At 50.8% G+C, this 69594-nt stretch overlaps 2 protein-coding genes across 3 annotated transcripts; one reads left to right on the forward strand and one right to left on the reverse strand.

Annotated features, from left to right (window-relative positions):
* The first annotated feature begins 823 nt into the window (after positions 1-823).
* On the forward strand, positions 824-14452 carry Tnfrsf1a (TNF receptor superfamily member 1A). Its single transcript, XM_021637028.2, has 10 exons — positions 824-1174; positions 8188-8341; positions 8712-8840; positions 9072-9221; positions 9457-9535; positions 12377-12450; positions 12598-12711; positions 12979-13007; positions 13186-13498; positions 13604-14452. Exons 1-10 carry the CDS (start codon positions 1136-1138, stop codon positions 13909-13911), a joined length of 1389 nt encoding a protein of 462 aa, XP_021492703.1. The 5' UTR covers positions 824-1135; the 3' UTR covers positions 13912-14452.
* Positions 14453-14635: 183 nt separating this feature from the next.
* Positions 14636-32530, reverse strand: Plekhg6 (pleckstrin homology and RhoGEF domain containing G6). 2 transcript variants are annotated; one of them, XM_021636938.2, is made up of 16 exons: positions 31903-32529; positions 30265-30470; positions 28888-29043; positions 26769-26933; positions 26324-26419; positions 26032-26082; positions 25573-25722; positions 23923-24033; positions 23617-23766; positions 23282-23419; positions 22891-23010; positions 21629-21761; positions 21428-21543; positions 16460-16605; positions 15015-15689; positions 14636-14845 (listed from the first exon to the last, which is right to left on the reverse strand). In XM_021636938.2, the coding sequence occupies exons 2-16, from the start codon at positions 30400-30402 to the stop codon at positions 14836-14838; spliced, it is 2355 nt and encodes a 784-aa protein (XP_021492613.1). In that variant the 5' UTR covers positions 30403-30470; positions 31903-32529; the 3' UTR covers positions 14636-14835. The 2 variants fall into 2 exon arrangements, with proteins under 2 accessions (XP_021492613.1, XP_021492614.1); XM_021636939.2 differs by lacking the exon at positions 26324-26419 and having other exon boundaries at positions 31903-32530.
* Between the last annotated feature and the right edge of the window lie 37064 nt (positions 32531-69594).

Genomic DNA, 69594 nt, shown 5'->3' on the forward strand with positions numbered 1-69594 from the left:
AGGGATGGATCAGAATATCTAGAGCTGGGTGTGGTGGTGCCCACGTAGGAGGTGGGAGGGTCAGAAGTGCAAGGCCAGCCTCAGCGAGATGGTGAGTTTGAGGCCAGCCAGCTTGGGCTAAATGAAACCCCATTTTAAACAAGACAAAACAGCCCTGGGGACCCTTCACAGCCTGAAGCATCTTTACAGGCACGGCCTCCCGAGTCTTCATGGCTTCTCTTTCCCTAAGTTCAATCACCAGGGAGCCAACCAAGGTTTAGGAGGGGGCTGTATGATATACCCTCCTCCCGTTGGTGGCAGAGCCAGGATGGGCAGCTGAAAGAGACCAGATGAGAGTCAGTTGTGAGGGGCTGAGGGTCGGTCGGACCCCAAGCAGGGTAGAAAATTAGATTTGGTTTGCCTCCCGGTTTTGGCTGGGTGGGTAAATATCCAAGAAAGTGAGATTAGAAGGGACTCTGGAGTGGAGGGCGGGGGGGGGGGGGGGAGGGCGCTGCTAAGAGACACAGGGCCATCACCGTGTATCGGATCCCGTCCTCCCTCACTAACTCCTGCTTGCCATCCCATCAGACAGGCTGTCTTCATTCGGTGAATCCGAGAACAGGCTCGGAGGGGTTAGTCCGTGGATCTAAGTTCACCCACCTAAAAAACAAAAGAGTCTGAACCGGAGTTCGGTGAACTTGACTGTCAAACTCTCAAGCTTTTTCACTCAGTGTTAAGTGGGATTGGGGCGCTAGGCTGTGGGACCCGGACTACAAAGTGTTAAAGAACCTCGGCCCTGGTTCCCTCCTCCCTCCTCCCTCGCCTCTCCCCAGGCTCTTCCGGTCCCGCTCTTGCAACACCACCCCCGCCACTCTCCCTTCCCCTCCTACCTCCTCTCCCCTCTCAGTTTTAATTTTCTACAAGTTTCCCGAACTCTGGCTCCTGGTCGGGCCTTCTGGGTTCGAGGTCCTGGAGGACCCGTACCCGGATCTCTGTCTACCTCTGACTTTCGGCTTCTCTAACCTGAGGCCCAGGCTGCCGTCGCCCGGGCCACCTGGTCCGCCCGTCTTACTTCATTCACCGGCTCACCAGCGCTGCCAGTTGCTGCCCCGTCTCCAGCCCCAATGGGGGAGTGAGAGGCCACTGCCGGCCGGACATGGGTCTCCCCACCGTGCCTGGCCTGCTGCTGTCACTGGTGAGATGGGGGACACAGGAGGGAAGGATGGGCCGCTGTCAAGGAGTGGGCTGGCGCGAAGTGGGCTTGTGCTAGGGGGGAGGTAGAAGCAGGGAGCTTCTCTGCCTCAGTTTGCCCCGAGGCTTGCTGTGGCTTACCTGGGGTTGCCTTGAGATGAGGAAGGGAGAAATCTGAGTGGGAGATTTACCGCAGGCCAAGCTGCCAAGCCCGGGGCCTGACAGCTAAGGTGGCCGGTCCTAGACTGTGCTGGGCTGTGGGGAGGCCAGCTGCCGGCCGGTGGAATTGGACAGAGGAGCCTCGTTTCTCTGGCATAAGTTGAACAGCATGGGTCAGGCTGTTGGAAGACTGAGTCGAAGAAGGAGATCAGTTGGTGGGAAAAGTTTGGGATAGCGTGCTTGGGAGTGAACCAGAAATGGCTAAAGCTTGGCAGCCCTTCCGTCCCTGACTTCTCCCTGAGAGAGCTTTTGCCCTGTCTGCTTCCAGACAGGAGGCCTCCAATGGCCTATCCTTTCTTGGCAGCTAGCACCTCTTTTACCTAGGCAGAGTCTCCTCTAGCCCTCTCCCCACAGACCTAAAAGTCAATCTCAGTGTTTTCTAATTCCAGAGGTAAAATTGGGGAAGTTGGTAGCGGTTTGTTTTCGTCACTGGAAAATGTACTTTTCTCTGGCTTTGGCCTTGTCCTCGTGTTTCCTTGTTTCTGTCTATGTGCCTATCATCATTCTGTGACGATCCCTCAGAGCTTCCCTGGCTGTCTGCCTGGGCTTTACAATCTGGGAAGTGTCTCTGAGTCCTGGCCCACCATTATCCCTGAGACCTGCGTCTTTCTCCATGCCCTTTCTCTCTCCCACTCTTCTTTTCCTGTCAATGTCCATAGTTTCCTTCTAGGGCTCCTTTCTGCCTGTTCCCTTCCCTCGTCCTCTAGTTCTCGTTCTAAACCGGTGTTTCCAGAACCCTGTACTACTCCAGTCTGTCTGGTCTTGGGTCTGTGTGTGTGTGTGTGTGTGTGTGTGTGTGTGTGTGTGTGTTTGTTTGAGACAGGGTCTCTCTGTGTAGCCTTGGCTATCCTGGACTCATCTGCCTGCCTGTGCTGGGATTACAGGCATGTGCCACCATGCTGTCTGGCTGTCTGGATGCTTTTCATTCTCCCTCTCCTGACTCCCAGTCTCATTTCACGAACCCCGTCAAGACTTCCGCTTCTGGCTCTGCGACCATCCTCCAGCTCCCCCATCCACTTAATTCTTTTCTCTTTTGGAGTCGATTATCTGTATTTAGGGCTCAGCCTGGCACTCTTACCCACATGAACTTGGGCATGTGATATGACACCCTTGTGCCTTTGTTTATTTCCAAAATGTCTATAACTATCACTATCTCATAGTTGTTATTTTAAGATTGAATATATGCATGTGTTTTTATTCCATTTATTAATCTCCTGCTCTGTGCTAGGCCCTACTTCAGGTGCTAGGATTAGAGAATGAAATCCTGAGGTCAAGTTGATAGTCTTGAAGGGGAATAGTATGCAACAAATAGCAAGGAGCAATGACTGCTTAAGCTTCGCTTTTCTAATCTCTAAGAGCATTAGTAGTCATTACTCAATGGCTGCCAGTGTTTGATTGAGGAAAATGGCCTGGATAGGCAGAGGAGAGATCTTGATCCGGTTGTGGAGGTCCAGGTGGAGATGGGGTACTATGAACAGAAGGACAACCAGAAGACAGGGGACACAGAAGGCTGGTGAAGTCTACATAGAGCTGTCCACGGCTTTGTCAGTACAGAGCGTAGTTCCTAGGAGGTGTATGAGTGAGGAGGAGGTGCTGGGGTCATGAAGGAGCGATGTATGTGGCAAGGCCAACCAGACTTTGCTATTCCTAGTTTAAATATAGGAGTCAAAATGGCTTTAGAACACCCTGGCGGAAAAGGCATGCCAAGGCTTTGTGGCGCACTGTCCTGGAGGCAGAACTGGGGGAGGGGTTTGGGCCATAGGCCAACTGTCTTCTTGCTTAATGGCCTTTGCCTGTCTGCTGGGCTGAGCTTGCCTGCATAGACTCAAAGGCTCACAGTGTGTTTGGCTAGTGAGCCAAAGATAACACAGAACAGTGTGAGCTATGCCCCACCCATCTTGGCATCTCTAGCGCCCGTGCAGGACCTGGAAAGGAGACCTTGACCCTTGACTAATGGCTTAATCAATTAAGGAACAAGAGAGTGATCAGAGAGGAATGAAGGGGGGCACATAGAAAAGAGGAGTTTCTGGCATTCAAAGCTAGGAAGGAGGGAGGGCAGAGGAGTTGGGAGCCTGGGTTGGAGAAATGGAGAGATGGGATTTTGTATTGAAGGTGGTGGTTACAGGAGCTGAACTCCTCAGCTGGGAGTGGAATGGCAGTGTTGAGGAATGTGGCAAAGAGAGAACGGGCACTCTGGGGTGTGTGAAAAAGAATCTTGAGCCAGTCATGATAGTGCATGCCTGTTATCCTAGAACTTGGGAAATGGAGGCAAGAGCTCAGTCCAGTTTTAGCTACATAGAGAACTTGAGTCCAGCCTGGACTACATAAGATCATGTCTTTAAAAATACCAAAGAGAGAGAAAGAGAGAGAGAGAAAAGAATCGTGCATAAGGACCCAGGTGGAGGCCTTTTATTCTCCCTTCCTTCTTTCTTTTCTTCCCTTCATTCCTACCTTCCCTCCTTCCTTCTTTCTTTTGCTATTGTCCAAGCATCCATTCTGCCCAGACTATGTTCCAAATAACAGTGAGTTATCTCTGACATGTGTGCTCATGGAAGAATTTTATCCATGGAAATGATGTTTGAAGCCAGACCCCGGAGGTGCAGAGGGAGATTCACACCCAGTGATACAAGTTGAAGCTTGAATGCAGATAAGAAAAAAAATGTAGGTAGCTTCAGCCCCAGCAGACATTTGAGGTAGGCACATCACTTGAGCCAGAAAGTTGACGTCAGCCTGAGCAACGTAGTGAGGCCCTGAGACCCCGCTGTGGAGCAGAAAGGCAGAAGATCATTGCAATAATAATAGTCCAGGTGTGGGGCAACCAGAGGACACGAGGCAGGGTGGAGAGATTCCAAGAGAAGGACTGACATGTCTCTGAGGACCTTGGCAGAGTTTGCAGCTTTGGTAGCAAGAAGTTGGTGGTGTGGCATCTAGGTGAGGAGACTGGTGAGCTCACTTGGGGGGGCAGGTCAGGCAGGTCGGTGACTGGCCGTGTGGAGGTGTGCTTGAACTGACGGGGTAGCAGTTCTCAGCCTTGTCTTCTAGCTGATTCCAGCTGCACTGGCTCCTTGGCCAGACTCAGGTATGGATAACACAGGGCAGAACTGTCGTAGCAGTTTTGAATGTCTCCCATAGCCAAGTGTGGCTCTGTGGCGGGGGAGGGGGGTTGGTAGTGGTGGGGGCTGCTACTTCCCTACATCCTTGAAAGTGTCACTGGTTCGATCTGGCTCCATCAAATCAGTCCATTCCTTCAGTTCTGCAATCCTGGCTCTGGGTGACCAAGGCATGCTCTGATCTCTTAGCTCAGAAGCGTTTGTGGTCTGTCTGGGGAGATCATATCTACTCATTTGAAATAACTAGCTTCTGATAAGAGCCCAGAGGGGATATGGGCAGTTCGTGTTATTCAGCACCAACAGGTGACTGGGTGGGTATCCAAGGAGCTTGAGTGGGGAACCGTGAGTCATCGTCGGGGGGCTTTGTGGGTGGAAGGTCGGATTGTGGCGGAGTTCTCAGTGGAGGCCACACCGATGAGCTCTTTGCCCCGGAGGTCTTGACATTAAGTGGAACAAACACATTTTTACATAATGAACACATCAGTGCGGGGGACGGGCCTGGTGAGTGGGTCCCCAAAAGGTGGTTGGGTCAAGGTTTGACCACAGGGTCCATCTTGGCTTCTCTGCCCTATTCGGCAGCCCCAGCACAGGAAGTCACACCTTAAGGCCTCCCCAGGCGGAAGCTGAGAGGTAGTTAGATGCCTTGCCTCCTCCTCAACCATCTCTCTTCAGGCACCCCCCAGCTTCCTGTCCCTCCTCTGCTCCAGGCAAAGGCATTCAGGTTTGGGCCAGGACCCTGGACCTGGCTTCCCTGTGCTGTCATTTGCCTCATAATGCAATTGCTGGTAGAGCTAGTGGGTGCCTGCACATGGTACCTACTGACAGACTCTGAGGCTCCCAGATACCCTTGGGGCATGTGAGATATAGTGCTGGTCTGTGTCCCTCTCCATCTCTTTGTTTGTGGATTTTGTTTTGTTTTGTTTTTGACAGGGTTTCCCTGTGGAGCCCTAACTGTCCTAGAACTCTCTTTATAGACCAGGCTGGCCTCGAACTCAGTGATCTGCCTGCTTCTGCCTCTGGGATTAATGCCCTCCATCTCTTCTGACCTTAAGAGGGCTGTGGATTTTGCTCTGTGGCCACGAGGCTTGGGGGAATAGCTTGAAAGCCTCAGAGCTGGCCCTGTTTCTTAAGGATTGTCTTGGGAGCCCCCCAAACCTAATGCAACTGGCCAGAAGCAGGCGGGCTGTGGGAATATTGTGAACTAGGCTGGGAGGGCAGCCTGGGCTTGATTCTTGCTGGAACTGGGGAGTGTCAGGGGGCTGTCGGGGAAGCCCAGGGAGCCAGGGAGCAGGGATCCTGGGATAGGGTTTATCAGCTGAAGATTGTTGTTTAACTTTGAGGAGGTATCCGGGCTAGTCCCAGTCTAAAACGGAAGGAAGGATGTCGGGGAAGAGAGGGGGCTGGTCCTCTGGGAGGAGTCTGCTGACCTGGTGGGGAAGCCAAGGGTCAGGAAGACTTCCCTTTGGGATGGAATGGAAGAGGGAGGCATTTCCCCGAAATCTGTGGGCCCAGTGGGACAGGGGTCCATTGCCTGGCTCTTTTAAGGGGAAAGGATAAAGGGCCCTGACTGGGGGGGGGGAGAGCCTGCTCACTATGGAGAGAACAGATGGGGTTCCATTTGCTGGCTGGCCTTTTCTTTCTGCTGACTCACACAGTCCTTGAAGAGCTGGGGAAGCTGCAGTTCCCTGTCCACTGTCTTACATGCCCTCCCTCCCTGGCCTTAGTCACTGGGGCAGGGCGGAGCTGCTGGGAAAAGATTTCCCTTTCCCGGATTTGGCTTAACCCCCAGAGTTCTGGAAAGGGAGGAACACGTGCCCAGAGAGTCCTCGATCCTTCTCTGGAGGCTCTGTCACCGGCTGAGATCCTCCCTCCAAGGCTGTACTTGGCTCAGAGCCCACCTCTACCTCTTCCTGAGGCTTCCTGCCTCCGTCTGTTGGCTTTGCTTCAAGTTCTCTGATGGGGTTGGAAGGGACCATTGACCTTAGGTGCTCCAAGCATTTCTTCTTCGGGGAAAGGAACTATGCTTTCGTGATTGGGAAGTTCTTATCATAACTAACCCTTCCTGTCACCCTGGAAGCCTTCTGTGCTCTGTCTGTCTGTGAGTGTGTGTGTGCGCGCGTGTGTATAGGGGCTGCACCCCTGCCTGAGAGATTGCTGCTGTTCTTCTGCGTGTGGCTTCTCAGCTCTATGACGGAGGCTTCCTGACCCGTGCAGCTGCTGTTGCCACAGTAGCTCACTTGGGGTGCAATCTCCTTCTAAGAGAGCTGCGGAGGCTGCAGGCAGCTGTGCGTCTAGGCAGCTCCGGACCGTGACCTGTTTGGTTTGCTACTTCTGCATCTGTAATGTGCCATGATGACATCCTTTCTATTGACATGTAGTGGTTCATAGCAGGGGGTGGGGCGGGGGTGAAAGAATGAAGGCTTGAGGGAAACCCAAAACTGGGAGAGATCAAAGAGCAAGGTCTAAACTGAAGCTTTCTCCACACCTGTTTACACCCAGGAAAACCACTTAGCTGATTTAGCTGCTCCGAGCGAGTGTCGCCAAGGTTATAAAACCAGCCTTGTAGAATGTGCTGCTTGGCCCAGGGCTTTGGGACTCCTGGTACATCCTCAGTTCCTGATTTGCTGGTCATCTCGAGGCAGGTCACCAACCCCTGGCTGGCTCTAGTGCGTGATCCACTCGTCTCTCTGCTCAGGCCTAAGCCTTGTCAGCTGCCTCCCCTCCCCCTTTGTCCTTGTCAGCCAGCGGTGTAGCGTCGGTGCAGCTGTGGAAGGCATGGATGCGAGGGTAGGGTTGCCGAGCAAGGCTTGAAATAAATATTTAGAATACTTGACCGGGTGTGTGGCGCAGGGCATGTGTGAGGTCCGTGGTTTCATCCCCAGCTCCCCCCGTCCCTCGACGCACACGTGTTTGTGAACAGGTTATCACGAATCACAGAGTCCTTTCTTTTCCTTCTGCCCACTCCCAGGAATGGCGCTTGCAGGATCGTCGTCCACTTGTGTCCCCATCAGATTTTTGTGTATAGGTACCCATGGGTGTGTCAGTGTGCATGGAGGTCAGAGGTCAACCTCAGGTGTTCCCCTCAGATACCATTCGCCTCATGTTCTGACACAGGATCATTCTCTGGGACCAGGGCTCTCACTGGTTCAGCTAGGCTAGGCTGGCTAGAGAGCTTCGGGGATCTAGCTGCCTGTCTCCTCTCCATTACTGGGATTCCAAGCCCATGCTGCCGTGCTGGGCTTTTTATGTGGCTGGTGGGGAGTGATCTCAGCTTCTCATCATGATTGCACAGCAGGCACTTTCCATCTTCATGGCCGCCCTCCCTGTAGCTCGATCCCCACCCCCACCCATAGCACTTTTTATTAGTGTAAGGGAACCAAAGCTTTGCAGGTCCTAACGGCTCTCCTCGGAAGTGTCCACAGACGGGCACACCGTGAATCCTGCACCCAGGCATAGAGATGCCTACCGCGCTGTAGGACCATCAGTTGGAGGAACTGGCTATAACTGAAGCAGCCTGCTACTTCTGCCTAAAGATGTTTCCTCACAGGGCAGGGGCCGTCTCAGTGGTTCCGTGTAAGACCCCGAGTTCCGCAGTGGCCTCATTCTGAGGCTCAGGAAGGATTCGAAATGCTGCTGCCTCTAACGCCTCACCCCTGACAGCGTTTCCTCTTTCTGGTTCTTCCCCCAGGTGCTCCTGGCCCTGTTGGTGGGGATCCACCCCTTGGGGGTCACTGGACTGGTCCCTTCCCTTGGGGACCGGGAGAAGAGGGATAGTTCGTGTCCCCAGGGAAAGTATGCCCACCCTCTGAATAATTCCGTCTGCTGTACCAAGTGCCACAAAGGTAAGAAAGAGTGGGCGCGGAGAGTCCCCTTGAGGCTTCTTTTGCTTATTTTTGATGGTCCCGAACCTTGGTTCCTGGGAGTCCTGCCCCTTTTTAAAAGAAGAGTATTTATTTTTATTGTTTACACCATACTGCCTACATGTATGCGTACACACCAGAAGAGGGCACCAGACCGCATTAAAAATGGCTAATGAGCCACCACGTGGTTGCTGGGAATTGAACTCAAGACCTTTGGAAGAACAGCCAGTGCTCTTACCCTCTGAGCCATCTCTCCAGGCCCCTGGGAGTCCCCTTTACTTTCCTGTTCCCCTTGGACTTGGGTTTTGTCCTTCAGCTCTCTACTGCAGCCTAATCCTGGCCCATTTCACAGGAACCTACTTGGTGAGTGACTGTCCAAGCCCAGGGCGGGAAACAGTGTGCAAGGATTGTGATAAAGGCACTTTTACGGCTTCCCAGAACCACCTCAGACAGTGCCTCAGCTGCAAGACATGTCGGGAAGGCAAGCCTTGGGAGTGGGCAAGGGGTGTGGGAGGTGCAGGGTCTGAGAAGGTGTGTGAGCACGCCCGTGTGTGGACGTGGATGTTTGCAAGGGGTCGGGATTTCAGTCTGCTCGTGGGGGTGATGGGAACACGTATGGTCATGCAAGTCTGGGCCTGTGCGTTTATGTTACGAAGAGGTTTGTGTGGGAGAAGGGATGCGAGACTCATGTGCCGTTCCCTTTCCTCTTCAGAAATGTCCCAGGTGGAGATTTCTCCCTGCAGAGCGGACAGGGACACTGTGTGTGGCTGTAAGGAGAACCAGTACCGGGACTACTTGGGTGAAAAGCTCTTCCGGTGCAGGAACTGCAGCCCCTGCTTCAACGGCACTGTGACTATCCCCTGTGAGCATCACTTATCCAATCCGGGGCCCCTCCCCTCCTCAGGAGTGTCCTGCCTCTCAGGTGGAAGGTTTCCACTCCTGTCCCCCTCCTGTCCCCAGGAGGTAGCATCTTCTCTGCTCCTTGTTCTCTGGTCTGTGGGTATGAGCTCCTGGAGGCTGCCTGTGTCCTGCCCTTCTTCCTCGCTCTGGCCCTCGGGCAGCAGGCATGCTCTCTTAGTCTTACTGTCTTCTCCCAGGTAAGGAGAATCAGGACACCGTGTGCGACTGCCACGCGGGATTCTTCCTAAGAGGAAATGAGTGCGTCTCCTGCAGCCAGTGAGTATCTGCGGACAGACGGGTTGGGGACCTGGGGTGAATGAGCAGCTGCGGCCGAGAGGCCCCTAGCGGGATTAAGGGAAGCTATCCTACAGCTGGATGAGAAGAAGACTCTGACAACAAGGCATCAGACAGTCCTTTCTCTATCTCCAGTACCTCCGGGGACAGGCAAGGTGGCTTAGGGAGTTAAGCGCTTGCAGCAAAAGCCTGGCCGCCTGAGTTCAGTCTCTGGAATCCAGGTAAAGTTGAAAGGAGAACATAGCGGTTCCACAAGGACATCCTCGAACCTCCCTCCACACATGTGCCGTAGCGTGCAGGGCCTCTGCAGTGCTGGGCAGTTAGGCGGCGCTAACAGCGCTGTTCTGTGCTGCATGCTCTGGTGTGTCTTACTGTCGTTGGCATCTCAGGTTTGATGCCCATGCCACTCGGTCATGGTGACTCCTTCCCAGCCTCCTTAGACAGCCCTCCTCACTGCTGGGGCTCTATATGCTCTTACACAATTGCTTCCAGAGAAGTAACTGAGACTCTGAAGAGTTGAACTGACCTGGGGTGAAATCCCAGCTTACCCATTTCCTGGCTCTGTGCCTTATTACATCTCTGTGCCTTATGTGTCTTAACCTTTAGGGCAAGGAGAGTGGGGGTGGAAGTGTGGTTCAGTGGGAGAACACTGGCCTAGCAGTCAAGACTACAGGTTGGATACCCAGGATCCTGAAACCCTGAAACAGAAAAAAGCGTGCGAACCAAAGCTGTTGACTTTCTGTTTTGGTTTGTTTGTTTGTTTTGTTTGTTTTTTTGTTTTTCCATTCAGTTTTATCTCAAAAGGGCTTGTGTACCTAATCCCATGTTTTTTCACCCTGATATCTGTGAGGCAGAGGGGAAAAAAAAGCCTTTCCCTGTTTGCAGATCTGCTGAGAACTTGCATTCTTCTGCCCGACCCCCTATCCCCCGAGTGTAGTTTTCTCATCCCCTCTGCCCTGTGACAGCTCTCAGTGAGGGGTCCTGGGCTGCCCCTGTGATAGGCAACCTCTCATGCCTGCGTGAACTCCAAAGTCAAGTGCTGTAAACAATGGTGCCACCCAAGGAAAAGCCTCTCTGCTTCTTGCATTAGCCATCTTTCTGGGTCTGTGGCTTCACCTTAAAACAAAGAAGAGCTTGTTTGGGCTCAGAGGTTAAGAGCACTGGCTGCTCTTCCAGAGGTCCTGAGTTCAGTTCCCAGCAGCCACATGGTGGCTCCCAACCGTTTATAATGAGATCTGGGAACATGCAGAGAGAACATTGTACACATAGTAAATACATGTGTACTTTTTAAGAAGGGCTTGTTTTGCCTCATGGTTTGGTTCAGCTCACGGTGTTTGGCTCTGTTGCTCTTGAGCCTGCATGGCCGAGCCATAGCATCGTGATGGGAGCACACAGCCGAAGCAGAGTTGCTCACGTCACAGCAGCCGAGAGGTGGAGAGGAAGGATGTGGAGTGAGGTCAAAGGCAAGCCCTCAGGGATTTAACTCTTTCTAGGCCGCATGTCCCAGAACGCCGGGCATCTAGCCTTCAACACATGGATCCCGGCAGGACGTTTCAGATCCAAACCATAGGCCTTTCAGTGCCACAAGCCCACCATCAAACACAGTGATAAACTCAGTCCGCCGAGGGCTGCCATCTACCAAGCACACACCATGTCAGGACTAAGGACTTGACCCAAGAAGTCAGAGGTAGCATGAGCTTCATGGCACACTGGGCCATAAAAGTGAAATGGCTTGTTTGTGTCCTGTTACTAGTCAAGGACTGGAATGGAACTTTCACTCTGACCATAAATGCCTTTAAGTTTTATTTTTAAAATATTGATTGTGAAATCCAGGCTCTTTGCATGATATTCATGGAGCCCTAATAACCTCAGCCCCATAACCATTTTATTTATTTATTTTTAATTGTTTTTGTTTTTCCAGACAGAGTTTCTCTGTGTAGCTTTGACTGTCCTGGACTCACTTTGTAGACCAGGCTGGCCTCGGAACTCACAGCAGTTTGCTTTCCTCTGCTTCCTGAGTGCTGGGATTAAAGGCATTTGCTACCACAAATTTTATTTTATTTTATTTTATTTTATTTTATTTTATTTTATTTTATTTTATTTTATTATTTACTCAGGGTTTCACTGTGTACCCTTGGCTGGCCTGGGACTCACTGTGTAGACAAGTTTGGCCTTGAACTCATAGAAATCTGCCTGCCTTAGCCTCTTGAGTTCTGGGATGTGCCACCATACCTGACATTTAAAAAATACTTTTAAAAAATTATTTTTATCTCATGTGTATGAGTGTTTTGCCAGCATGTATATGTTTGTACCGTGTGCATGCCTGGTACCCTCAGAGGCCAGAAGAGGGCATCAGATCCCCAGAACTGGAGTTATAGATAGTCTTGAGCAGTCTGGTGACTAGTTTAAACTTATCAGCATTAGAGTCTTGCCCTTTCCCTCCCTTTCCCCTTCCTTTCCCCTCTACCCTCTTTCTTGACACGGTCTCTTGTCACCCAGGCTGACCCCTGACCTTGCTGTGTAGCCAAGGGTGACCTTGAACTTATCCTCTTGCCACTACCTCCCAAATGCTGAGGTTACAGGCCTATGGTTCCACTCCTGGCTGTCAACAGCCTTTCCAGGATCCCTTCCTCAACCTGTGAAATAAAATGGTTGTATGGTGGACTGTTTCCATTCTTCTGCAGCCGTTCTCAAGGAGGGTTAAATTCCATTATATGAAGAGATGGCATAAACAAAAACAAAAACAAAAAAACAAACAAACCAAAAAACAGTTGCAAAGAACTTCAGGATGTCAGGATTCACCAATGTCGTCTCTTCTTTCAGTTGCAAGAAAAATGAAGAGTGTATGAAGTTGTGCCTACCTCTGTCTGCAAATGTCACAAACCCCCAGGACTCAGGTGAGGCGGCATGGCCTGGTGCCCACGCTCGCCAGCTGGCTGTGACTCCCTAGCCTCCCTCCACACTCCCCTCCCTCGCTCTCCACCTTCCCCAGCCCTCAGTCTCTACCGCTGCCTCACACTGATCACCCTCTCTTCTGTCTGCAGGTACCGCAGTGCTGTTGCCTCTGGTTATCTTCCTTGGACTTTGCCTTTCATTCTTTATCTTCATCAACCTAATATGCCGATATCGCCGGTGGAAGCCCAATGTCTACTCCATCAGTGAGTGTGGCCTTTCGGGGATAGAGGGTGTTGGTGGAGATGTGGGAGGGGATGGGGTGAGCAGGATGGAGATGAGGAGTGGTCCCTTTGTTCATGGCTACGGACTGGGCATAGAGTGGCCCTGGGTGGTGGGAGGGAAGCCATATTGTATCAGTACTTCTCTTGTCCCCTGGGGCCACAGAGACCCTGAGGCATGACACCGCAAGTCCCCAAGGCCAGGGCTGAGAGGGAAGTGAAATTCATGATGCTTTGTTTCTTTTTTCTCAGTTTGTGGGAATTCAGCTCCTGTCAAAGAGGTAAGAGGAAAACTACCCCGATTTCCCCGACTGTTCCTTTCCCACCCCTGACACCCAGATTGCTTGAAAAGGGGGTGGTGGGCTCCCTTAGTTCCTCTATCCCCACCCCCATAAAGAGTAAAGAACCTGAAGGAGCTCTTTTTCTTCCCCTACTAATGCTTTGCTTTCCCTCTTTCAGGTGGAGGTTGAAGGAATTGTTACTAAGCCCCTAACTCCAGCCCCTACCTCAGCCTTGAGCCCCACCCCTGGCATCAACTCCGTTCTGGCCGGCAGCCCCACCCCAGGCTTCGGTCCTATCTCCAGTACCCCCAGTCCCACCTTCAGCCCTAGTAACTGGCCCAACTACACCACGGTCATGACACCTATAAGGGAGGTGGTCCCAACCCAGGTTGCTGACCCTCTCCTCTATGCATCCACATCCACCACCCCGGTTCCGGTCCCCACCCCTGTTCCGAAATGGGAAGACTCCGTCCACCCGCGTCATCCTGACAGTGAGTTCGGGCTCCTGGCTGGGGCATTACTCCTGGAGGGGATCCGGCAGGGTGGAGGGCGCGAAGGCAGGGCTGCCGCTGGAGGCTCACGGTCCTTGTCCCCAGTTGCAGACCCTGCTACACTGTACGCGGTGGTGGACGGCGTGCCTCCGACCCGCTGGAGGGAGTTTATGCGGCTCCTGGGGCTGAGCGAGCACGAGATCGAGAGGCTGGAGCTGCAGAACGTGCGCTGCCTGCGCGAGGCTCACTACAGCATGCTGGAAACCTGGCGACAACGCAGGCCGCGCCACGAGGCCACGCTGGACGAAGTGGGACGCGTGCTTTGCCACATGGACCTGCCGGGCTGCCTGGAGAACATCCTGGAAAAGCTGGGAAGCCCCGCCTCCTCGTCCGCGCCCCGCCCCCTGCGATGAGGCCACACACCCGCCTCAGGGGAGGGACTTGAAGGACAGCCCTTGCTGGGAGCCCTGCTTCCCCGCGGACCTCCTCTTTGGGTGAAAAGGAGGCGGGACCCTCAAAGGAGCAGGCTCCAGCTGGCAGCCACGTCCTTGGTGCTACCCCCTCGGTTGTACAGTAGCTTTTCTCAACTGCCGAGGGCAGCCCCCAGAGCGGCCACTTGTGCGTGGCAGCGAGATGTGCCTGCCATCTGCCGGCTGAGGGTGCCAGAAACCAAAATAGGTGATTGTAGAAAGGGACGCTATATCTCATGCCCACTTGGGAGGCACAGGGCCCAAGCAAGGCTTCGCATGGCCTTCCCAGTTGGTTCCTGGGCCTTTTTTCACAGTAGATAAGCAATCCTTGTATCAATTATATCACACTAATGGAAACTCAGCCTCCTTTTGCTCCCTGCCTGGATGAACAGCTGAACTGTCTAGGTAGGGGCAAGCACAGAACAGTGCGGTCTCCACCTGGGGCCCGTGAGCTCTTGTAAATACACTAAAATTCTAAAAATGACCTCTGACCCTGGAAAGAGTGGTCTGTGGATAGGAGAGGCTGGGCAGAGCCCAGCATCTGAAGAGTGGCGTGGAAAGTCCAGCCATCCTGTTAGCCATGCGGCTAACAGAGTAGACCGCATCGCGACCCTATGGGTGCCTGTGCTTCTCGCTTCCCACTCCCAAACAGTGCTAACCAAACAGCCATGTTTCTGGGCAGTTTTATGTGGGGCTCAAGGGTGTGTCCCTGTCTTAACCTCCGGAGTCCTCAGAGCAGGAGGAGGGGGCCTGGGTCGGGCTTGTTTTGAAGCGGATCCTTGAGGTAGACTCCAGGGGGAGGGTGGTGGCCAGCACTCTTGGGGAGACAGTTCCTCTAGAGGATGTACCGGGAGGCCTCAGCATTGCTCACACTTCTCTGCAAAGCAAAAAGACAAATGCCTTAGATTTAGCAAGGAGCGGGCTGACGGTAAAGCTGAGTCCCCCCACCCCCCACCCCCGCCCCATGTCCCTGCTCTGCACAGCCTGCCTCTTGGAACGGCCCCTCACTCCGTACCGCCACTCCGCACCCTAGTTTCTGCACTTACGATGTGGACAGGGGTGTGTCCAGTTGTATGACGTGGGTGCCCCTCATTCTCTGCAGCTGAGCTCGTGTCAGCCTCCGGGGCTTGCCTTCCCCGGGTTCCGAGGCTCCCTCAATCCTTTGGCTGGCCAGCTCCTCCCTTATCTCCCTGAGCATGTCCTCAGCCCGCAGGGGGCGGGGGCGGAGTCCTGGGGACAAAGGCCTCTCCTCTTCGTCTGAGGACTCCCAGGGGCTTTCCCCGGCCGAGTCGGTGTGGGGGGGAGAGTGGGAGCGCGGACTGCGACTCTGCGCCCGGTTTAGGGTTTCTACCACCACGCTCCCCGGGGTGGAGGCCTCATCTTCCTCCTCCGACCAGGTCGGGGGAGCTGTCCTGGGTAGACTGCCCCCTCTTAAGATCCCGTCGGGAAATTCTGGGGCACTCCGTCGCTGGGGAGCTTGGGGGTCAGGAGGCTGCGGGCGCAAAGGAACGTCTCTGAGTTCCAGGGTGGAGAAGGTGAGACGAGGGTCCCTCCGGAGGGCCTTGGTCCGAAGCCTGCTCAGGGGGGAATGAGAGTTCTTGGGGGAGCTTGGAATCAGGGTGCCGTAGCCAGAGTCTGAGGCATCGTCGGTCACGGAGGCGGCATCTTCATCTGTATCTTCAGTCACCACCAGGCGAGGGATGACGGAGAACTCCAAAGTCCTATGGTTAATAGCAGAAAGTCAGACCCGGACACAAAGTCAGACCCGGAGCAAATCAAAGCTAGGAATTCTCCCCTATCACTCCGTCCCGTCCCCTCCTCCAAACTTACGGTCCTGTCTCTTTACATGACAGCTAGAATTGTGCTCTACAGAAGACTTCTCTTATACAGTACCTGTGCTCAAATTAGGACAGTCCCTGTGCAAGGCCGTCAGATCTATGAAGCGCCCCCCCCCACACTTAAAAAAGAAAAAAAGTATGGTTCCTCAGGAGGAGTGCTGTGAGTTCGAGGTCAGCCCGAGCTGCATGCCTCAAAACCACACAGAAAAATAAAAAAGAGCTTGGGCTGCCTCGAGCACCTGGTATCAAGCAGCTTGTGCCATATTTGCTGAGCGGGCACAGGGGTGGATTCTTCTCTCTAAAAGCGTGTTACTAAGTATATATCATCCTGGCTGACTCTCAAGTGTGGGGATTTGAACTCGCTGCGTCCTGGAAGCTCTCACGTTCTGAGAATCATACCTACCTTCACTCTGGAGCCTGCTCCTCACAGGAAACTCACACGCCACGTTTCTGTTTCCTCTGCCCTGTGCCGGCCCTGTGCCACCCATCCCTTCACACAGTGACTACCAACCTAGTCCCTCTCCCAGCTGCGGCTCGTCTTCCCGTACCACGCCTTGGTCCCCTGAGGCTCTACGGCCTCTTCTTAGCCTTTTGAATTTCTTCTCCCTCCTCCCACCTGAGGCCCCCTCCTTTGATGCGCACTGGAGTCTTACCTCCCCTCGGCACTGCTCTGAGAGTCCTCCTGGGAAGGAGTGGAGGGCCTGGTGCTGGGGGACTCCCTGCCCTGGTTGCGGTAGATGGCCAGGAGCTCCCTCTTCTGTTGAACATACTCCTCAGCCTTCAGCTTCTGCAGAGTGGCCTGCAGAGGGACTTCCATTATGAGGAGCCCTCATTTATAGAGCACTTGCTGTATGCTGGGCATCCTGCTAGGGGCTTTCCCTGTGGTATTTTAATCCTCCTAGCCCCTTCCAGGACACAGGTGTTTATGCTTTTTTTGAGAAAGGGGAACTAGAAGGCTAGTGGCCACCTCAGGATTCTCACAGGAAGGGATATGGTGGCACCAAGCTACAGAGCTGGTGCTGGAGGTGACTGGCACAGACAGAAAGTCCCCTTTCCTCCTCCGTCATGTCCAGGGAAGCCCTGGGATGCTCCTCTTTTAGGAGGCCTTCCTTGACTGGGGTAGCGGTGCCTCGAGGGTTCTTAACCATACTGGTCTTCCGGCTGCTCTTGTGAGCACATTCCCCTCTTATCACCTCGGCCTCCATTCTGAGGGTGGAAGGAATAGGGGCATGCTTGTCCTAGACCGAGGACTCTTCTGTCCCTTTAAGACGGGAGTGAAAGGAAAGCTGTTCTAAGATGGACGAGAAGACGACACACGTTTGGGTCAGAGTAAAGCAGTGACATCTGAGAGATGGCTTATGGGGTGCTTTGTCACATGCCGTCACCCTACAGTATGGAAAGCATGGCCGTGAGCTCAGTTCACAGGCGCAAAGACTAGCCTTGGATGCAGCTTCTTGCCAAGGAAGCACCGGTAGAGAAGAAAGCTTTTAAAGTCCTAGTTCAGGGACTGCAAGCTCTGGAAAGGCAGCCTTGAAGGGCCTTGAGTTACCACAGGAGGTTGGGGAAGACAGAAGAGCCTGAGGAGACACAGGATGGGGGGTAGGAGGAGGCTTGGCATGAGGGAATATAGAAGTGGCTGCTATGGGCAGAGCGGACGTCAGTATTCATAGGCATGGCTAAGAAAACACTGCAGTGCTCTTCAGCTGATAGAGAAATGACTACAGGCTAGGCATAGTCCCAACATTTGGATCGTGGTGGATCCACCTGAGGCACTTGGATCTGAGTTAGAGGCCAGTCTAGTCTACATAGGAAGTTCCAGACCAGCCAGAGCTATATAGTGGTTTCTCATCTCAGAAAATAGGAAAGGAAGGAAGGGGAGGAAAGGAAGGAAGGAAGGAAGGAAGGAAGGAAGGAAGGAAGGAAGGAAGGAAGGAAGGAAGGGCTGTAGCTAGAGACTTCTATCCCCCACCCCAGGCATGCCCACCTCAGTGGAAGCCAAGGAGCTATATCGGGACACAGCATGGGGACTTCAGGTGTCCCCCAACCCCATACAACACTCTGTACTGACTGATGCTATGTTAGCCGAATGGTTCCATATTTATACATTCCCATTAGTAAGGGGAATGTGAGCCAGCAGCCCTGGGGCTCCCAGGCTCCTCAAAGCTTCTGTAGGTGCACAGGGGGCGGCTGGGTCAGGATGAGACACCATGAAGGAGGGTTGGGCAGGCATAGGAAAATGATATCAAGTGGACAGAGCTCCTTTCCCTGAGTTCCCAGTCACTGGACCGGAACAGAGGAAGAGACGCGGGGGCAGGAAGCTAGCACACGCTAGTGCACAGGGCCGGTTCTTATGTCCCCTTTCCCCTCCCCAGGCCTCGTCTTTCAGCTCAGCATGAAGTGAGGCAAAGGAATGGTGTGTCTGTTACCGGGAGACGCCATGCCTTTTGCCCCACATGCCCCAAGTTCAAGTTTGTGATGGGATGCCCAGGATAGCTCTGTCGTGTGGAAGCAAAGAATAAGAAAAGAGGGAGTCTTTCAGGGACATCTGACGAAAGCTCTCCACTAAGCTCACCCCTTGTCCCTCTCCAGAAAGAGCAGGAGTTGGGGATCTAGGGGGGAGAGGGAATCTCTGTTGCTTGTCTACAGCAAGGAGAGACAAGGTGGCCAGGATGGGAAAGGTGGCGCTAGGGTGTGGTAACCCACAAAGCTGAAGAAAGGTGGGGGGGGCTCCCAAGCAAGAATCCCTAAGAGAGAACCGCTCCTCTCTGCAGTTCCTTGGGCACAGCACACTCACCCACTGTCTCCCCAGTACTGGAGGACAAGGGAAGGTGGTCCTTGTCTCTCTCAGCTGCCAACAGCAAAGCCTTCTCCCAGCTCTGCACCCTCTGCCACTCCTTCATCCTCTTTCCTCCTTCTCCTCTCTTTCTTCCTCTCCTCTCCTTCCTCCTCCTCTCTTTCTTCTTCTCTCTCTTCCTTTCCCCACTCCCCTTCTTTGTTTTTTGTGACACTGGGTCTTTCTGCACAGCTCAGCTTTGGAACTTGCCATATAGCCCAGGCTAACCCTGAACTCAAGACCCTCCTGCCTCAGCTTTCTGGGTCCTGGGATTCTAGGAGTGCTCAGCTAGCTCACCCCTTTCTTAGAAGCGGAACAATGACACACTCTTGTAGTGCCCCATGAAGCACAAGGCCTCACACCACGCCAGTGGCTTCCCAGATGGAGGGCAGGCTCAGAAAGGTAACTTGCCAAGAACACGGGGTGGGGTCTGGGCTTTTCTCTAAATCTTGCTTTAGTCTTCAATTGGCTCCACTTTCATTTCTTGGCCTCTACCTCTGAGGGTTCTTCCTGTTCCCCTCATCAGTTCCTTTTCCTCTTCCCAGCCACTAAGTCCCCCCACCCCCCACCCACAAGCTCATTCTCTGTTCAAGCATGAGCCACCTCTGTAAACCCTTAAGGAAGATGCCTCACTGACATTTCTGCAAGAGGAAGTAGAACAAGTCTGAGCTTGGGCAGTGAAGGGACCCCTTCGTTTGTGTGTGTGTGTGTGTGTGTGTGTGTGTGTGTATTTCAGGCTTTGAGTGGCTGGGAGCCACACTACAAGTTTGGCTATAGAGCATAAGTACCATTTGTCACCCTGCAGAGACTATCAGGGGCTGTTATTTTGCATGTGAACACAAGCTGGTTTTACTGGTTCCCAGAAGTTTCAAAAGGAGAGCGTGGGAGAAGGGTTGTTCTAAGATTGGGAGCCAAAGGAAGAGAGGAAATTTTAGAGGATCAGGTTGCTAAAGGAAAGTTTACAAGTGTGGCAGTGCAAACACAATTATATACACCCACACACAAATAAATGAATGCATAAATAGATAAATAAATAAATAAATAAATAAATAAATAAATAGGTGTACATATTACTCCCTGGGGCAGGGGGTGGAGTTCAGGGATCAGGTACTTTCCCAGTACAGAAAGACACTCTTTAAATCTCCATCTCTCTTTGTCATTCTGCTCCCAGGTTGACTGACAGCCTGGAGAAAGCTAAGCCCCAGAGGCTCCAAAGGTGACCTTAGCTGGGAAAGGTTCTCTGTGAAGATGGAAAAGATGTGATGGTCTGAGATGGGCTCCTTCCTGCGTTTCAGGTGGATTCTGAAGGGGATGTCTGGTGTCTTCATAACGAAGGGAGGGAAATTTGGACACCAGTATACAGAAGGGAAGGCCAGAGGTGGGGGCAGGATTGCTGCTCCAGGTTAAGGGCCACTGAAGCCATCGGTATCTGGAAGAGTAACTTCCAGGAAACTTAGCTCTGTCAAGACCTTGATTTTGAACTTGTAGCCTCCAAAAGTGTGAAGAACTCCATTTCCGGATTTTTTTTTGGTTGGTTGGTTTTATGTGGAATGGTTGCTCAGTCAGCTCCGGGGTCTTGCTCCTCCAAGCACGCGCTCTCCCACGGAGCTACACCCTAGCCCAGTTGCTGTAGCTTTAAGCCGCTGAATTTGTAGTAACTAAAGCAGCTTGACTGGTGTCTCTCTTTTTCGAACGCCCACTTTTACAGCATAAATCCGCTTACATCACTGTCCTGTATAGACCTCCCTGGCTCCGTACTGTCTATGGGACAAAGTTCAAGTTCCTAGCACAGCCCTCAGAGATGGGCTTTGAACCCGTGGTACTGCCTCCTGGACTCACTTCCGTGGCATCCACTCTTACACTTCATGCCCTGGCAATGTCGAGCAAACACCCTGCTCTCTCCTGCGCATGCACACTCTGGCGCACACACCCATGCAGTCCTATGCATACATCACACACGTAACACACACGTAACACACACACACACACACACACACACACAGTGGCAGTGGGAGAAAGTGTGGTGGGCAGGGTAAGAGGACATGGTCTCTGCTGAACTCCACATGTTTCTAGGACCTTGGACCCTGTTCCCTGCCTCTAAAGTGAGAGACGGGGCCAACCTGACGGCCTCCCAGCTCAGAGGTTCCCTCAACACTCACGACTGTATCCCTGTCTCTGAATTTTTGTATTTAGAGTTTCCTCCTTCCTGCTTTGTTCCCCTGACAGACTCCGCCGTCACCCCCAGCGCTCTATCACCAGCTCTGCAGCAATGGCTTCTCCTCCCCCTGATTGCTCTCAGCACCACTGCTTTTCCTACAGACAGGGAGGACAGAAGACACACCCCTTTCTCCTCCACTGTCTTCTGCATACTTCTGTTATTTGTACTGATTAGTCTAATGAGCTGCGGCACAGATTCCTGGAGGGCAGGAATGGTGTTTTCATTCTTTTCTGATTCCTTGGCACCTAGCCCTAGTGCCCATCCCCGGAATGCCCATCCCCAGAAAGCACTCATAGGTATCTGAACAGAAGACAAACGTTTAGAAATCCCCAGCTGAGCGTGAGCAAGCCATTAGTGTGTAGCTCATCTTGGGCTGTCTCAGTAGCTACCTCAGTAGCTGGCCACAGGCTTTCTTAGACTCTGTCCTCCTCCGGGAGGCACCCAACATGCTGCTGGTCAAGTCTGCACCCAGCCCAGCCCAGGTTCTCTGCCCTCCTTCGCCCCTCGGTGACGTCAGTCCTGAGCTCCAGGAGTGCAAGCTCACCCCCTCCAAGCCTGGCTACCACCTACCTGGGCCTGCTGGGTCTTCTCCAGCCACCGGGCACGCTCTGTTGAACTGGGACAGTGCACGGTGAGGGCACTGGCGACACACTGGAATTCAGTGAGGTGGATCAGCAGGAAGCTGTCTGCACAGAGAAGAAGCTCTGCTTTAAGGGCTGGGCCTTATCTGACCCCAATCCCTACCCTCCTTCCTCTGGAAAAGAGACGTACTGGGGTCTCGCAGCGGTCGGCACACAAGCTTCTCCAGCATGAGAGGGGGACGGATGACCTTGGCTCTGTCCGCCTTGCGTTGAGGTTTGGTTACCAGGAGAACATCAGAGAAGAGGAACAGGTAGACATCTATCTGCAGGTAGGCAGAGGGGCGGGAGGAAGAGGCAGGATCAGCCTGAGCCAGGGGTGGGGCTGCTCAGGGGTTGATGCCTGTGAGCACAGGGGCAAGGCCACAACTGTGCAGTGCTCAGCTGAGAGGGCATCAGCTTGGTCCCATCTCTTGTTCATGGGTAGGGAACAGGGCTGGCTCAAGGTCATACATACAACTATCACTCGGGCAGGACCAGAACAATGTCCTCTTGCCCAGCCCAACACATTATCTTCCATTGCTACCTTGTGTGTGTTGTATATCCTGTGTGTGTTGTGTATTGTGTGTGTGTGTGTGTGTGTGATATGTGCATGAGTGTGTGGATGTTTGCTCCAGTGTGCCCATGTGCAGGAGGGAACTCTACCCATAATCCTGGGGCTACAGATGTAAGTAGCCATGCCCAGGGGTTTTTTTTTTTTCCTTCTTCTTCTTCTTCTTCAAACATTTATTTTATTTTAGTGATGTGTATCTGTGTTGGGGTGTATACGTGTGAGTGGAAGTGCCCAAGGAGGCCAGAGGAGAGTTTTAGATCACCCTCCAGAGCTAGAGTTACAGGCAGTGTTAAACCACTTGACAGAGGGTGCTGGGAATTAAACCTGAGTCTTCTACAGACCAGCAAGTGCTCCAAACCGCTGAGTTACCTCTCCAGCCCCTAGGCTCAGTTTCTTATGTAGGTTTTGAGAATTTAAACTTAGTTCTCATGATTTTTTTTTTTTAATGTTTAGGGTCAGTTTGGTAAACCGCCACTTTTGTTTTTCCTTTAAAGTTCTATTTATTTTTACTTTATGTGAATGGATGTTTTTCCTCCACATATGTGTCTGTGGACCACATGTGTGCAGTGCCTGAGGAAGCCAGAGGAGATGTCAGATCCTCGAGCTGCAGTCATAGGACAGTTGTCAGCTGCCGTGTGGGTGATGGGAACTGAACCTGGGTCCTCTGCAAGAGCAGCCAGTGCCCTTAACTGCTGAGCCATCTATCTCTCCATCCCTGTGTCCTCACACCTAAAGAGCAAATTGACCCACCAATCACCTCCCCCAGCCCTAGTTCCGGCTTGTTTGCCTCTCACCCCGTGTCCTTCTATGTCCCCCTCCTCCTCCGGGCACAGCACTCTCACCTTCCCTTCTCTACCTTCCTTCACTCTCGCGGGTCCTTCCAGCAGTAGTTGCCTAGTGTGCTCAGCGGCAACCCCTAGGATGGGGGTCATTAGATCCAGGGTAGAAAAGGGACGCAGGTTCTAAGGGAACAGACGAGAAGCAGGAGGGGGATCAGGGTGTGTGTAGGAATGTCTCTCCATGCCAACCCACCGTGGCTGCTCGTGCTGCTGCCAGCCCATCCTTCCTGTACTGGGAGCCACAGCAAACACCCCCGTGTCTCTTCTGCTTTCCTCATTCCTCCCACAGGAAGGAATGATGAGCACCCCCAGAGGTGGCACTCAGTTACTGAGTGTGTTGGCCTCGGTCCTCTCCCTGCCAGGCTTCTCCTTCCCTGGCATTGTTGGAACTCACCTTCTCCACTTCCTCGCTGGAGGGCTCTAGCACCTCGTAGGGTCCTATGCGCTGGGCCGCAGCCACCAAGCTCTCCTGCTCTTCACCCTGGCGGACCTGCCTATTTATGTGTCTCAGGAAGGACTCCACAGCTGCAACCTTGGGGAGGGAGAAGCAGAAGGAGGCGCGGCTGAGCCCAGCTTACCCACCCAACGGCAGCCGCCATTGAGCTTCAAAGTAGGTCTAGTCAGCACTGCAGGAGGACTGAGACCTTCAGGGAGCTCTAAAGACCAGTTCTTACCCCTCATCCACCAGATCCCACCGCACCAGGGCCCTGGAGACACCTGAGTACCTACCATGGCATTCAGGGCCTCTTGGGCTCGGGGCTCGGGGCATCTCTTGAGCACAGCCTGCAGCAACAGTGGGTACTTGGTGATGCGCTGGTGAGGTTTAATGAGCAAGTCGCCCAGGGTCTGTTTTCCGGAGCGCTTGTGCTTCTCACACCACTGCAGGGGAGGTGGGCGGAGCTCAGGAGCCTGCAGGGACACGCCCCCTCCCCCGCCCCTCCAGTGACTGCCTCAGCCTTGCACCCCGCTGAAGTCCATCCATGACCGGGCTTTGCAATGGCGCCCCTCCAGCCTCTATGTTCCACGGCACCCCACCTGCACAAAAGCGTGGAACAGAGGGTTCGTGTCTCGCTGCTCCCGGGCATACGCCATGGTCCGCTTTACTCGCAGGCAGTACTGGACATAAGGCTGGAACCGCTGGCCAAACTGGAGGAACAAAAATATAGGGCAGGTAGGAGAGGGTCGTGAACTTTACTCTGGCTGCAGAACGTGGCTGCAGGCTGAGGAGAGAGCCTCACACTGCCCCCCAGTCGAAGCCCTTGCCAGCCTGTACCTCCCAGGACACCTCCAACAGACAGGCCCCTCATTCTGGGCTGCAGAGAGGAGCAGACACCCCGAGACGCCGACCCTGCTGCCCCCGGAGCTCATTCTGTCGTTCGCACTGCCTGCGCCTGCTCCTCTGGACTCACTCTCCCGCCATCAATAATTCAACCCAACTGTTTTCGGGACACTTGGGCTCCTGTTTCTACGACCTGAAAGTTGCCCGGAAGCCCTGCTCTGAAAGAAGGTGCTGCCAAAGGCTCCCAGGAAACTGGCCCCTAGCTTTGTACCCCATTCCAACCTTTCCTACTGGCCCAGAAACACAAAGAAAAAAAGTCTAGCTCTCTCTCTCACACACAAGCTCAGCGCCCCTGTGGCCTTTCACCAACTGCCCCATCTCCCTAACCAAGTCCTCCCAGGATCTCCTTACTTAGACATCATTCTTTTTTTTTTTTTTTTTTTTTTTTAGTATTTCGAGCCAGGGTTTCTTTGTGTAGCCTTGGCTGCTCTGGACTCACTTTGTAGACCTGGCTGGCCTTGAACACAGAGAGATCCATCTGCCTCTGCTCCCCAGAGTGCTGGGGTTATATGCACCGTGTCTGGAACATCATTCTTTAAGAAACATTTTTGTTAAAGATTAATTATTTATTTTATGTGTGTGAGTGTTTCCTCTGCGTGTCTGTGTACCGTCTCTGGTTCTCTGAGAGGTCAAGTCAGGTCCTCTTGAACCCGCTACAGATGGTTGTGAGCCACCACGTAGGTGCTGGGAGACAAACCCGGGTCCTCTGCAAGAGCAGCAAGTGCTCTTGACTCTCCCCAGACAGTCCTCCAGCCCTTTAGACTTCGTTCTTGCGCTTAGTCGCCTGCCAGTGGGTCTCCGAGAAATAATTAATATCTTACAGCTGCTAAGGGGCACACACTTGTTATTACAGCACTCGGGAAGCTGTGGCTGCAAGAGCTAGAATTTGAAGCTAGTCTGGGCAACATCACCAGACCCTGTCTTAAAAAAAAAAAAAAAAAGCCCTGGTAGAGGCCATGCACTCTTTTAATCCCAGCGCTCAGGAGGCAGAGGCTGGGGGAGCAGTCTGAAGCCAGCCTGGTCTACAGAGTAAGTTCCAGGACAACCAGGGCTACATAGGAGAACCTGTCCCTAAAAACAAAAATAAGTAAATAAATAAATAGACAGATAGATTAAAAAGGTGCAAACTGTACGGCTGATAAGAGCACAGCCCTCCCCCACCTCCAAGGTGGGTATATTTTCATTTCATAAGGGCCTCTAGAAGACCAAAAGCCTTTGGGGCAGGTCACACTTCTCTTGTGGAATGGCTTGGAGGAGATGAGTTTGTGTTTTAGCGGTTGGGCTGTGCCCTGCGGGCCCTTTTGGCTTGTCCTCATCCTGCTCTTTCTAGGTCTCCCCGGACTCACTGTCAGGAAGCCATTTTGTAAGCTGACGGGGTCCAGAGGCTGGCCAGAGGTGCGAGTGTCTTCCAGGGCGGGCTGCAGCACCTCCTCCCAAAAGCTCCGGTGGGCTCTAATCAGGTTGGGGACATTTCCAAACAGCATCTCGGCTGACACCTGGAGGAGTGAGCAGAATTCAGTAACTGACCTTTGTCCGGGTCCCAGTCAGGGAGAAACAGGTAAGGACTTTCAGCTTCAGTGACAGGGCTCGGGAGGAAGGGAAGAGCCTGGCAGTGGCCCAGAAGATCCTAGGAAGTCCCTCTACCCCTAAAGCACCACGAGGGTGGGGGTGGGGGGAACTAGAGGCCTGTGGCCAGCTGACAGTCTAATGCGAAAGGGAAGTGTAGGGAAATCAGGGTCGCCCCAGAAAGCGGGGCTTCGAGAATTCAGATGGGAGGGTTTGCTGTGGTCCAGGCCCCTACTCACCTCAGTCAGCAGCCCCACCCGCTGCAGGTTCAGCAGACCAGCTGCCAGGAGCTAGAGGCAGGGAGGAATTCGGGGGAGGGGGGGCTCAGCACCTGATCTCCTCCTTCAGGGTCCCCCCAGCCTTGCTACTGTTACCTCCAGTTGTCTCTCCCCTGACCCTGAGCAGCTCTGAAACTACGGCTTAGGTGCCTGCCTCCCATCCCCCATCCCAGCCCTTCTGCTCTGGGGGGGGGGGGTATAGAGAGAACACTAACGATCCACTAGGGAGGGGAGGGGGTCGAGAGGGGCTCACATCAGTCATGATCTTGAGCTTTCTCAAGTAGATCAGCTCGGTGGTCAGGAGCTCCCACAGCGCTTCCTGCTGGTGGCAAAGCTCGCGGCTCATCTCCTGAGGGGGACAGGGCTGGTTCACTTGGGGACCACTGATGAGAGTAGGTGCCATTTGTTACATGCTAGATCTGAGCCATGGGTTCTAGGCCCTCTGCACGGGACCTTTTAATCCTAACCAGTCTCTAGACTGTAGGTGGCATCACTGCCATTTTCCATATGAAGCAAGTGAGGTTCAGAGAGCTCCATCACAACCAAGGTTTCACTAGTTGGTGGGGGAGCTCGGATGTGAACAAGATCTCTAGAGGTTTCCCCCTCTACACCTTTGTCAGGGCAGACGTGAGGTGTGTGTTTGCACGTGTGGAGGAGGGTCTGACGAGTTACAGGGTCATAGACTGTTTGAAGCCCACCTTGTGTCCAAGCACCAGCTCCTTCCAGGACTTTTCCAGGGTCAGGGCGCCGTCACCTCCCTCTCCTATCTCCCAGTGTCTCCGGTCCTCGGGCGGCAGGCGGGGCATCCCAAACATGCTGAAGGTGTGCAGTCTCACCTCCAGCTCGTGGGCCCTGGTGACTTCCTGGGAGAGCGGGGGGGATGGTCAGCCTGGCAAGTCATCGACGTCTGGTGCCCAGCTCTGAAAGGGCTGTGTGTGCACACACACGTGTGCCTGATGTGAATAGCCTTGTTATTGCCCAGGAAATGAAGTTACACTCTGTCTGCAGAAAGATCCCTGGGGAGAGGAGTTGGAGGGGTCGTTCCTGACCAGAACGACTCCTTCTGGAAGTTTCCTGAGTCACAATAGGGGTGAGGGGCAGAATCAGACTTTTCAGAGTGGTCTTTAAGAATTGGTTTTCACACAGGGAACTTCCCAGAGACTCATACTCCAACCAAGGACTATTCATGGAGATAACCTAGAACCCCTGCACAGATGTAGCCCATGGCAGTTCAGTGTCCAAGTGGGTTACATAGTAATGGGAAGAGGGACTGCCTCTGACATAATCTGATTGGCCTGCTCTTTGATCACCCCCCACTGAGGGGGGAGCAGCCTTACGAGGCCACAGAAGATGACAATGCAGCCACTTCTGATGAGAACTGATAGTCTAAGATCAGAAAGAAGGAGAGGAAGACCTCCCCTATCAGTGGACTTGGGGAGGGGGCATGCATGCAGAAAGGGGAGGAAGGGTAGGATCGGGAGGGGAGGAGGGAGGGGCTTATGGGGGGGATACAAAATGAATAAAGTGTAATTAATAATAATAATAATAAAAGAAAAAAAAGACAAGAAACTCAAGAGAAAAACTGATAGGTAAAGCTGAAGAAATCTCCAAGAAAGCAGATGAAAAAAGACAAGTTGGAGAAATTGAAGATAATAAAAAGATATTAAAATCTGAAAAAAAAAAAAAAGAATTGGTTTTCTAGGAGTTGATGGAGAGGGCTTCAATAGGGATATATAATGAATAAATTGTGAAAAAATTAAAATTAAAATAAAAAAGAACTGGTTTTCTTTACTTAAAAGGAAAAAAAAAACCCCTCAGCTTCTGGTTGTGCTGTAAATGGAACCCAGGTCCTCTGCATGCCAGGCACTGAGATCTACACCCCAGACTGAGAGACGTTCAAGTAAGGATCAGGACTAGACTTAAGAAAGTATGGTCTCGAAGGGCAATGATGGTGCACGCCTTTAATCTCAGCACCTGGGAGGCAGAGGCAGGTGGATCGCTTTGAATTTGAGACCAGCCTGGTCTACAGGGTGAGTTCCAGGATAGCCAGGGCTATACAGAGAAACCCTGTCTTAAAAACAAAACAAAACAAAACAACCCCTCCACCCTGCAAAAAACAAACAAACAAAAAGAAAGCATGGTCTCAGATAACATCATGACATAAAGTAAGTACATTTTTGCTTGGTTTTAGAAGGGAACTTACTATGCAGCTTAGGCTAACCTTGAACTTACAACCCTCCTGCCTCCTGTGTGCTGAGACTCTAAATGTGCGTCACCATGTTTGGCTCATGGGAGGAAGTGGTAGGGCTAACAGCGAGGAGGCAGGGTGCTGGGGAAAGTAGGGATACAATATATTGTTCCCCGCTCACATGTTAATTGGCAATTTCCAAAAGCTGTGAGTTTATTTACTTTTATTTCATGTTTCCTTGGTGTTTGGCCCGCACGTATGTCTGTGTGAGGGCGTCAGGCCCCCTGGAACTGGAGTTACTGACAGTTGTGAGCCTCCACGTGGGTGCCGAGAATTGAACCTGGCTCCTCTGGAAGAGCAGCCAGTGCTCTTCACTGCTGAGCCATCTCTGCAGCCCCCAAAGCAGAGAGCTTAATATTAATAGTTTGGTTTCGTGGGGTCCAGCACATTGGCCACACACAGCTGTTCCTCTGCATAGAGCTGCGCCTGCCTGACTTGAAGGCGGTGGCAGTCAGAGGCTCCTTGCCAATGCTCAGTTCATTGGAGTGTCTGGGCTCAGCTGTCTTGAGAGGCCATCGTGGCTGGCTAGGGCTATGAGCACCTGAGACAGAAGTCAAGGAAATCCTTACCTTGAGTTTGGGGGAGTGAGGTGGGCCAACCCCAAAATGGCCTCCATGCCTCTTCTCTGGCTCTAGTTCCCGGAGTTTCAGAGGAGACAGGCCTCGGGTCTGGCCAGAGCCTTTGGCAAAAGGGACATAGTGCTGGAGGCGTCGGCGACCTGGGTCCTGGGGGAGGAGAAGACAGATGTCCTGGGAGTGCCAGAAATACTGACGAGGTGGCGGGGGCTGAGCTTGGCTCTGGACATTATCCCTCACTCCTGTAAGTTGGACTGGCCCGATGCTCTCATCAAACCAGTTTGGTGTGAGTTGCTGCTGCCTTGAGTCACAGTGGCTGCTGCCAGGGAGGCCAAGTTCAGCTGGGCAGGGCATGCCTGCCCGGGAGCCCGGAGGTAGAAGCTGGGGCCTCCTGCAGAGCAGGCACACAGGCTCACACACGCCTGGCTTCTGCAGTGGGTACCCAGCTTCTGCCCAGCCATACCCGTGCCCTCTGTGCCAAGGGCTCACCGGAGCAAATGACAACATGTGTGTTCCGGGTTCACCCTTTTGCGGCCAGCTAGCCTCCCTCACATGTGGGGATGAGAGCTCCCACAGGTGCAGCCTGCTCCCTAGGGGCTGCAGCTAGCGTCCTATGCCGCTGGGAGTTGCTACCTGCCCTTCTGTGTTAGAGGTTGCAGCCACAGGTCTCCTCCCAAGGCAGGCCTGGTCACATTCCTTGTCTGCCTTGGCCTGAATTACCCTACATGCTTCCTAAGTGTCCCTTCCTGCGGCCTTCTACCTGGGAGAGTCGCCAGGGGTGGAATTCTTCACGGAGGCAGGGAATACCTCCAGCCAGAAGTGGAACTGTTCCTAAGGGAACATTGAGGACAGAAACAGCCTAAGCCCTGGCTTCCACACCGCTTTCCTCTATAAGCTTGGAAGTGGACCAGGCAGGTGGAGCCATGGGTGGGACCCAGACAGTTCCCTCCACTCCCCCCCCCCCCCCCCGCCTTCCCTGTGAGAACAGGAGCACCCTGAACCTTTGCTCCTCTTCAGCCCTGACTCAGGGAGCTTTTAACTCCTCCCAATTCCTCACCAGCAGAGACTGAAAGGTGCCTTTCCCCACTGCACTGGTAACTCAGAAATGCCTTCCAGTCCCTCCTCTGTGGGTGTGGCTCCACTGAGCTCCCTGCCCTCCCACTCTGCAGTCTAGGGCTAGGTGTGAAGTCCTGGGATCCTGGCCCAGGCACTGAGCCCCCCCACCCCCATGCCCCAGCAACCCCGGAAAGCAGAGGAGGTTAAGGGACAAGAATAGAGCTGCCTGTGGAACTCTAAGAGGACAGACTTCAAAGCCTTGGTGTCCTCCCTCCTGCCCCACCCAGGTCACCTTCCGGGCACAGGCAGACTCACCAATACAGGGCCTCCTCTTGGATAAATATTCCCAGCATTGCTCTGGGCAGAGGTCTGGTGGCGGCCCCCATAAGTCTCAATTCGGGAAGCAACCAGGCCTTGGAGGGGGCTGTCATTTGGAGGGCCAAAGGCTTGCATTGCTTCTCTCAAGGATTACCCCCGGAGGATCATAGCTCCAGCATCCAAGAGAAAGGGGGTCCCCTTTTCTGCAAGACAGAAAGCCCAGGCTGGATTAGTGAGGGATGTTTCCACAGGTCGGAGAACACGGAAAGACAAGAGGACGGAGTGGGGAAGAAGAAGGCCAGATGGTGATCACTTGGGGGGAGGTGGGTGTCAGCCATCTATAAGTTGGTAGGGGGAGGGCAGGTCCAGGTGCACGCTTGGTCGGAACATCTGCTTTACATCCGGGAAACATTCTCGTGTTGGCCTCAGAGGATGCTGTAATCTCAAGAGCAGCTGGGAGTAAGGGTCACAGGGAATCTCCAGCGTCCTGGATAGCCCCAGGTAGAAGGCGTCCTCTTGTACCTAGATACTTGTCTGCTTTCCTGCATTACCTTTTGGCAATACTACACACAATCCATGGACTGAGACAGCCAAGTGGGTCCCCTGTGTTAGAGTAGTAGGCTAAGAATGGCTTTTTTTTTTTCTTTCCTGCCTTGAGACGGGAGGGCTTTATGATGTAGCCCAGGCTGAGCTGAAACACACAGTGTAACCCAGGCTAGGTTGCCTTCCAGCCCTGGATTCCTCTGCCTCAGCTTCCAGCAATCACAGACATCATGATGCCTGGAAACTTCTACCTTTTTGAACAGTAGAAGTAAAAAGAGAAGTAGCGTTTGAGAAGCAATCCCACAGAAGAGGGATGGGAGGTCGTTTCTGAATTCCCAGTGCAGTGGGGCAAGGCCTGAGTCTCACACAGTTGACATTCGGTGAATTTCAGCTACTTTTATCACAGTACAGACAGCCGCCTTTCCTGGTTGGCTTGCAGTCCACGGCTGCTTTTCTGTTAGCTGCAACCGAGATTCAACAGGCCAGAGAATCTACCATTTATATATTTCTGTCTCTTTTCTGCACATCCCTTACCTGGACCCGCAAGCTGGTGAGGTTGGGAGAGCAGGCTGTCAGACAGGGCCTTTAGAGATGAGCCTGGCAGACCGCAGCATTCCGGCCTCCCACTAAGTTCAGTCTTTCCCAGCCTCCGAGGACACCACCTTGGAGCTGGAAGTCAGATAAAGGACTCCTCCCCTCCTTCCTAAACCTGGATGGAGGACCCATCCCTTCCAGTAGGCAGAGCCTGGAGGGGAGAGGCTCTTATTGGGAGTTGGGCTCAAGAACAATATGCAGGGGCTGGTTTCCCCTTCACTTCTCTCCCCTAACTTTCTCTGGCTTAAGCGCAGAAGAGATTGTTCATTATCTCTCCCGCCTCGGGCAAACAGTCCAGCGCCTGCCTGAGGGCAGTGCCCCCTTCTCCTGCTTCCCTTACTATCTCTCCCCACTTCCACCTTCTCCATCCTTTCCCAGCCTCAGCTTTTCTCCCTCCGTCTTTCCCTGCCTCTTCCCTCCCTCCCTCTGAGGCTTTGGGATCCTGTCCCAGATTCCCGGTTCGCTGCCTTCAAGGCACTCTCCCTCCCAAGTGCTTACCTGTGAGCGCAGGTGTCCGGGCGTCCGCTGTCCTTGATGCCCGCTGGGGCATGCGAGACTCCGGGTCATTGTCAGCTTCCTCGGCGACAGCAGCCCCTCTGTCCCAGGCTGGGACTGGGACCGAGAGGCCCGCGAGACCGGGCAGCACGGGCCGGGAGGGGAGGCGAAGGTGGAGGCCGAGGGGCGGGACGCGGGCTGGCACCTCCCCCTCCCTGCGGGCCTCGCAGCGTCGTCGCCGTCGCGGTCACCCGGGCGGTGACTCGAGTACACAGCCACCCACCACTCCCGGACCAGGAGCATTCACTTCCCGGTGTGCGCCCTCTCCATTTCTTTTGCACCTGAACTAGCCAGCCAGTTGCCACCCAGTCGGGGCGAAGGGCTGGAACCTGTGCCACACGCAGGCCACCAGCGTGTCCTCCGTTCCCGGCCAGACCCCTGCCAGGCGCCAGGGTAATGAGGGGTAAATGAGAGGTTGGGCGCCGCTAGGCGGAGGTGGTGAGAGTAATGACCAAGTAACTTGAGGCAGGTATCCCTCCCTTCTCTGCGCCCATGTCCCTCTTGCCTGTCCTAGACCGTTAACCTGAAAGGGAGCCAGCCTCAGGAAGGGCGTAGGCTCAGGGATCCTCTGCACCTTCACTGTCCTCTGACCACCAAGTCCAAAGTGTAGCCCTTATCTCCAATGGACCTGCTGCCTGCCCTGGCAACCGGGTGGAAGCTTCTGTGGACTTTGCATTTGCTTCAGGGAGGGGTCAGGAGCCAGGCTGAGCCCATACCCAACACTGCTCCCACTGCCTAAGCCTGAAGGGAGGGGGCACACAAGGTGAGGCCACCTTCCCACCGGGCTGTACGTGGGCCTTCCTAAGGGCCCCCCACAGCCTGAACAGTTTCTCAGAAGTGCTACCGCACTGGCTGGGCCTGTTGTGAAACGCTTTTTTTTTTCTTCACATTCCCAAGTCATGCCATCCAGCCTGAGGGAAGCCCCAGGCATTTGAAATAAGAGGCATCCCATGGATGTGTGATCCAGGAGGGACGTGGGCAGATCTGAGGCTCACCTTGGCGTTTTCCTTCTGCCAATGTACTGGACTGGGCCTGATACAACCTCTTCCCACACAAAACATCCTGAAGTCCACAGAACTCTTTCAGAAGTTATCTCCCTGTGTTCAGAGCGAAGATGCTCCAATTCTTCTGTCTCCCTTTGGTCTGGAGAGGCATCTTTACCATTGGTTGTCCGTGCGTCCTGTTTTCAGCCGTAAATTTGCCCTCCAGTGTTCTTTTTGAGGTGATGAAGTCATAAGGTCTCAGTGTTGCAGAGGAGCCCTCTGGACCTCCGGTTGCCCCCATCCTGCATTGCATGCATGGGGGGCGGGGGGTGTTTGGATGGGACTAGAACTGTGTTGCCAAGGAACTAGTGCTTACCTGTTCCTACATTCACACTGTGGGGCAGGGGCGGGGGGGAGGAAGAAGAAGAGGAAGACATATCCAGGGATGGCTAGAGTGGCCATGAGGGAGAGAGACTTAATGAACCAGTTGGTGGTGATTACTGGCCATATTAAATGACACCCCAGAGACAGCTAGTGCTGAGGGCTCCTAGCTTCTCCTCCCACCATTTCCCAGATGGAAATGGAGGGAGGAGCAAAAGGGAAATTGGAATTGAGAGGGTACCAGAGACAAGCCTGGACTTATGGTGCCCTGGGGTAAGCTGGTGGTGCCTCCCATAGACCCAGGGAGAGTTAACCCTTTAGCTTCCCTCAAGGCTGAGGTCCCACCTCCACCTACCAGGGCCCCAGGGCCTGTATCCAGCCTCCCTGGGAGGAGAGGTTCCCAGACACGGCTGAAGACAGAGGTGTGGCCACAGGTGTGTGGGCAGGTGGACTCTCAGGCTCTCCCGTTTCCATACCTTCTATTCTGGCTCTGGCTGGCTGTTTTTTCTTACAACTGCCCCTTCCTGCAGGCTCTTCTGTGAGGTGGAGGACAGACTCCCAGGGTGGGCTGAGAAGGAAACACGAGCTGAGGAATTAAACAGGCTCCTCAAGCAACCGAAGACTAGGATGCCAGAGGCTGGGATCTCCTGGGAGGGGCTGGGAGTTGCTGGTCCCAACAGAGGGGGGCTCCTGGATGCTCTTTTCTTTTTCGATTTCCTTAGATGTTCCTGGTATCCATAACATGGATCGCATTCCTTTCCCATGCCTCAGTCTCTTCTCTGGGCCAGATGTTCTTCATCAGGCCCCCAGCTTGACACCACAGCTGATGAGTGTCCTTCTAGGATCCAGTCTTGGAGAATCCAAAGGCTCTGTCCTAAAGGTAACTTTTGGGCCTGGTGGTAGGGCTTGTGGAGGTTGGCAAAAAGGCCCAAGAGGCAAGAAGGCCTGGAAGATGAACTCGAGCCTCGAATCCTACCCAGTCCACATCTCTGGGGAGAGGGAGGCTACCTGCGTTAACGAGGTGCTAGACGTTACTAGCAAATAGGAGGCAGTCAATGGGAGCTTACGTCTTCTCTGAAGAGTAGGGGACAGACTGGGGACCTGAACAGGTGGCGGAGCATGGAAGACAAAACATTGGACGCCTGTTCTCCCTGCCTTCCTTCCTCCTGTCCACCTGTGCGAGGTCTCACAAATCTAGAGATGAATGACAGAACACCAGACCCAAAGGGAATTCCGGACTCATGAGGAGACAGACGGGGAGGTAGAACATTGAGAAAGGCAGACATAGAAGTGATGGACCAGGAGCCACGAGAACACCTTAGAGGGTCCAGTTCCTACGTGGAGGAGGCAAGGAAGGGTGCCTGGAGGAATTCAGCTCTGTGCTGAGCCCGAGGTGCTGAGTACCACGAGTGCCGCTGGCCGGGCTGCAGGAAGGATGCTTCTGGAACAGAATGAACAAGAGCCGGTCGTGGGGAAGAGCTTGCTTCTCAAGAGGCTCGGAGCCCAGTGTAGTGAAATGCACTTGTCCCAACTTCTTAGGAAGCTGCAGCCAGAGGGGGCAGCACAGCACGTGAGCCCAAGTGTTCACAGGCCGCGAGTGCAGCACAGAAAGGCAAGCAAACACAGCAAGTGAGAAGGCTGAGAGGACAGACACTTGTTGACAGGGCCAGGCTGCAGCTCAGGGAGTCGGCAGAGTGCTTGCCTGGCATGCGTGAGGCTCTGAGTTTGATTCCCCAGCGCCGGGGTAAACTGGGCATGTTGGCATATGCCTCTTATTCTGGCACCGGGAAGGTGGAGGCAGGAGAATCAGAGGTTCGATATTAACCTGGGCTACCGGAGATGTGTCTCTAAACAAACAAACAAACAAACAAAAAAACAAAAAACGTGGAAAGGAAAGGCTTTTCAAAAACTCCAGAGAGCCTGCTTTGATGGCTTCCTGGGGACATCTCACCGTCTATACCCACCATCTCTGAGTAGCAATGAACTTGGGAGGTAAACTCTCTTTCTTCTGCCATTCAAGGACCTCCTCATTGAACCCTGGTTACAACGTCTACCTTTCTCCTGCTTCTTTCTCCCTGTACACCGGCTTCTCCGAATCTGCCTCAACTTCCCTGATGCTTTCGCTCACGTGGCCTCCCTCAGCGGTACCCACGATGTCTCCCATCCACTCTCATGTCCTTCACATCCTTCTCAGGCCTAGCATTGACTTCCCTCCCCGCTGACACTGCCCCCTCCCACAGTGTTTCTGCAAAGGCCCTGCTGATGTTTTCTGTCTTGCAACACAGCCATCTGCATGTGTCTTGGCCCTTCACCGAATGTCCCCAGAGCGGGGACAGCTCCTTGCATAAAGCTTGGTGCTAGCCTGGCCCCAGCATTTAGGGATTGCACTGAACCGACTTGCTGGGAGGCCCAGAACATTCCATTCAGAGGGTACTTGCCTGCACTGTCACCTCCCCGTTCCTACCTGTTTTTAGATAGCTGGTGTTTGGGCGATTTCATGTACTAAACCCCCGGTTTAGTACTATCCCTTCAGCTGCAGGCTAAGCAGGAATCTGTGGACGGCGGTGGGTCAGCAGGAAAGCGGCTAAGGCCCTTTTGCTGTGTGTGAAGATGTTTGTCTGTTCTAGCACCAGAGGAGGCAGGGGAATGTGGGAATGTGAGCATCTGCTGAGGGCACAGGTGACAGAGGAAATAAGGAAGAGAACAGGGAGACCCAGAGGCAGAATGACTGTGGGGTTTGCCCAGGGCTGACCTTGGAGTCTGGAGTCTGAAGTCCAGGCTGGTTCTCTCTCTCTCTCTCTCTCTCTCTCTCTCTCTCTCTCTCTCTCTCTCGGTTTCTCTGTATAGTCCTGGCTGTCCTGGACTTCCTTTGTAGACCAGGCTGGCCTCGAACCCACAGAGATCTGCCTGAGATTAAAGGCGTGAACCACCACAGTCCCGGGAAGGCTGCAAGTTTTTTTATCCCACTTAGTAGGGCCTTTGTGTCTCAGGATCCCAGGAAAGGATTAGCACTAGGTCCAGGTGACCACACCAAGCCCTCACCTGCTTTATGCTCCCTAGCGTCTTTCTCTGCTTCCAGAGAGGAAAAACAAAACAAAACAAAACAAAACCACACCCTCCAAATAACAACAGCAAACCAAAACATCAGCAGTGGATTCCCTACGGATTGTTTGCTGTTCAGGATTTCTCCACCCCATTACACTGGGGGACCACTGCTGCCCCCGGTGGCAAGCCCTGGAAATGACAAGTGATTTGGTTTGGTTTGGGCGTGGAGTCTGGGGACAGTAGGCAAGCTCTATGTCTGTTCCTCTGGAGAAGACCCACAAGGCCTTGCAATCTGAAGGCTGTCGGACATCCCTGAAGAGGGCTCTGGGCTTGGCCTAATGACTTGAGGGGCTTCTCCCAGCCTCCCCTGGGAGATACACGCATGAGATCACCTCCTTCAGGCCCCTTCCTCCAAGTGTTTCCTGGGTTTCTGAAGCCTTGTGTTCCCAGAGCCCATGTGAAAGGGCAATTTAAGACCCTAGGTTAGTCCTTGTAAATGTTTTCATAGCTAGGGCAGCTTTTTTTTCCCCCCACCAACCCACAGCCAGTTTCCATCAGCCCTTGTCACTTAGTCAGAGGTCTCAGACCTGGCTCCTGGTGTGTGTGTGTCAAGGCCCACTTGCCAGGGCCAATGACGGTCCCAACCCATTTCATTATGCCACTCCTTGTTCAGGAACACAACAGCTCGAAATCATTCTTTCCAATTTAATTGGACAACCCTGACTTTCAGGAAGTTCTCTCTCATCTCCGCCCTGCGTTCGCCCTGATGCTTCATGTCCTCCTGCTCTGGGGAATCCCTTCTCGTGAGAGGCTTTCCTATGAGTAAGCAGCCACACAGGTCATTTTAGTGAACTCCGGTTCTCTACGAGGTTCTTGTGCCTTCGCTCGGAGACCAAGTCCTCGGTGAAATTCATGTGGGCTGGCAGAGAACCCAAGGGCCCACCCTATGTGTCAGGAGCTGTTTCTGAGGAGTCTCTGAAGCCTCCCTAGTGAGGCCCGAGATCTTCGTCTTCTCCAGCTCAGGTGCCAGACTGAGCTTCAGACATGAGCTGACCTGACTGAAATCATAAAGGCAGAATGGGAAGCACGATGATTCAGCTCTTACATCTAACAAGGTGTTATAATGCGTGGGGGTCTGACCCCAGGCTCTTTCCAGGGGAGCACTCTGAGTGTGTGAGAGCTGGCTTCCCCTAAGCTTGCTTAGCTGACCTGGCTTCCACTCCGGGGCTGTGCTAATCCTCTTCATCTGCCTAACCATCCCTCCCTTACAGTCCTTGCTGCTTTGTTGTTTTGAGAGTGCAAAAGGCCAGGTGTGGTGGCATGCCTGCTCAGGAGGCAGGGTTGATTGAGTCCAGGAATTCAAGATCAGCCTGTTGTCTGGGCAGCATAACAGGAGAAGGAGGAGAAGAAGGAGGAGGAGGAAGAGGAGGAGGAGGAGGAGGAGAAGGAAGAAGAGGAGGAGGATGAAGAGGAGGAGGAGGAGGAGGAGGAGGAGGAGGAGGAAGCAGAAGTAGCAGAAGCCGCTGCCACAGATGTGGTGCTGAAGGCCTATAATTCCTACACATGGGGTGGAAGAAGGAAGGTCAGCAATTCAAGATCACACTCAGCTCCACAGTGAATTCGGGGTGTGCCCTGGTTAGAGAGTCTGTCTTAAAAGAGAAAATAAAATGGGTGCATGCTCCCTGTGTGTGCAGCCCTAGAGGCTTGCTGTGGCCTGCTGTCCTGTGTCGGGGAGTCAGGGTATTAGGGGCTCCACGAATTTGGAGGGTCTCTTTTTCTTCCCCCCCCTCTCTCTCAATCTCTCTCTGTTTGTTTTTTTTGTGATGCTGGGAGTTAAAGCCAGTACCCTGTACATGTAAAATAATTTAGCACTGAACTCCATTCCTACTTCAAGAGTTCAGGAAGCCCTTCACAGACAGTTTTTTGTTTTATCTTTATTTATTTATTTGAGATAGGATCTCTCTACATAGCCCTGGAGTTCCTGGAACTCATTGTATACACCAGGCTGGCCTCAAACTCACAGAGATCCACCTATCATTGTCTCCTGGGTGCTGGGATTGAAGTCGTGCTCCCCCACACTGGACGGCGTAGACACAAAGAAGGTATACAGACTCGTCTATGTATGGCAGATGAAGACTGCAATGACTAAACTTTAGGATCTTTACAACAGTAACAGCTAATCTTTAGGTACAGTGGTTATGGTCTGCAAGGCACGTGATATATTTCATTCAGTCTTCACCAAAACCTCAGGAGGGACTGAAGGTGTAGCCCATTTGGTAGACTATTTTGCTTGATGTGTGTGAAGCCCTGGTGTTCCATCCCCCATCACCATAAAACGCAAGCGTGGTGGTACATGCTAAGTGCCCAAGAAGCAGAATGAAGAGGATAGAAGTTCAAGGTCATCCTTGGCCATATAGTGAGCTCAAGGCCAACATGGCTGCATGATACCCTGTCTAAAAACAAAACAAAAAAGAAACAAAAATAAAAACCGTGTGGATATTATTGTCCTTATAACATGAGGAAAAAGAGCACAGAAAGGTCACCAAATATTTTCATGGTGACAATGTTAGCAAGAGCAAAAGACAGACTCTGAGTTCAAATTCATCTCATCCCTAACTCTTAACTGCTACTGGGTGGGAAATGAAGTTTGTACATGTAAGATCACCTCTGACCAAGCACGGAATGGAATTGATGGCCTAGCAGGGCATGGTGGTCTCCTACCTGTATAAACCCAGCGTTCTAGAGGTAGAGGCAATAGGATTTCAAGTTCGAGTCCAGCTTGGGATACATAGTGAGGCTCTGTCTGCAGAAACCAACACAGAAACCAACCAACAACAGTTTGGTGCCTTTGCTTCAGCCCAAGGGCTGTCTCAATATTCAGAGAAACAGACATGTAACTCTCATGGCCTTTACAAGGAACATTGATATTTATTTGGATTTACAAGCTGGGAGCTATGCTGTGCTGTGTCCCTGTAATCCCAGCATTTGAGAGGCTGAGGCAGGGGGATGGAGAACTGTAGGTCATGCTGGGCTATACTGTAAGATCCAAGCCCTCCAGGGCTCTATGGCAAGATCATGTTTTCATAATCAAATCATTCAGAGAAACAAAAAGAAGAATGGACTTTTGTGGATGTGCATTCTGGTTCCATCTCTGTGGTAGACGGTCCTCTCACATGACTCACTCTGTCGCTGCTACCTTGTAGCTTCCTCCCATAAGGTCTCTGGTTTGAGCTTGTGGTTTACTTGGAGGAGTAACGTGTGGCAGGAATGGAACTGTACTGATTTCGAGTTGAAGGCTGGAAAGCTTTTATGCAGCTAGATGTGGTGGTGGTCTACACTTAGAATTATAAACTTAGAACTTGGGAGGCTAAGGCAGGAAAGTCATGAATTTGTGGATAGCCTGGGCTACATAGTGAGTTGCCCCCTTCTCAAACAAAACAAAACAAAACAAACCCATTGGCTTTGTGCTTTTTTATTCTCTCTCAAAAACCTTCCCACCAGCATGAGGAGCAAACCAGTACCTTCTGCAGGATGAGAGACTTTGTGGCATGAGCTTCATCTTCATGAGTCCTTCCCAGATGTCTTAGTCACTGTTCTATCACCGTGAAGAGACACTGTGATAAAGACAGCTATTATAAGAGAAAGTATTTAATTGAGGGTTTGCTTACCATTTCTGAGGTTTTAGGTCATTATCATCAGAGCCGGAAGCGTGGTGGTTTGTAGACAGCTGCTGGAGCTTCAGCTGGGAGTTTTACATCCTGATCTGTAGGGGAGAGAGAGGAGAGAAGAGAGAGAGAGAGGAGAGAGGAGAGAGAGAGAGAGAGAGAGAGAGCGAGCAGGCATGGGCTTTACAGGCTTCAGCACTTTTCCTAGAGAGGGAACATGTTCAGTGTTATATCTTGTGTGTGATGTCAGGTAGTCTGTTTAGAGGGAGGGTTCTGCCATTTCAAAGAATATCTAATCTCTCTTGTGCTGGTTAGTTTTTGTCACCTTGACATAAGCTCAGGTCATCTGAGAAGGCAGAACTTCAGTTGAGAAAATGCCTCTATCAGATTGGCCTGTAGGCAAGTCTTTGGGGGAAATTTTTTGATTAATGATTGGTGTGGGAGGGCCCAGCTCACTGTGGTTGATGCCAACCCTGAGAAGGTGGTCATGGCATGTGTAAGAAAGGTACCTGAGAGAGCCGGGAAGCAGCATTTTTCCACGGTCTCTGCTTCAGTTTCTGTCTCCTGGCTCCAGCCTTGAGTTCCTGCACTGACTTCCCTTCGTAATTGACTGAGAGCTGTAAGGTGACCCAGTTACTTTTGGCTGTGGTGTTTATCACAGCTACAGAAAGAAAACTAGGGCATTTCTTTACCTCCATATCTTCAAAGCAATAGTCTTGACTTTGTACAGTTACAGGAAAGCCAGATGAGTTAAGATCATGAAGCTCTTAGAATGTTTCCTCATACATATGCAACTCAGTTGATGACCGTGATTTGAATAGGATATGTTAGTGAACAAACTATTATTGACAAACTTCTTACAAGAAGAAGAAGAAGAAGGAGAAGGAGAAGGAGAAGGAGAAGGAGAAGGAGAAGGAGAAGGAGAAGGAGAAGGAGAAGGAGAAGAAGAAAGTGTGAAACCCTTCACTTCCTCCTCTTTGAAGTCATGAAGATCATGTAAAGAGCTGAGCTTGAACAGGGAGAAGTGAGAAATGCTGGCCTGGCACTTTCTTTATCACTAGGGAGTTTTCTTACGGAGGGCAGGAGAGTTCTTTGTAACGGGTCAGTACGAGCAAGTCTTTTTTTATTTTCAAGAATCATGAGTATTAGCTAGGTGGTGGTAGATGCCTTTAGTCCCAATACTCAGTGGGCAGAGGCAGGTGGATCTCTGAGTTTGAGGCTAGCCTGGTCTACAGACTGAGTTCCAGGACAGCCAGGGCTACACAGAGAAATTGTGTCTCGAACTCCCCCCTCTCCCCAAAAAAGAATCATTATAATAAATAGATTATACAGTAATCTGCCTGTGGGTGACAAAGTACCATCACCTTCATTATGTCCTCTCCTTGTACTCAAGCATTCTTGGACAATTTAAGAGGTAAGGAGATTAATATCATCATTACTCTTGCTAGACAGTCTGTCTGAATCCAGGAAGTGCAATGTGGGCCTGAATAGCTTCTATTTTTACACTTTGTTCTTAAGCAGAAAATATAAATGTCCCGTCATGGTGGCACACACCTTTATTTTCAACACTTGGGAGGCTAAGGCAAAATCTCACTGTACATGTACCTCAAACCAATTCAGGACTGAACAGGTCTTCTAGTTTTTGCACCCGGACACATAAGAAATATACTTGAACAGAAACGTTTTAAATTTGTTTGTTATAGTTGGGCATAGTGGCGAACACCTTTGACCCCAATACTTGGAGACAGAGGCAGGTGGATCTCTGAGTTTGAGGTCAGCCTTGTCTACAGAGCAAGTTCCAGGACAGCAGAGCTAAAAGAGAAACTGTGTCTTGAAAAACGAAAACAAACAGACTTTTATTATGTTATGCCCCTAATGCCACGGTGGTGGCTTGAGGGTGTTCTGAGGTTGCTAAGAGTGAGAAGGGTGTATATATAACCAAAACCAAATAGAGTGTCACACTGAATTATCTCCTACGCTTGCCTGCTTTGGTAGTGGCCATCTGTAATCCCAGCATTAGCGAGGCAGAGATGGGAGAATTGCTAAAAATCCAAGGCCAGCTCGAGCTACATAAGAGTTGCCAGTTGCCCAGATCTATATTACAAGACCTTGTCTCACCAAGAGCCCCCTACCTTCCCCCACACTCAGATAGAAACAAATCAACTGGAAGTTTGGAAGGAAACTCCATTTCCCCAAATTCCAAAAGGTAGAGGGGACCAAAGGCTATCCCAGCTGCTTGTTAGCATACCAAAGAGCAAGCTGGCCTCCAGGGTCCCTCAGTATCGCAAGTACCAGTTACACATTTCTTCAAAGTTCTTACTGCTGCCCTAGCTCTCCTCCCCTCCCCCTCTAGCTTAAACTTCCCTGGCTCACAGGCTTCCCTTCCCGAAGCCTGGCATTCTTCTTAACACTGCTGTTTAGGCTGTGCTCTCTTCCCTCTCTGATCCTTTTTCTTTCAAAGCCACATCCAATCTACTGGCCACGTTCAGTCTAATACTTTGTCTCTCCGCTCTGCACTCTTCCAGATGCCTCTGGCTGTTCTCTCTCACGTCTATAGTAAAAACCTTTCCCTTAATCATATCATGGAGTATTGCTGTCATCGGTTTTTTTTTTTACAGTAACTTTTGTTACTCTTTGTTTTTTAAAAAATCTTTCTTGTCGGGCATGGTAGCGCACGCCTTTCATCCCAGCACCTTGGGAGGCAGAGGCAGATGAGTCTACAAAGTCCAGGTCAGCTAGGGCTGTTACACAGAGAAACTCTGTTTTGAAACAAAACAAAACAAAACAAAACAAAACAACAACAACAACAAAAAAAACCTTTCTGTTTTTTAAAAAAATATTTAAAAAACTGTATTAGTAATTTTTTATTATTATAATGCAGTACCCAGGGTAGGCCAGCTTTATCTTCATTTATGATACTGGAGTTGTGTGATCGTTAGTTTTTGTCAGCTTGCCACAAACTAGAGTCACCTGAGCAGAGGGAACCTCAACAGAGAAACGGCCTCCATCAGATCGCCCTGGGCATGTCTGCTGGCATTTTCTTAATTGCTAATTTCTGTGGGACGGCCCAGCCCACGATGGTCAGTGCTACCCCAGGCAGGTGGGACCTGAGCTGTATATGAAAATCAGCTGAGCCAGCCAGAGAAATCAGAAGGAGGCCTGTGATCTCTGCTTCGGTTCCTGCCTTGAGCTCCCGCCCTGACCCCTCTTGTTGATGAAAACAAACCCTTTCCTTCCCAATTTGCTTTGGGTCACGGTGTGACCACAGCAGCAGAAAGCAAACCCGGATGGGGTGCAGGGTGGAGGGGTGATTCTCAATGGCAGAAGCCTGAGCTGTCTAGATCGCCGTAAGCCAAGAGGCAGGGAGGGTACGTGCCCCGCCTTTGTCACTGCAGGCACAGCGAGCTCGCTGACTTCTTGGGATTCAGAGATATCCAGTTCCACAGGGCTGTGGGTGCTGACTGGGCCAAAGGAGCTGGGATCATGCAGAAGAAAGCCTTCATGGTGTCGGGAAGAACACAGAGCCGAGTCCAAAGGGTTCAGGGACCCCCACCTCCATAGTGGAATTTTCAGAGTTCCATTCTGCATTGTATGTGTTTGAAGTCTAAGTTACACACACACATACAAGCACTCGTGAGCGCACACACAAACACACCGTCCTGATTGGACATTTACACATCATTGAAGCTCAGTGTGGTCACTGCTGTGGGCAGGGTGGAGAACTGAGTTTGGCAGTAGCCATCTTGGCCCACTGTGTGCAAGGCTTCAGGTTTAATCCTCAATGTCAAAACAGAACACAAGCGGGCAAACTCTAAACAAAGCAAACAATGAAGCTTCTACTGAACCACACCAAAGCAAACCAAAAACAAGGCTGGGAGTGATGGTACATGCCCTGACTCCCAGCACTCAGGAGGTAGAGGTAGGAAGATTATTGCTAATTGGAAGCCAGCATGATTTGTAGGTCAGGGTACACACCCGCCTCAAAAACAAACAACCCCAAGCAGACTGACAAAACACATCCACAGGGTGAAGCATTTTGCTCCTGTCGTGTAATAGTGGGCTGAGGCGACAGTGAAGAGCAGCTGGTAAGGAAACAATGAATGAAGACAAAGCCCACAGAATGGGAGAGAATATTTGCCAGCCACACAGCCGACAGAAGACAAGTATCCTGGATACACAAAGAACTAAAAACATAAACAAAAAGAAAAAAAAAAGAGTTAAGAAAACGAATGGCCCGATTAAAATGTGGTCTAAAGATCTAAACAGAGAGTTCTCAATGGAAGAAGTAAAAATGGCTAAGAAATATCTCAAAGAGTGTTCATCGCTGTGGTGGTTTGAATGAAAATGGCCCTCACAGGCTGTGTGTGTGTGAATGCTCCGTCTTCAACTGGCAGGCTCCTTTGGGAAGGATTAGGAGGTGTGGCCTTGTTAGAAGAGGTGTGTCACTGGGGGGGGGTGAGCTTTGAGGTTTCCCAAGCCCTCACCAGTTCCAGGGGCTCTCTTTTCTGCCTGCTGCTTGTGGCTCAGTATGTAAGCTCTCAGCTCCATGTCTACCTGCCATGAGGTTTCCTGCCATAACCATCAAGGACTGGCCCTTTGAAACTGTAAGCAAGCTCCCAACTGAATGCTTTCTTTTGTAAGAATTGCCTTTGTCACGGTGTGTCTTCACAGAAATATGACTAAGACAATCATTTTTTTTTTAGTAGTCAGGGAAACAAAGATTAAAACAACTTGGAGGTTTTATCTTGTCCCTTTTAGAACGGCTCACATCAACAAAACAACTGACCATAAATGCTGGTAAGACTGTGGGGAAAGGGAGACCCTCAGTCATGGTTGTTGGGAAGGTTAAACTGGTGCAGCCATTCTGGAAAGCAGTACAGAGAATCCTTAAAGTACTAAAAGTAAACTTACTGTATGACTCAGCTGTACCACGCTGCTTGGCTTATGCCCAAAGGGTTCGACACCCTAATCCACAGATACCTGCTCAGCACAAAGCCACCCTCTTCCCTTTGGGTGGAAAATAGAAACAATGTAAGTGCTTTTCGACAGATGGATATGTGATTAGAAAGTTCATGGGCTAGATGGTAGCGGTGCACGCCTTTAACCCCAGCACTCGGGAGACAGAGGCAGGCAGATGGGTCTCCCTGAGTTTGAGGCCAGCCTGGTCTACAGAGTGAGTTCCAGGACAGCCAGGGCTACACAGAGAAAGCCTGTCTCCAAAAAAAAAAAAAAAAAAAAAAAAAAAAAAACAAAAAAAAAACAAAAAAAAAACAAAAAAAAGTACATGTACAAAATATTCAACTGAAAAGGAAAAAAAAAATAAATTTTTGAGGTAAATGAATGGACCTAGAAAAGATCACATTAAGTTAGATAACCCAGACTCAGAAAGCCAAACCCTACACCACGGTCTCATCTGTAGTTCTTAGCTCCAAATCTTCAGATATGGGTATAATAGATGGTGCAACCACAGAAACCAGGGAAGGATAAAGGGACCATGGTGTGTGTGTGTGTGTGTGTGTGTGTGTGTGTGCGTGCGTGTGTGTGTGTGCGTGCGTGCGCGCGCGCTTAAGAGGAAATAGTAGGATTCGGCTGATATTTAGTGGTAACTGGAAACATGAAATGGGGCTTCACCTGGGAACGGGACGTCAATACTGAAGGAAATGAAGGGGTGAGGGCTGACTAATTGCAAGGTTGTTCCATAAAGCCTCGAGGAATCTTATTACATTATATCTAACTGAAATCATACACAATGTACACACACGCGCACGCACACACACACAGAAGTTATGCTGCTTGGGTTAACAATGTTCCCCACAAGAACCATAGACTAACAAAAGCCTGGGTACCAGGCATGAAAAAAATCTCCCTCTGAATGGTGGTCAGTGTAGTCAAAGTGACTCCCAATGAATCTCCAAGGCTGAAGGTAAGCCCTTCCGGCTGAAGACATGACACCCTTAGGATGCAGGGTTTAGACTACGTGAGCTAGAGCTATCTGAAAGCCTCCTTCCTGCAGTTGGCTTTTCGTAGTACCAGAAGGGGCCAGACGGGCTGCCAAGGGAGGGAGGCAACTGGTCGTTCTACCCAGCGGTGACATCCGGGAGCCCCAACAATGACGGGCAAGGCAAGCTGGCTATACAGGGGCAGTGGTGGCATTCATGTGTGACGGTCACCAACTGCTGTCTAATTGGACTAAAGAACCGTTCAACGAACCAGAAATCCTCTCTGGGACTAGGACCCTCGCCAGCTTCCCAAGGCTAACAGGGTCTGGAATCCTTAGGAGGGAGAGAATATTCTACTGCAATGATGCAGGTCAGCACAATCCCTAACTACATTCTAACTTATCCTTAGACACACAGGTAAATCTAAGCACCACCCCCTTTAAACAAGTCTCTCTTTAAAGGAAACGGAGAGCAGCACGGAAACCACAACCGGACACAGGGCGGAGATCAACGGAGCCCGGGGAGCGCAGCTCCTCCGTCACGGCTCCTGCATCTGTGGCGCAGGGGATGATTTTAAGAGCCAGAATACCAGAATGGCTACTGCTAAAGCCTCTCACAGAAATGGCTGCGTGAATATTATCTGAACAACGGCAACATCAGTAGACATGCTAACCCAGACAGGGCAGTTACTCTCGTGGGCTACCCCCCCCACCAAAAAACAAGGGACTGCAGGTAACAAATGACTGCAGAGAGAGGAGAATCAGCCTCTGCCAGGGATGCGCCCCCTGATTGTTTATTCTATGCAAAGAGGTCAGCCTTGAAGCCATATACACAAAAATAGACTCAGTGGGTTGCATTTATGTATTTGTGCATACATACACATACACATACATACATTTGTAACAATACTAGCCAAAGGAAAAAAGGCTATTAATGTGAGAGTGAAGGGGGAACATGGAAGGAGTTAGATGGAGGGGTTTGGGAAGGCCTGAAGGGAGGAAAGGGAAGGGTGAAAATGGTCCAATTCTATTTAATTTAAAATATATACAAATTAAAAGCCATGCACCAGGGAGGCAGAGGCAGGCTGATCTCTGAGCCTGGTCTACAGAGTGAGTTCCAGGACAGCCAGAGTTACACAGAGAAACCCTGTCTTGAAAAACCAACCAACCAACCAAACAAACAAATAAATAAATAAATAAGATAAAAACCAACAAAACAGAGAGCAGGTAACCATTGGTTACTTACTGTTCTCAGAGGCTCCACAGACAAGGCGCCCTTGTTCCCTGCCCCTGGCAGTGGCGTGCACCACTAAAGGTTTAGTTCCGTATTTGATTGTGTAGCGCCGTAAGGGACCCAGCCTTGTACATACTAGCCAAGTGCTCACTACCAGGCCAAATCCCATCCCCACCTCTGTTTTTTAACTTTTTGGAAGATTTACTTTATTTTTTATTTTATAAAAGGTGGGGGTGTTTTGTCTGCATGTATGTCTGTGCGCCACGTGTGTTCGGTGCATTCTGGAGATTGGAAGAGGGCATCAGATCCCCCGGAACTGGAGTTTCAGGTGTTGGGAGCCACCGCGTGGGTGCTGAGACTCGAACCCAAGTCCTCCTCGCGAGCGCTGCTGAGCCATGTCTGTAGCCCCACCCCCACCTTTTATAAAATGGCAGACAAGGCGAATCACGTGGGAAGACAGACAGGCTGGAGGGTGGTCCCAGGCCTCACGGTAGCAGGAATATTCCAGGAAGATGACGGCATCAGAAGTCTAAGCACCTTGGTAGGTATTTATACAGCGGCCAGCAAGAAGCCTTGGCATCTCTGCTCCTCGTTCCCATCTCATCTCGTCCCTGTCTCCATCTGTCCTGATCTTTGGAAGGGTCCATCCAACACAGACCACGAGGCTGAGGGCTGGCAGGACAAGTCTGGGACCGTGGAAGCTCCTTGGAGAGAAGCCTGCTGTTGAGATTGTGTGTGAGTGAGTGAATAAGGTTTCATAAATGGTCTGGCCCCTCAGAAGGTCCAGGAAGACCCCATCATCCGAGCGAAGACTGAAAGCATAGATAGGCTTTCTGAGTCAGGATCCGGCAAGGGAGGTCAGGGCGCGAGCAGGGGCGGGGGTGGGGCAGAAGGAAACCGCGAACTCCAGAGTATTGGGCAGAAGCACAGGGTCGGGGAGCTCAGAGCCCCGGGATTTCCTGAAAAAAGCCCAGAGGGCGGGGGCTGTGCAAATCATTCACCTGTGACCTAAGATCCAGGCCCCCGGAGCTCTAGGGTGACGGATAGGGAGTAAGGTACGGGTGCGTTCTCAGAGGCTAAACCAAGAAATGCAGGGTCTACTCTTGCAGCGTTGCCCGGGCGACTTCTGTTAGTAAAGAATCCTGTTTACTGCCATCTGACGCACAGTCACCTGGGGTTTCCATGGTTCCCACCAACAACGCAGCCCAGATTGATTTCGAGCGGGCGGGTCCGCCGGGTGCGGCATCCTCTCCCTCTTCTGGCTCGTCACGCAGCCGTTTCGATGCTCCTTGCAGGGTGATGTGGGGAGGGGAAGGTGTGCCCGTCTGTGGAGTCTCAGGCCTTGGGAGGCGAGACAGACGCTGGGTCTCTGCAATTGGGGCCGATTGTGAAACTCTAAGCGGATTGGAAGCCTCACTCCTTCCGCGTAGGCAGGGAGGAGTCCAGAAACGGAGACACACAGAACTCCCAGCAATGAAAAGTAGAGCATTTTATGAGCTCCGGTCACTTAGAGCTCATCAAGCCAGTGGCAGGGTGATGGGCCGTCCAGAACTGCAGAGCTTGTGGACAGGTTGTGGGGAGCCAAATCAGCAGGTGGCTCCTCCCCACCCCCAGGCGAGGTTTTCCTTACTCCTGGCTTGCCTGGAGATCACTGTTTTCCTAGGTACTCCAGGCCTGTCTGCCTCAGCCCCACTGAGATCACAGGGGCAAACCGCCAGGCCCAGTGCATCTTTCACGTACAGCTTTGGAGACTGCAACCCTTTTCGTTTGCTTTGTACAGAACATGGGGAAGATGCCAAATCAAAATGGGTAAACTAAATTTATTTATTTATTTATTTATTTTTTCTGGACAGGGTCTTACTATTTAACCTTGACTGGACTGGCTTGGAGCTAGCTGTGTAGACCAGGCTGGTCTTGCACTCATAGAGATCTGCTTGCTCTGTCCCCTGAGTTCTGGGATTAAAGGCCTACACCTCCCCAAACCGGCACCGTGCAATGAGTTGTCCTCTCGTTACTTAACATAATCAAGATGGCTAAGTGAGGGGGTGCTCATCTGTAATCCCAGCACTCAGGAGGTGGAGGCAGAGGCAGGCAGATCTCTGTAAACTGAGACCAGCCTGGTCTACACAAAGCGTTCCAAGTCAATCAAGACTGTGTAGTCAGACCCTGTCACAAACAAACCAAAACAATCAAACAAAACCCAACAACACTAAAACAAAACCAACCTCAGAGCAGAATCTGAACATCAGGGTTTCAGGCTCAGTGCTCCATCTGCTAACCCAGTGTTTCACCGTAGCCCAGGCTGGCCTTGAACTTTCAGTACTTCGGCCTCAGCAGCCTAAGGAGCTGGGACTACAGGCCAGGTTCAGCTTAAGTCAACGTTCCTCGAATGTGGGCATCCTTGGCCCTTGGCCTTCTATTAGGTGTCGTATGCACACAAAGCACTGACTTTTTTTGTAACTTAGAAAAGTTACAGCCAAATGGTAGCACACACCTGTAATCCTAAGGAAGACTCCCGTGAGTTCAAGGCCAGCCTGATCTACGCAGCAAGCTGGCTGGGGCTGCAGAGATTCTGCCTCAAAACAAAACAACAACAAAGACCCAAACCAAAAGCGATGGCAGTAACAACAAAAATGCCCAGTAAGCGAGTGAAAAAATGCTTCACACCCTCAGTGACTAGAGGAGGAGTGGCTTGGTGAGTGCTAAGGTAATAATTAAATAGCAGTGACACCTGTCTGAGGATGGCGGGAAACCACACTGCTCACGCAGAGGCTTTGCAGAGTGGCCGATCATAACCCCGGCGTTTAGCCTCCGTATATTATTTTGCTGAGAACTCTTCCCCCATGCATTGTGGTGGGAATGGAGAACTTCTTAGCTGCTACACAGAACTACTTAATGGCTCCTCAAAGGCAAAAACCATCGAACCGAAGATGCATTTATACGAAATCCTGTCCAGGGGCAAAGGCCTGTAATCCCAGCATTCGGGAGAAACAGAAACTCCAGGTCATTCTTGGCTTAGCAGTGGACTGGAAGCTAGCCTTGACTACCCAAGGCCCTGTCTGAACAGTTTGTCTGACTCCATTTTTATAAAGTGTCATGAATAGGCTACCCAAGGAGACAGGAGATGGAGCAGCCATTTCCAAGGGGACACAGAGAGGAAGCGACAAAGCTGCAGACAAGTTTGCGGGTTCTTTGCTGGGCTGATAGGAACGTTTTGGAGCGGGACCGGACTGGAGACGGCGGCTTAACACCGTGAGTGTGACAGAGCCACTGGTCAGCTTTAAATGACAAGTTTATGCTGTGTGAATCATAGCTCAGGAGAGGTGTCATGGCAGAACAAACAGAAGCCATGTGAGCAGTTTACACACACACACACACACACACACACACACACACACACACCCCGGAGGGAGGATGGGAACAGGCGACTCTGTGCGCAGAGGGCGGCGGAAGCAGCTCTGGCTCACGTTCCTTGACCACGAGAAAAAGAATGTCTCCCTGGTGACTGTTGTTTGAATCATAGTTTTCTCTTTTTATTTCCTCCAACCCTCCTTTGGCCTCAGGAACCACACTGCTGGCTGTGAATGCTTTTCAGTGAATTAAATAAAGTTCAAACTGGCATTCCAGTGGCCGTGATAAGAATAACAGCTAGAGCTGGGCGCTGTGGCACACACCTTCAATCCCAGCACTTGGGAGGCAGAGGCAGGCGGATCTCTGTGAGTTCGAGGCCAGCCTGGTCTACGGAGGGAGTTCAGGACAGCCAGGGCTACACAGAGAAACCCTGCCTCTTAAGAAGGAGAAGGAGGAAGTGAAGGAGGAGGAGGAGAAATACTTGTTGCTCTTGCAGAAGACCTGGGTTCGAATACTGGCACACACACATGGTAGCTCACAGGCATCTGTAACTACAGTTCTGGGGTGCCAACCCCTTTTGTGGGTTGGATACATTTGTACGTTCTGTAGGTATACATACGTATGTGCATACATGCAGACAAAATATTCATACCTATATAATAAAATAAGTGAATCTAAGTCTTGAAAATATTTTATTTTAATGCATCTATATGAGTGTTTGGCCTACATGCATGTCTCTGTACCACTTGCCTGTCTGATGCCTGTGGAGAAGGTGTCAGATTCCCCTGGAGCTGGAGTTGCAGATGGTTGTGATTCTCTCCGTGGGCTCTGGCAATTGAATTCATGTTCTCTGCAAAAGCCACAAGTGTGTTCTTAACTGCCAGGCCATCTCTCTAGTTCTTTACTGAGTGATGTATTTATTTATTTATTTTTAATGAGACAGGTTTTTCTCTGTGTAGCCCTGGCTGTCCTAAACTCCTCCCTCTGTAAACCAGGCTGGCCTTGAACTCGCAATGATCCGCCTGCCTCTGCCTCCCGAGGCTGGGATGAAAGGCGTGCTCCACTGTCAGCCTGCTCACTGAGTAATTCTACATACTCTATGATCCTAAGTGCGCTCTCTCTTTTCCCTGCCCACTTTCCACCCCGTGCTCAGCACTGGAGATGAACTCCAGGCCTCTCCTCACACAAGCCAGCTAAGTGCTCTACCCGCTGAGTTACAGCCCCAGCCCTACATATATTTGCTCACTAATCTTTGCAGACAGATGCAACAGATATTGTTATGGTATCAGCATCCCAAGTCTTGAAAGAGAGACATCCAGATGCATAGAGAGGTACAGTGGCCTTTTGTCATTTCAGTTGTCTGCCTTACTGTCCCCAAGGCCAGAGTTCCATCTGGATGAACTCCAGGGTATCTTTTCATGCACAAGCTAAGCTTAGACAGAACAAAACTGTTTTTGTTTTGTTTTTCCAAAACAGGGCTTCTCTGTGTAGCCTTGGCTGTTCTGGACTCGCTTTGTAGACCAGGCTGGCTTTGAACACAAAGAGTTCCACCTGCTTCTGCCTCCCAGAGTGCTGGGATTACAGGTGTGCGACACCACAGCTGGCCAAAATACTGTTGTATTATGGGAAGGAGATTTAGCATCAGGTGAAGTCTGTGCTCACAGAATGCTTTCCCTTTGTCTACACCCTTCCTTCCCACAGCTACACCGAAATCTGTACACCAGGGATTTTAGCCAGCCAGAGAGAACTATCTGATAGAGGCACAGCATTTACAGCATTTACAGTTGTAGCAACCATGGAGCCATTTAGAAAAACTATTTTCAGGGCTGGAGAGATGGCTCAGTGGCTAAGAGCACCATCTGTTCTTCCAGAGGTCCTGAGTTCAATTCCTAGCAATCACATGGTGGCTCACAACCATTTATAATGAGATTTGGTGCCCTCTTCCGGTATGCAGGCAAACATGTAGGCAGACACTGCACACATAATAAGTAAATTATTAAAAAGAAACACTGTTTTCATGTAGCTATCCCTGGCTGGCCTGGAAACAACTTTATATATATATATATATATATATATATATATATATATATATATATGTATGTATGTATATAGGGAGAGAGAGAGAAGAGAGAGAGAGAGACCAGGCTGGCCCTGAATCACAGAGATCCCGCTTGTTTGTTTATTTATTGTCTTTTAGGTAAGGTCTCACTGTATAGGTCTGGCTGTCTTAGAACAACTCACACTGTAGACCAGGCTGGCCTGGAATTTATAGAGATCCACCTGCCTCTGTCTCCTGAGTGCTGAAATTAAAGGTGTGTGACACCATGCCTGGCCCCTTCGGAAAATATTTCTGCTGTAGCTGTTTGTCTGCCTTCTCTGTCACCCATTCCTTGCAGGAATGACTTCTATGATTTCAGGGTGTAATGAATCACAAGCTGTGAATGTAGAAAACACTGTTAATTTTTTTTTTAACTGTTAGTTATGCGTGTGTGTCTCTGGGTGTGGATCACTGTGGAAGACAGAGGAAGCATGGGAACTCTTGGCGCTGGAACCACAGGTGGTGGTGAGTAGCTTGATGTGGGTGCCAAGGATCCCGGCAGTCCTAGAAACCGAACAGGTCCCCTATAAGAACAGCGAGTGCTCTTAGCAGCTGAACCATCTTTCCAGCCCCAGAAAGCACAGTTTAAAGCAGGCACGAAGGCACACGTTCTAACAAAGATTAGCCAAGGGGGTCCAGGCGGTGCTAGAAGCCCACCCACAGCGCGCAGGCTAGACAGTGCTCTACCCCTCCCCTCGGATACATCCTCAGTTCTTGTTTTCCACTTTTTATTTTGAGGGGGGCCCTCATCAAATTACCCAGACTGTGGTCAGTTGGACCTTGAACTTGCAGACCTCCAGCCCCAGCTTCTTTGGTAGCTGGGGCTACTGGCTTGTGGCAAAGATTGTAATAACAATTAGGAATACTGGGCTAGAGAGATGGCTCAGAGGTTAAGAGCATTGACTGCTCTTCCAAAGGTCCTGAGTTCAAATCCCAGCAACCACATGGTGATCTACAATCATCTATAATGAGATCTGCTGCCCTCTTCTGGCATTCAGGTGTACATGCAGTCAGAACATTGAATAATAGATAGATAAATAAATAAACAAAAATTTTAAAAAGGAATATAATAATGATTGAGCTGAGAGTGTTTCTCAGTGGCAGAGCATGTATTTAACACTTGTGAGGCCCTGGGTTCAATTTCCCAAAGAGACAGGGAGAACAATTAGGAGCACAGTGACAATTTTAACTAATGCCACATTCCAGACTTGTAGCAAGCAGAGGGGCAGAGCTGGCACAGACATTAGAGATGGCTGTGGAGAATATGGTGGAAGGACAGCTAGGGGAACAGTCCCGTCCGAAGAGTTGAGGGGGCTCTCAGAATCCAGAGTAATGCCTTGTGAGGTTGCTGACATCCGCCAGCAGGGGGCACTGTGGACCAAGAGATGCTGGCCTTGGACCTCATGGATGGAGCGTTCTTTTTTTATTTTTAAGTTTGAGATCTTATTTGTTTGTTTGTTTATTACAATTTATTCACTTTGTATCCCGGCTGCAGCCCCCTCCCAGTCCCACCCACCCTCCCCCTATGCCCTTCCCCTAGTCCCCTGATTGCACGGGAGGGAGGGTGTTTTTTGAGCTCCAGGCTCTTCGGAAACTAAACATACTTCTCAGCTCTTCCATCAGATTAATTTGCTTCTTTCTGTATACTTAGGATTCTTAACTCGGTTTCCAGGGCTTTTGATGTCCAACAAAGATCAGGAGACTAGACGTGCACCCTAATTCACCATCCTCCTGCCCCAGCCTCTAAGGGTCACCACAGCAGGCCTGGTCCTAATAGTTTTAGTCAAACTGTCAAAGGGACTTGTGACATCGCCCCTGCCCCACCCCACACCCACCCTCAAAACCCTTTCTGAGGCCCAGCCACAGAGTGCCTCATTGTTTAAGTGTCAAACTTGGTATATGTAACTTAACCGTAACCCTCAAAACTCGTCAAATCCTGCTTTTAGAGAAAATCCTGGAGTTTAGAGAGGATAAACATACTTTGTCCTGAGCAGAAATGTCTGTCGTGTCTTGCCTCCTGCTGTGACGGACCTTGACCTCCGGAAGAGTTGTGGTCCTGAGGCCCTGTCTAGTAGGCATTAAATAAGCATGTGTGTTGTGTAACTTAGGAGGAAGAAGTGAACAGGAGAAGAGATCATGCGGAGAGGGCCCAGCTGACTGACAGCATAGCCTGCTCCTCCAGAAAAAAGCATGGAGTCCTGGAGTTGATAGAGTCCGGTTGCCAAGCGCTGGGTTCCATGTACAGCTCAGCATTAAACGGCTTGCGGTGGTGCAGGTCTGTAATCCTGGTACTCAGGGACTCAGCAGATGGAGGAGGATCTGAAGTTCAAAGTCATCCTTGGCTACATGGTGAAATTGAGGCCATTTTAGGCTATGTTAGACCCTGTCTTAGAGAGCGAGAGACAGTCAGAGAGAGACAGACAAAGAGACAGAGAGGAGGAGGGTAAGACAGAAACACACAGACACACAGGCACACAGACAGACAGACAGACAGAGACCTGCTGTCTGTGTATTGTGCAATGGAGCTGAGCAGGGAACTGAGGCCAACAGGGCTTTCTAGGCAGCTTGAGGAACTCAGCTGTTACTCTGAGCAAAATGGAAAGCTACCATAGGCTATGAGAAGAGGAAGAAATACACACTTAATTTGTTTTTCTTATTAATTTTGTGGTCATAAAAACACAGCGGAGAACTTAACCAGCTTTGGGCTGGGGTGTGACGGTACACCTCTTTAATCCCTTGGGAGACAGAGGCAGGTGGAGGATCTCTGTGAGTTTGTGGCCAGCCTGGTCCACAGAGAAAGTTCCAGGCTGGCCAGGGCTGCAGAGTAAGACCTCCTTTTCTAAAAAAAAAAAAAAAAAAAAAAAAACAATAAAACAAACAAACAAACAAAAAACAGGACAGTTTAACTCTTTGTGTGTGTGGTGGACGGCAGAGGTCAACCTCAGGTGCCATTCCAGATGGACTGCGCTGTCAAACTGCCTTCTAAGCATTCATGTGTAGATGCATCAATGCATGCTGTTCCAGCCTTCATCAGAGAGTTTGCCTATGTGATGGGCATGAGTCTGTGAGTCGGTGCAGAGACTCAGGACCGGTCCAAGTGCTGAGAACAAATGACTGCCGAGAGCTTGATGCACAAGATCCGCACGAGCCTCCGTTTGCTCTCTCTCCTCTGCTTCTTGGTGACAAGATGAGCATCTTTGTGATGTACTGATGACCACAGATCCAAAATATATGGGCTGTTCATTTATGGATCATGTCAGTGAGATTTCCAGCTTTTCAGGGTCCGCAGTTACTGGACCTCTGTAGACTGCCAGCCAAATAGTTTGTGACCCTCCCCTGGTAAATATGGATCTCAATTGCACCCCATCTCCACCTGAGGAAATTTTGCCTTTGAGAGTGTGACAGGCCTGCCTGTGGTTTACAGTTTGGGTGTAGTCTTTTTATTGCTATCATTCTTTCCTTGGCTTCAAACTCATTAGACCAGCTGAGGCTGGCTTTCAACTCCAGATCCTCCTGCCTCTACCTCTGCCTCTACCTGTTGGGATAAGGAAGACAGATGTGACCCACGACACGTGGCTCTGTTCTTCTGTTTGTGTTTGCTCTCTTGGTGCTGCTGTGTGGAGCTGGAACCCTAACCCTCACATTTGCTAGATAAGTGAACTATCTTTGAGCTAGGGGACAGACCTTAAGGCTTCTCTTCTGGGGACAGTCTTCCTCTCAGGCTTCTAAAGAAGGCAGGCATCTCAGACTTGGCTGCCAAGGGGGAAAAGGCTCCCCACTGCCTCTGCCTCTGTGGTTTGAGCTCCGTGACTCACAACCATTGAAATTCTCTGGTGTTGATGTAGAGATAGCCCTTTCCTGTTTGTTGTCTCCTCTGGGTTTCACTCACGTGGCCAACTGGCTCCCTTCTTGCCTTGCAAACCAGCCATTCTGCTTCTGTGTGACACTCAAAATTTTCCCACGTCAGCTTCTCGAGGACCCAATCCTCCGCTGGGTGTTTCTTACTTTCATTCTTTTTAAAATATATTCTTGACATTCTTTGAGCAATGCAGGCAAGGCAGCACTGACCCCTTCCTGAGATCCTCTCTGGCCTCATAGGGCCAAGAAGGGGAGCGGGGCGGTCACCTCAGGTCCAAAACTCAGTAATCCAGGCTCTTCACGACGAAGTATGTAGCTCCTTCTGGTTTGCAATCCTGCCTCAGGCTATAGTGCTGGAATTATAGTGTTCCTCACTGTGGCTATGAAGGCTGTTTAGGGCAGTCCCGCTGCCTTGTGTGTGCCGGAGCACAAACCCATCACTGAAATCCGAGACACTTACCCTCTGGGTACTGGAAATGCAGTGCGTGGGAAACCAGGAACCATCCACCAGACTCCAGCTTCCTAGAGGCTGTTGGTGGGCGGAGGCAGGTGGAGGTTGGGTGGAGATGCTACCAGAAGGGTGGGTTAGTCAGTTGCCGGGGCCTACAGGTGGGGCCGAGTGAGTCACTTTTATTGCGCAGGGGTGGGGCGAGGTGGTGTGGATTGGAGGGAATCGCCAAATTGGGAAGAAATGAGGGATTCATATCTGAGAATTAGAGCCATAAGACTTTGAGAAAGTGGGAAATAATCCTAAATTCCAAATTATGTTGGAATTACTTTTCCATTTATTTATTTATCCATTTATTTATTTTTTTGGTTTCTTTTGAGAACAGGGTTTCTCTGTGTAGTCTCGGGTGTCCTGGAACTCACTCTGTAGATCAGACTGACCTCAAATGCAGAGATCAGCTTGCCTCTGACTCCCAAGTACTGGCATTAAAGGCCTGTGCCACCACCAGCGCCTGGGTAAATTATTGTGGCATTAAACGAGAGTGTTACTTAAATGATTGAGGGCGCACACCTTTAATCCCAGCCCTCAGGAGGCAGAGGCTGTCAGAGCTGGCTTTCTGCTGCGGCCTCCAGGGGGCGCGGCCCCTTCCGGACAGAGCCGCTCAGTGCGGCCGGGGAGGCTGCGGTGACTCTCGCGGGGGAGGCAGGAGGATGAGTCAGCCTCCCAGGCTTCCGGCGCCTTCCTCCCCGGCCCCCGGGGCCTCACCACGCTCGCGGGCTCCTGCCTGCGGGGTCATCCTCCGGTGCCCGCCTTGCCCAGCCTTCCCTGAAGCCTCTGGGCAGCAGGGACAGCCTTCTGGGGTCATGGGCTTCCTGTAGGCCTCATGCCCCCTCTCTGTGGGGCCAGAGATCGCTGGTGGTAAATTCAAAGATCTGGCCAAACCGGGGAGGGCGGGGAGGGCTTCACATGCTGCGATGTTCCCTGGGAAGGAGAACGTTATAATTAATACACAAATCACATGGATTTCTGTGCATGTATACAGGTGTGCTTTACAGGGCACCTCCTGTGTCCCAGCAGCTCTACAGGTGTTAATTATCTAGGGCAGTTCTCACAGGACTCTAGGACATAACTGCTGTTCTTGTTCCCATATAGTAGCTGAGGAAGTCTAAGCCCAGAGAAGTAACTTTTGTGAGGTGGGGTGTGGTGACGCATGTCTGTAAACCAAGCACTTGGGAGACAGAAACAGGAGGGCCAGTGTAACAGCACAGACATTAGCACAACTGACTCCATGGTGGAAGTGGTGTTCAGGCTGTAAAACTTAGCCGTAGACAGTATCACCTGACAAAAAAATGAAAACAAAGACCATCAAAGTCCATACCATGGGCAGTCTCTAAATGTAATAACCTTGCCTTTTGGCTTTTGTATTTCTGCTTCTGGCTAACTGAATGATATCAACCCAGAACGTGGTTTTTATGCTTAAAAAAAGAAACAAAACAAAACGTCAGGAGTTCAAGATTATTCTCAGGTATGTACTAGGTGAAGGCCAGCCTGGGCTGCATAATACTTTGTTTTGAAAAAGGAGAAGGAAGAAGAAGAAGAGGAAGAGGAAGAGGAGGAAGAAGAAGGAAGAAGAAGAGGAAGAGGAGGAAGAAGAGAAGGAAGAAGAAGAAGAAGAAGAAGAAGAAGAAGAAGAAGAGGAGGAGGAGGAGGAAGGGAGAAAAAATTGGTTGAGAAAGACTGAAAGGAGAGGTCCTAGCCTTAGACACCTGACTTTAGCATTGAGACTTCAAATATTCAGGTATGGTTCTAGGAATGAACTGTAACTGTTTCCCCCTTCAGGCTGTGTGAGGAACCCAGTTAAACTTGACCCTGGAAGGAGGAGCTGTTTTCCAGTCAGAAGCTATTCTCGTTGGCTGTGTCCCTGCCTGCTGTCTCGCTGGGTGGCAGCTGTCCCTGAAAGCCAGAGTGTCTCCTCCTTGTTAGCTGTCTCTGTCACCCTCGTGTCTGGCTCCTAATACCACCCTCTGCAAGTTTCCTGGACCATACCTGCAGTTTGGGCTCAGTTGCTTTTGGTAAGGTGCCCCAATTGCCTGGCAACAGAGGGGAGCCAAGTCTCTTGGGAAACACCCTAAACGCAGATTAAGCAGCCCAGGTGAGACCAATTAGCATCAATTAGTTGATAGGATCAGCTGTGTCATCACTGATAGTACAGTCGGTGACGACACATTCTATTAATATTTATGTTTCTGCAGTTACGCTTTTTAAAGATCCATTTCTTTTACGCGTATGGGTGCTTTCCCTGTATGTATGTGTGTGTACTCCGTGCATGCCAGTGCCCACAGAGGCCAGAAGAAGGCATTGGATCCCCCGGAACTGGAGTTACAGTTGTGAGTTGGCACGAAGCTGCTAGCTATCAAACCCAGGTCTTCCGGGAGAGCAGCGAATCCTCCTATCTGTAGAGCCATTTCTCCAGCCCTCTTTTCTGCAATTTTACAATTATTCTTTAAGAATTTCTTAGCCGGACGTAGTGGCGCATGCCTGTGATCCCAGCACTCGGGGAGGGGGAAGTAGAGGCAGAGGCAGGCGGATGTCGGTGAGTTGGAGGCCAGTCTGGTTTAGAAGGTGAGTCTAGGACAGCCGAGGCTACACAGAGAGACCCAGTCTCGAAAAAAAAAAAGGTTCTTAAGACATATTTTGATCATATTCCTCTTCTCCACCCGACTCCTCCCAGATCCAACCCCATCTGTACCCTCCCAACTTTGCATCCTCTTCCCCACACCCACCCCGACTAGTTCAGTTTGTTTTGCTAATACACTTCTGAATTTGTGACCCTCCGCTGGACAGCAGTTGACCTACTAGGGGCACATCTGTAAAGAAAATTGAGTCTCCTCTCCCAGAAACTGTCGGTCGCCGATATTTCTTCAGCTGGGGTGGAACTTCCCTTACGCCCCCTCTCTCCATGCTGGGGTTTTGTCTGGTTTGAGCTTTTGTGGGTCTTGTGTACGATGTCACAATCACTGTGAATCTGTATGCACAACTGCCCTTCTGTGTTTGAAAAATGCTGTTTCCTTGGAGGCTTCCACTGCCTCTGGCTTTTACCGTCTTTCGTCTTTCTGCTTCTTCTTCCTCGATGATTCCTGAGCCTTGGGAGGAGGAGGCAATGTGATGGAGATGTCCCATTTGGGGCTGAGCATCCCACACTCTCCCATCCATTCTGACTGAGTGGATCTGGGGCTCAAGATCTCAACAAGATTCTGAGACATTCGGGTAAGCAGCCGAGGCTGGGAAGCATTGCTCTGAAGACTGAGTTGGTGGGCTGATGTGCTCCTGGTGCTCTGTACTCTGAAACACGTGAAGTTGGCATATAGCAGCCTGCATCAGGGTTGCCTGGTCACCTCTGATGCCATCATGCGTCGCCCATCAGGTGGGTGGCAGACGTGGTTCAGCTGCGCATGCACAAGCTACGAAAGGACCAACCGGCCACTTTGCCTCTCTCTTACTCTCCTCTCTTGCTCTCTCTGCCTTGCGTTCTTTCCTGGGAGGCCCCTACCATGTCTCTCTCTCTCTTTTCTTTCCCTCTCTATCTCTCCACCTCCATCCAATAAATCTCTTTCATATAATATCTGTTGTGTGGCATGGCATCATTTTTTAAAATGAATACTAACATGTACTCCGGAGATTTTCATGCGTGGATGCGTCTAGATCTTCCCGTCTTCTGACCGTAGTAAAGGATTCCGTGGCAGTGGCAGCCAGGGTCACAGGTAAGAGCTGCCTCTGAATGAGCCCTGTCTCTGCTCAGCCTCTCTCGCCCCACCCTTAGCGTAGTGTATTTATCGTTGTTAGATACTACTATTCTTCCTCACCTCATTGAGTTCATTTCTCAGGGGTGCTGGGCAACCGTCTGAGCATTCCACTTGAGGCTGGGATCCTATAAATGTTAGGGTCAGACAGTTCTGTTGGCAGCCCACGGCTCTCTGTAAACCCTCCTTTTTGTCTCTTTCTCAGGTCTCCAGGAGAGTCCTTTCTGCTTCTCATGTAGGTCTCATTCCATCCCAGAGTCAGGCTCTGTCTAGCCTCACCCAGTTCAGTAATCTCTTTTGGCTACAACATGCTCCTCTTTGGCTACAACATGCTGGTCTAAATACTCAGTACTGAGCTAGGAGGCTTCCTTGTCAATTTAACTGGATTTAGAACTACCTAAAAGATAGATCTCTATCTAGGAGGGAGTTCCCAGAGAGTGTTAATTGAGGAAGACCCACCCTGGATGTAGGTGACCCTATCTCCTGGGCTGTATAAAAAGGGACAAAAGAGAAAATGATTTGAAGATAGCAATGTTCTCATTCTCTGCTCTCTGAGCGTGCTTCTCCATGCTTCTGCGCACAGTGAGGCCACTCAGAGTATGAGGTAGAATAAATCCTGCTTCCTTTCTTAAGGTGCTTATGTCCATATTTTGCTTTTGCTTTAGACCAGACTGGCCTTGAACTCCTGCCTCCTGAGGGCTGGGACTAAAGGCATGCACCACCACGCCCTGGCCCGGCAAATGAGCACAGTCACACGATTACAAACTGGAATCCCAAAAACAGAATCTACAACAGCTTCGGTGAAGGCAGATCACGACATAGCAGAGGCCACTCCTTTGTGAGGAGTCCTTTGTAAGGACAGCCTCTCCCTGGGCCTGTTATTCTGATTTTCGAGGCCAACCCTTTTCTTGAGATTTGCGGAACTCTAATCGACTGTGACCTGTAGATAACAGGAGTAAGTGTAACTGTTCTTCCTATTTCTTTAGCTCATTGCCTCAGCAAATACAAAGCTCCCAAATTGCTGAGCAGCTTAATTTGTGGAAAAGTACTGTGTCATTCATTCTAAAGAACTACAGGGTGGAGCTTGGTGACACATACCTGTAATCCTAGCAGGAGGCTGAGGCAAGAGTTCCAGTGCCGGCTGAGTAACAAGACAAAACTTTGTACAGGGAAACAAAGCAAACACCATATATGTATATATATATATATACATGACACACATACACACACAGTAGCCCAGAGGATAGGGATTGAGTACAACAGTCTGGCAGAGGAAGAGGAGGAAGGGGAGGAAGAAGAAGAGCAGGAGGAAGCAGCAGCAGCTAGGAGACTTTGTACATTTTCTTCCCTTCTCTCTCTCCCTATAAAAGTCTTTTTTGCCTATGAGTTTTACAAGCTGGGGCTTTAAGGGCCATTAACTCTCTCCGTCTTTTAGGGTCCTGGCTCTGTACAAACTGCTTTCCTTCTAAGCTAAACAGTAAGTGGATGGATCAGAGCCCTAGAAATGGTGGCATCGGCATTAATCTATGATTTGAGATGAATTGGGTAAATTTATCCAATTGTTGGCAAAACTGTATATTTTTACCTTTTCTTTTTTCTTTTCTTCTTTTATTTGCCCACTTTGGTTAGGGTCTTGTGTGTTCTAGACTAGTCTGGAAATAACCAAGGAGTTGAGGATAACCTTGAACTTGTAATTCACCACATCCGTCTTACAAAGGACTGAGGATACAGATGCAGGGTTTCATACATCCTACATAAGCACTTTACCGCAAGTGTGACATGCACATCACTGCTTTTATCTTAGTCTGCAGCAAGTCAGAGGCTAATATTAAAGTCCGAGACAATGGTAGCCCCTCGGATCTTGTGTCTGTTACTCCCTGAATTAGGGTGCACTCATCAGGTGCCCAGTCAGGGGTGAGGGGATTTTAGGTTGTCAGTGAGTAAAAGAAGAAGGCAGCAACATTAACAACAACAACAAAAAGACAGGTGTAACCATCTCAGCATTTGGGAGGCAGAGAAAGAGGGATCTCCGTAAGTTTGAGGCCAGCTTGGCCTACGTAGAGAGTCCCAGGACAACCAAAAAACCAACACCTAAAATAATAACAACAATAACAATAATAAGATCAAGTTAAAAGGAACACTGGATGAACTCTGACTGCTCGAGGTGGTTACTGTTTCAGTATTTCAGAGGGAAAACAAAGTATAAACAGCCTGAGCAGAAACAGCTCCTGCGGAGCAGCAAGGCGAACCAGAGAAGCTCAGAACAGGCTGGGTTTGTGGGGAAAGGAGACAGAACTCTGGAAGTCACACTCAGCAGCTGAGGAGGCTGGGAGGACAGAGGTGGGGTGGCCCAGCTCAGCGAGGCATGCAGGCCTCTGCTCCTAAAGAAATCACCTGTGGGGAAGGATGGATGGAAATTCTCTTCCATCTGGGCCTCTGCTCTGGGCCAGAGGCTGGAAAAACAATTTACCCTGACAGTGTTTGGCGGACATCAGTGAAGGCTGTTTGTTGACAACAGGCTAGGTATGCTAGACGCCACACTCCTCTCTCCTTCCCACAGGGTACTTCCAGCATCCCCTGTGCCACCCCATGTCACTTCTCCCCACACTCCCTTCCTGCCCCCGAATGACTGTGGCCATGGCTACCCAACTGTCCTGCCCAGAACCTCCATCCTTTGTTCTCACAGAAACGTGACTTGGGAATGGATGCAAGAAGGAAACTATTCTGTCTGGGACTAAGAAGGTAGGAAAAAAAAAAAAAAAAAGCTGGGAAAAGGCTGGGTGGGTGAGGGGAAAAGTGAATTCCAGCCCCTGGGCTTGGACCCAGATGACCGTTCGCAGTGGCTGCCGTGGCTATCTATGGTCAGAAAAGATCTTGCCTTCCTGGACCCCCACCCCAGGCTTAACGACGTGTTGTAACTTTTCTTCTCGTCACCTCAGGTCCTGTCTGGTGTCCTCGTTTGTGCCTTGGTTTCCCAGTCTGAGCAGGGGGAGTCCGACTGGGATAAAGCCGGCAGGCCGAGTATGAGTCTGGCTGTTCATACTCCATGCTCACCATCGACCCTTCTCCCAGTGTGCGCGCCCTTGCAGACTGGCAATTGTAACTCTTCTCCAGGGCAAGGATGAAGAGCCCCGCATGACTGGCAGGCTTGAGGAGAGTGGGTTGGGGCAGTGGTGCTCATTCCTCTGGCCTGTGGCTTCACTGATGGGCTCTTCCTGCCCCTGCCTCTCGCCTCCCCTGCCTCAGAGTGGTAGTGCTCCCTGTTTTTGTCAGCCTCAAGGTTCCTTGCCATTTCCATTGCTTTTCCTTCTGCCATGGATTCCTAGGATGGATCAAACTCAGGCTTGCGCCTGTACCAGCTGCACCGTCTTACCAGTCCTTGTACAGTTTTTTAAATCACTTAGCTTTTCCCCCTTTGAATTTATTTACTTTATTATTTGTTTATTGTTTGTTTAGAGACAGGGTTTCTCCGTGTAGCCTTGGCTGTTCTGGAATTGCTCTGTAGACCAGGCTGGCCTTGAACTTAGAGATCCACCTGCCTCTGCCTCCCAAGCCCTGGGATTGAAGGCGTGTGCCACCGTGCCCGGTGCTCCCCTTTCCTTTGGAGTTGGAACCTTGCTAAGAGTCCTACTCCTTGACCTTGTGACTTTCCTGGTAAGCCTCTAAAGTAGCTGTAAGAACCACAGGCCCCACCCTCCCACCTAGCTGTTAGATAAATTTGCTCACCACTCTAGGAATGTTTCTCGAGAGCCTACTATGCTGCAGGAGCCGTTCCAGGTGGTTGGAAATCTTAGGGACTAATGAAAACAAATGTGCAAAATGCTGGGAGGGGCTGAGTACTGGAGAGAAACAAGAGAGCAGCAAGAGGAGGCGAGAAGCTGGAGAGGTGTTCCTGGAGGGTAGTCAGGGAAGGCCTTATTGAAAAAGCATATTTGAGCAGCCTGCAAGAGCTGTTCACTGAGCTATCTAGAAGGGGCGCCAAGACAAAGGCCCAGAGGCTAGAGCCCACCTGACAACAAGAAGGAACAAGAAAAAGGCCCGAGTGTTTGGAACCAAGCAGCCAGAGGAAGTGATTTGCTTATATCTTCTTGTTTCCTTTTCTTGGGCTTAGCTCCAAGGTGCTTTCTACCCTTCTTGCTGTGTCTACCCTTCTTGCTCTTAGCAGCCAAATTTCCTCTGTTTTCTGAGAGTAGTCTGAGTGAGAGTCATTGACCAGGAAGCCAAAAGCTCTGACATGATACGGATGTGAACTCGATCCCTCGGCCAAAACTGCATCTTAGCCAAAGATGGTCTTCTCCGAGAGTGGATATTTGAGCAGTGGTTTTTCTCTGGTAGAACCTCCAAAGACGTTTTCAAGAGAGACCTTTCAAAGGTCTGTCCCCAGTGACCATCTTCCTTCGTTTGGGCGCCACTTTCTCAAATTTCTGTCACTTCCCCAAAGTGTCATTCTGAGCAGTTCCTGGAAGGAAGCGGCATCTGCAGAGGATAATCTGTTAGTCAAAGGGATGCATTGCTGTCACCCACCTCTCTGGCATGTCCACCAATGTATCCTGATTTATGAGTTTCTTAACTCTGTCACATAAAAACTTTACCAAACTACTTCCATGTTAGAATGTGGAATCTGGGGAACTTGAGTCTGTATCCCCTGGCCATGACCGCTCATATTTTGCTCCAGAATAAACTGCTTCTTATCTCTTTTGAGGTAAGAATTGTGTTCTTAAGTCAACACCATCCTACTAAGAATTCACTTGGCCAAAGTCCCCAGGAGTGTCTCTGGGTCTCCATCTTCAATTCCTTCTTGCCACGTTCAAGAGTGTTCTACTTAGTCAGGTTCTGACAGTCTGTAGACTCATTAAAGAGGATTTTCACGCTCAGCTTCTCTGGAGAATCTTAACTCACGTACCGATGTGTATGATTTTGCAGTATATATGTTTGGTCTTCACCTCAGTTTCCCGGCATATAACCCTTAAACTCTTGGACCCTCTGAAATGGTGGTGCCATTTTGTAAGGGACAGAGACGTCTAAAGACAGTCCCCAGGTAGGCTGTGTGATGATTATCAGCAAGGCGGAGGCTGGACTGGAAGTTGTCATTATTCAGTAAACTCAGATGGTATGGAAAGACACAATGCTGTCCGTCTGAGTGGGTGGCACAGTGTGCTCATGACTAGGCTCTGAGAACACTCAGAGGGCGGGCCTCATGAGCTTCAGGAGAGAAGAACACCTGCAGGGTTCTGGAGGGTAGGATGAGGGAGTAAGGCAGAAGACCAGGGAGCACTGGAGGAGGAGGATCCAGAGACTGGCCTAGGATGCCAGTGGAAAGACTGGCAGCCCGTAATCTTCCTGAGCTCCGTTCACCCCAGGGAACATGCTCTGAGAACCTTCTGTGAGCCCAGTTTAGGAGAGGCAAGGACTACTTCAGTGACCCAACAAGTATCAAAATGACAGCAGGGTCTGGTGGTACACGCCTTTAATCTCAGCACTCAGGGAGTAAGAGGCAGGCAGATCACTGTGAGTTCAAGGCCAGCCTGATCTACAAAGCAAGTTCAGGGCAGCCAAGACAGAGAAGCCCTGTCTCCAAAAAACAAAAACAAACAAATAATACACACACAATCTCAAAACGTCACTGTGGACCTTCTGGGAATCTTAGTTAAGGACCTAGCCAGTATTTAATAGAGCTTGCTTCAAGTTTGGCTCAAAGATTGAACAGGTCTTGGTAAATTTCTTGGCTGGCTCGGAACTTGCAATCTTTCTTCCTACCTCTCCCAACTACTAGGTGTGCGCCACTGTGCCCGGCTTGGAGGTGGCATCCAAGGTTAGGTTAGAAAAGACTGTGACTTCCCCCTGTGGGCTTCCTTACCTCTCCTGGTCGTCTCTACCTGCTCACTTTAATAAACCAGACTGTTAGGCTGGCAAGGCGGGCATGACCAAGTCCTGAGTCTTGTGAGAAAGAAGTGGCTTTTCCATCTCTAGGTGTGCCCTGGCTTAGTCAGCACCTGGGTTTCCGGAGACGAGGGCTCCTCTGAGAGGCCTTCAGAATCCCGACTCGCAGGAATATGCACTTGTTTAGCTGCAAGGTTTCGGGGACATTTGTTAAGTGGCAGTGGCTGGCTGACACTGTCCCCCCAAAACCCACTCACCCTGCATCCCTATCTTCCACTGGGCTGACTTTCTGACATTTCTCTTTCAGCAGCATTGAAGATTGAGCCCAGATTCTTGTACACAATAGACAAGTGTTCTACATTAGAAACAACTCCAGCCGAAGTGTCTTCGGAAGGCAAAACTTTACTCTTAATGAAGAGGGTGTGCTCCTGAGGCAGGAAATGTGTTTGGCTTTTATTTTAATTCCCGTGGTGATTCTTTTTCCCATTGGCTGGGGTGGGACCTCACAGTCTTTCAAGGCTGGCTAGTTTTAAAAGCAAAGGAAATGAAGTAAAGGGGGAAGAGGTTGGCCATTTTAATGACTTAAGGTCTGAGGATGAGACTGGGCTTTTGTTTAAAGAAAGGATTTTAGCTGGGCGTGGTGGTGCACACCTGTGATCCCAGCGCTAGGGGAGACAGAAGCAGGTGGATCTCTGTGAGTCAGAGGCCAGGCTGGTCTACAAATCGAGTCCAGGACAGCCAAGGCTATACAGAGAAACCCTGTCTCAAACAAAACAAAACAAACAAACAAACAAAATCCAAAAAAGGAAAAAGATTTGAATTCCTTGCCATAAACACAAGTTTAACAGTGTTTGGTAGAAAAGACAAATATCTTATGTTTCTTATACTGCCAAGCTATATGCTCAGCCCCTCTTAAAAAACATGTGTGTGTATATGTGCATATATATGTGTATGTATGTGCAGAGGACAGAGGACAACCGTGGGTATTGTTCCTCAGGTGTTCCTCCTCCTCCTCCTCTTCTCCCTCCTCCCCCTCCTCCTCCCCCTCCTCCTTCTTTCTGAGGCAGGTCCTTCACTGGCCCAGAACTCACCATGGCCCAGGACTCGCTAGGCTGGCTAGAGAACTCTACGGAATCTGCCCGTTGTCATTTCCCTGGTTCCGCATTACAAAGCCTGTGCTCGCCTATGGGCTTCTCTACAGAGGTTCTGGAGATTAAATTCATCTCTCGGTGCTTGCAAGGCAAGTACTTTACTAACAAAGCTATCATCCCAGACCCCTTTCCCTTAAAAATTATTTTGAGCAAAAAATCACCCAGGCTGGCCTTGAACTTGTAGGCTTTCTGCCTCTGCCTTCTAAGTAGCCAGGGTAGGCTGTACTGCCCATCAGGCGGAGCTCTGGCTCTGTTTCTCTCATTTGCCGTCTACCCAGAAGAGCGACGTGTTTTCCAAACACACTGGTACCCATTGCTGCTCTCTTTGCCTGGAACTTCTGCTCTTGGCCATGAGCACTGCTCTCTTGCTTTAATGCCTTCCCCGAGACCTGCTTTGGCTGTTCTACTTGACGTATGCTCTATCGAGTCAACACACCGGCACTTTGGACCACCTTTAATGGATGCTACTCTACCTTTCACAGCACTCCTCGCCTCCTTACATACTTGAGCATTATTATAATTTTTTTTGTGGTAATGAGGTTAAAGCCTGGGGCCTTACACGTGCTAGGAAAGTGCTCTACTGAGCTACACCCAAGCCCTGTATTATTAGTATTAATTAGGCTTAATACCTCCCTCCACTATTAGGCTACAAGGTGCGGAAGGACAAGTAGCTCATCCATTTGTTCACTAATGTTTCCCCAAGCCCAACATATGACCTGACGGACAGTAGATACTTAAGAGGTATCTGGTGACTAAAGAAGGGGGAAAATATGTATCTCCAGATATACCTGACACTGAAAACATCAGAGCTGATAATTATCCAAGGCCAGCCACACCTCACTGGAGGCAGCAGAGACAAGAGAAACCCTGAGGCGCCACAGCCAGCCAGATGTTTTCTCAATGGACTTGAGAGATGTTTTCTCAAAGGACTTGGATAAATTTTTTTCTTTTTTAAGACAGGGTTTTTCTGTGTAATCCTGGCTGTCTTCAACTCACTCTGTAGAACAGGCTGGCCTCTGAACCCACAGAGATCTGCCTGCCTCTGCCTCCCAGCTGCTGGGATTAAAGGCCTGCACCACCACTGCCTGGCTTTGGGTGGCATTTCTGAGGATGATACCCAAGATTGTTTTCTCAGCATGCATGCTCACCTATGTGTGCATATATCTGCACACTCACTCACGCACACTTCTCCCATATATACGCACATATACATGACACACATTTATAAAAATAAAACCAAAATATTTCTGTTCACACTCTGGTCAGTCAGAATAGGGAGTACTGTGACTTATGACCAATAAGTCTGGATTAATAGGTAGGGATGATGAGAAGTATCATATAACTGTGATGTTGAAGGAAGACAGAAAAGGGAACCATGGAGGGAGGGAGAGAGATGAGGAGGTCTGGATATATGGCTCTGTGGTAGAACATTTGCTTAGCATACGTGAGAGAGATGGCTCAGAACCCTGTTATGTGCAAGCAGTAAGCTGGCTTTGATGTTATGGGGAGCCTACCAGAGATGGCCACTCAGACACAATTTACAGAACTCTTTATTCCAGCTGTCTGGGGCTACACTCAGGTATCCAGAACCCAAGTGTAGTGTTAAGTGTTTAGAAAAAGGGGTTTTAAAAGGCAAGAACCGCCTCCTGGTATCTTGCTCAGCAGCTGCAGCTTTCGTGAAAGCAAGCAGTTTAACAGAAGCTAAGATAAGCAGTTAGCCGGAGGGAAGGGTTGCAAAAGCAGGATCTTTAACAGAAACAAAGATAAGTTAGCTGGGGCATCTTGACCTCAGGTTCCTAGAAA

The sequence above is a fragment of the Meriones unguiculatus genome, chromosome 5, assembly GCF_030254825.1.
Source record: "Meriones unguiculatus strain TT.TT164.6M chromosome 5, Bangor_MerUng_6.1, whole genome shotgun sequence".
In the NCBI taxonomy this organism is placed as follows: Eukaryota; Metazoa; Chordata; class Mammalia; order Rodentia; family Muridae; genus Meriones; species Meriones unguiculatus.

Coding starts and splice junctions, on each gene's coding strand:
- Plekhg6 (XM_021636938.2), bottom strand. CDS start 30,402: ATGCAAGCCTTTGGCCCTCCAAATGACAGCCCCCTCCAAGGCCTGGTT. Junction 24,034..25,572: donor TACAAAATGGCTTCCTGACA/GTGAGTCCGGGG, acceptor TTGTTCCTCCAG/TTTGGCCAGCGGTTCCAGCC. Junction 21,762..22,890: donor AGGAAGGTAGAGAAGGGAAG/GTGAGAGTGCTG, acceptor GCCTACCTGCAG/ATAGATGTCTACCTGTTCCT.
- Tnfrsf1a (XM_021637028.2), top strand. CDS start 1,136: ATGGGTCTCCCCACCGTGCCTGGCCTGCTGCTGTCACTG. Junction 1,175..8,187: donor CTGGCCTGCTGCTGTCACTG/GTGAGATGGGGG, acceptor TTCTTCCCCCAG/GTGCTCCTGGCCCTGTTGGT. Junction 13,008..13,185: donor ATTCAGCTCCTGTCAAAGAG/GTAAGAGGAAAA, acceptor TCCCTCTTTCAG/GTGGAGGTTGAAGGAATTGT.